A 65,147-nucleotide genomic window follows, 5' to 3' on the forward strand; every position below is an offset into this window, starting at 1 on the left:
GATAAAGGAGGATAGGAGGATAGGAGGATAAAGGGGGATAAAGGAGGAGAATAAAAGAGGATAGGAGGATAAAGGAGGATAAAGGAGGATAGGAGGATAAAGGAGGATAAAGGAGGAGAATAGGAGGATAAAGGAGAATAGGAGGATAAAGGAGGATAAAGGAGGAGAATAGGAGGATAAAGGAGAATAGGAGGATAAAGGAGGATAGGAGGATAGGAGGATAAAGGAGGATAGGAGGATAAAGGAGGATAAAGGAGGATAAAGGAGGATAGGAGGATAGGAGGATAAAGGAGGATAAAGGAGGATAAAGGAGGAGAATAGGAGGATAAAGGAGGATAGGAGGATAGGAGGATAAAGGAGGATAAAGGAGGAGAATAGGAGGATAAAGGAGGATAGGAGGATAAAGGAGGATAGGAGGATAGGAGGATAAAGGAGGATAGGAGGATAAAGGAGAATAGGAGGATAAAGGAGGATAAAGGAGGATAGGAGGATAAAGGAGGAGAATAGGAGGATAGGAGGATAAAGGAGGATAGGAGGATAAAGGAGAATAGGAGGATAGGAGGATAGGAGGATAAAGGAGAATAGGAGGATAGGAGGATAGGAGGATAGGAGGATAAAGGAGGATAGGAGGATAGGAGGATAAAGGAGGATAAAGGAGGATAGGAGGATAGGAGGATAGGAGGATAAAGGAGGATAGGAGAATAGGAGGATAGGAGGATAGGAGGATAAAGGAGGATAGGAGGATAAAGGAGGATAAAGGAGGATAGGAGGATAGGAGGATAAAGGGGGATAAAGGAGGAGAATAAAAGAGGATAGGAGGATAAAGGAGGATAAAGGAGGATAGGAGGATAAAGGAGGATAAAGGAGGAGAATAGGAGGATAAAGGAGAATAGGAGGATAAAGGAGGATAAAGGAGGAGAATAGGAGGATAAAGGAGAATAGGAGGATAAAGGAGGATAGGAGGATAGGAGGATAAAGGAGGATAGGAGGATAAAGGAGGATAAAGGAGGAGAATAGGAGGATAAAGGAGGATAGGAGGATAGGAGGATAAAGGAGGATAAAGGAGGAGAATAGGAGGATAAAGGAGGATAGGAGGATAGGAGGATAGGAGGATAAAGGAGGATAAAGGAGGAGAATAGGAGGATAAAGGAGGATAGGAGGATAAAGGAGGATAAAGGAGGATAAAGGAGGAGAATAGGAGGATAAAGGAGAATAAAGGAGGATAGGAGGATAAAGGAGGATAAAGGAGGAGAATAGGAGAATAAAGGAGGATAGGAGGATAAAGGAGGATAGGAGGATAAAATGATCTTAATCATCCGACGAACCCTTTAAGAAGTGATGATTTAATGAATCAGGATCTGACTGAAGTGTAAGAGGTTAGTGGAAGTCACCAAGGGAGAGTTAAAGACTGAACTAGAACACGACCTCTGACTTTGAAGTGACCTTGGAGCTGAAGAACATATGGAGCTCAAGATAAACGACATTAACATTTAGATTGTGCTGCTGATGTTCCTGATTACTGTGTGTTTATTACCGGCATTAATAATCCCGTCATATTACTGAGCTGACAGAGAGAGAGGGAAAGAGAGAGAGAGGGAGAGAAAGAGGGAGAGAAAGAGAGAGAGAGAGAGGGGGAGAGAGAGAGGGGGGGAGAGAGGGAGAGAGAGGGAGAGGGGGATAGAGAGGGAGAGGGGGATAGAAAGAGGGAGAAAGAGAGAGAGAGAGAGGGAGAGAGAGAGGGAGAGAGAGAGGGGAGAGAGAGGGAGAGGGGGAGAGAGAGGGAGAGGGGGATAGAAAGAGGGAGAAAGAGAGAGAGAGAGAGGAAGAGACCAGCAGGAGCAGAGTTAAAGAAATATGTTTAAAAAAAAAAAAACAGAAAGGAACGAAAAGCAGAGAGACAAAGTCAGACAGGCAGAAAAATGGATGGAGAGAAAGACATCAAACTGGAGATAGAGAGAGAAAAAAGAAACTGATGGTTAGAAAACAGGAAGAGGAAAAAGAAGAATGAGACAGAGAGGGGGGAGAAAAGAGAAAGAGACAGAACAGAGAGAAACAAGAAGAAAAGGGAGAATGACAGGATGCTGAGAGAATTTGAAAAAAAAATAAGAGACAAGAATAAAAGATTAAGAAAGAATAGACAGAAAGAAAGAAAGAAAAAGACAGAAAAAAGAGAGAAGCAAGGGAGAGTGAGACAGGCAGTAGAGAGGGACAGAAGTGAGACAAAAAGAAATGAGTGAGACATAAAGAAGAGAGAGAGAGAGACAGGGAGGAGAGAGAGAGAGAGACATGGGAGGAGAGAGAGACAGGGAGGAGAGAGACAGGGAGGAGAGAGAGACAGGGAGGAGAGAGAGAGACAGGGAGGAGAGAGAGAGACGGGAGGACGTTGGTGTGAGTTGTGGCCTTTGGAGGTCAGATGAAGATCAAACAGACAGATGGACGCTGATTGTGATGCGAGTGTTTGCCACGATGAGCATGCAGGTGTGTGTGTGTGTGTGTGTGTGTGTGTGTGTGTGTGTGTGATGTCCTCTCTCTCCGTCCGAATAAACAGCTGTAAACATGTAAATGAAGTCATTTGGAGCTCCTCAGTGTAATAAGAGGATTTAATGAGACGAACCTGAAACCTCATCGTCATGCTGCTGGTGGGAAACTATGCCAGTGCAATGCATTGTGGGAAGTCATCTGTGTGCGTGCGTGTGTGTGTCATTTTTACCCCAAGTGGTTCTATAAAGTCAGGTTTAACTACAGAGCCAGAGAAATAGTTTTATGGTGCCAAAAAGCAGATGACAGATGCTGAGATTATAAACGCTGAAACACACAGGAACGGCGAACACGACGCAGCCGAGCGTTTCCTCTAAGAACTCTGCAGAGACCCGACTCCCAGCCGTCTCACATGTTGCGTAACTCTCTCGGCTCACACCCAGGAAGTGAAGTGGTGAAGTGTGAGACAGCGGGGAAACAGAGACACGGTGCAGTGAGACAGGCTTTCTGTGGCTGTCTCTGTGACAGGAGCGAGTTACTAAGTGCAGAACGCCAGGCGTTAAACGGCAGTGTGATCGCTGACAGCCAGCTGCTGTCCAACACGCCGTGGCTAAAAACACAACGACTGAAATAGTCCTCAAATTATCGGCCTGCAGAGCGAGTCCGGCCCCCCGCCGGAGCCACAGCAGAGACAAGATTCGGGAAGAAATCTGCCTGGAGAGAAAGCAGGGACACGACAGGATGTTCAGAGAGGGAGACGGGACATATAATAATAATAATAATAATAATAATAATAATAATAATAATAATAATAATAATAATTATTATTATTATTATTATTAGGCCCGTCTCCCTCTCTGAACATCCTGTCATTTCTCTGCTTTTTGATGTCTCCTGTCACAGAGACATCATAGTGTGATGTCATACACATCACGAATGTTAACACACACACACACACACACCCACACCCACACACACACATCTCAAATGTTAACACTCACACACATATCTTTCTGTCAAAATAACTCAATACAGTTATTAATCATTTTTCAGCATAAGTTTAAGACATTATCACAGCTGACCCGTTTGAGATATCAAAAATATCAAAAAGATATCAAAAATTTTGTGTCCTTGAAGTCTTTAGATCACATCGGCCCGGTTTGGTGGCGATCGTATAAATTCCCTAGGAGGAGTAAATCAAAATCCATTGGGTCCGTTTTCGCGAAGGACCCAAAATACCCGGCCTCCTGTTGAGTTGAGACCGAAAGTTGTTCGGCTTAATGAGCTCTAAATGTGCAACTGTGTATGAGCTATGCAGCAAAATCTTGTGCGAGGGCCCCTGAGGGCCCCTGGCCACGTGAATCTCAGGCATCCTAATGGGAGCAGATTCCAACCTGCCTGCCAATTTTCATGAGTTTCTGACTATGTTAAGACCCCAAAAAGCCCAAAAGGTTGAAGAATAATAAAAATCTTTTAGAAATAAGGAAATAATCCTGCGCACCCTTGGGCCCTAATAATAGCTGGTTAGCACTGTGGCCTCACACCTCCAGGATGGTGGTGGAGTTTGCAGGTTGCATGACCCCCCCAAAGACATACAGATTAGTTTCAGTGCTGCTCGCAAATTGACCATTTGTGGCTCCAGACCTCATAATAATGCTGTATATCAAATATAAAACACATGACTAAACACGTCCCTCAAGAGTTCTTCAACCTCAAAAAACATTTTTATCTGAAATGTACATTATAGACAATGTTTAAATGTTTTAGCTCCCTCTCAAAATGAGCTTTTTCTCAACAACATGTTAAAAATATATATTTGTGTGGCTGCAGGTTTGGACTATATGCCGAAAAGGTTCCTTGTGTTTTATTTAATGATCTGTTGGTTTCTCCTCTAATTAGGACCTTTCACACAACTCTCCAAAGGGACAGCGGAACAATTTGCACATAAATGTTGCTTGAACTGAAACACTTTATAATCGGATGATGAAGTTTTGTCAGGTTTTCGCATTACAAATCAGCCTTAATGAATTTTTTAATACCTTATTGGTGTTACTCTGCTTTGACACTGGAGACTCCTTCCATATTTCCATTTTTTCAATTTATTTATATGGAATTTATTTCCTTGGCAGAAAAATTTCACCTTATCAAAAACTGCAGGTTTTCTTTCCTAAACACCAAAATCTTACATTTTACATTTATTTATTGATAGTCTTGTTTTATGTGGAGCGGTGGTAGTTCAGTGGTAAGATGTTGCAATATTGCTTGGAAAGTCATGAGTTCAAATCCCACCATAACCAAAGCTATCACTACTGGGCCCACAAGTCTTGTGCCTTACCTCTGATCTGCTCAGCTGTAAAAATGAGATAAAAGGTAGGTTGCTATGGATAAGGTCACCTGCAGGAAGCAGGAAATATGAACAGGGTTGGCGAAGACTGGCTAAAACTTATTAAGATTAAAACCACCTAGGGTTTGGGTTCCCATTGTGCCTCCAGGATAGCAATTGCCCTCTATTGCAGTAGAGTCTGGCACCAGGACGTTGGCAGTGGATCCTTTGGGTGATGTGGGTTGTGGGGTGGAGCCTCTATGGAGCAGACTTGTTTGTCCGGGGCATCTGATAGTGCTTAATTGGATTGGGATCTCTGGAGTTTTGGAGGCCGGGTCAAGGGCCTTGGGCTTTGGGCTCGTTGCCTGCTTGGTCTGTTGTACACTGAGTCTTCTGGTACCTTTCTATCGTGGTTAGCATTACTGTAACTTTTTTGTAGTGATATGTGCTGCATTCACTTTTCAGTGGTATCGGATGGAGGTTCTGGCCTTTGGGTGGGTGAGTCTTGGGTTCCCCAGATCCTGTTCCCATTTTATTGATGCACAGTTGACACTTAATGTTGTTTAATTCATCTGGCAGTAGTGTTGATGTTATGGCAGATCGTTATACTGTACATGGCATAAATAGACAGAGTTCTGAGAGTCCATGTATAGTGTGTGTGTGTACATCCATAGTCAGGTGAACTTGAACGTGAGAGAACTGTAGTCCTTGTCAGTCCAGCATGATGTCCTTGGTAACTGATTCAGGGCTCAAGACCATCCCTTTTCTTTGCCATCCCTTTTCTTTGACCATCCCTTTTCCCTATGTACTCCTTTTAAAGGGCTTCAGAATGTACTACTCCATAGCTTGGGACTATTTCTGGGAAACGGTGTAACCCTGTTGTGGGAGGAAGTGTGGTTCCCTCCATGTGGCAAGAAAGCACTGAAAATCTCTTGAGATGTTTTGTACTTGGGAAGAATGTTTATGTAAACCAGGGATTTAGGGATCTCAATTGCCACTTTGTTTTCTCTCTCTCTCTCTATCCATCTATATATATATGGGGTTAGGAGTCAGTGATGCTGTACAGTGTTGGAATAGATTTGGGGGTCATGTGTTTGCATCCACAAAGATCTGACCGGTGAGTAGTGAGCACCTGGAACATGACTGACTCCTTGAAGTGGGTGACTGGACCTGATGGGTTCACTCCAGGGCTTACACATTCACAAAATGCTGCAGTACCATCTGGAACTAATGCAGATGATCATTAACTCCTGAAGGGGAAGAATATTGAAGAGGAGGATCTCACTCAACTTGTCAAGAGAATCCTGGTTGTTGTTGTAAACCAGCTCAGTGAGTAATTCAGCTTTGAGCCCCTGATGGAAACCCACCTTGAGAATTTCATCCATCGCCACCTGCCAGATTGCAAAAAAACTCAGCTGCATTCTGGTAAATTGTTGGAGCACTAACAGACACTTACCCATGTAGTAGCCCCCAGGAGAGGGGTCAAAAATACATTATAATAGTTAGGGAAAGTGTTTGTATGAGGTCATGTCCCCCCATCCATGGCACCATACTTCTGTAGCCCAAACAAGATCCTTGTCAGTGAGAAGGTTCATACACTGTGCAGTTGTGGTACATGTCACATGTGGACACCCCATGACTCTAAAAGTACAGTGAGCAACGAAGCATGAAGCCTTTACGCTCTCCCGGCTCTCTAGAGTATTTATTGAGGCATGCAGTAAGGTTGGCTGCAGAATTGGTGCGGTGGCGTGGGCTGTGCTGACACGGTGGCATGGGGTGCCATCTGGGAGGTGAGCTTCTTGATTTACTGGGCCTGCTCACTGATGATCTGCCCCTGGGCTGATACTGCTTGGCGCTATTTAAAATCTCCTGCTGTGTCCATGAAGTGTTAAAGTGTTCCGTCACAAACAGAGGTGAGGATCCAAATGCAGGTTGACTAAACTCCACAGAAGAATTTATCTCAGCAAACAAATCAGAAACGGTAAGCAAGCAAAGGACAGGTGATCGCCAAACAACATGAGCCGAATGTCTAAGTGATGTGTAAATATTTCTCCTTAAGAACGGACGGATTAAACTACAGTAATTAAAAAATGAAGTAGATTGAAATCTCGGAAAATCCGATGCTTCTGTCTACAGTCAAATGATCTGGTAACTAAATCGAGTTTAAAAATGTAAAAAGTTTTATTTAAATTTAAGTTCCATAAAATTGGGGCAGAACAAAAAGCTTTTGGGAAACCTCACACCTGGAACAGATCATCATCATCATCATCATCATTTACATATATCACATCGCAATTTATTATATCTATAAATCCCACAACTATGCTCTTCAGTTGTATGTTGATGTTTTATCTAAAGTTGATTTAATCTGAATTACCTGAATGTTTGTGGCAGATCTTCACTTCAGCCAAGAACAGATAGAATCAGTTAAAACTGTCATATTATTATTATTATTATTATTATTATTATTATTATTGTCATAAATTAGAAAAACAACAACTAAATATTGTTATAATATTGTATAAAGTTTTTTAAAAAAATTAAACAATATTTCTATTGTTTTTTAAAAACTTAAACACAAACTATTTAATAATTAATAAATAATTGTAAGAAATACTTGAATTGTATTATTCTTATCATTAAAAATTATAATAATTAAAATACTACTACTTCTACTCCTACTACTACTTATAATAAAAATTCAACTATATATATATAATATTTTAAACTGTATTTTTAAACAATATTTTCTATTTTATTTTAAACACAATTATTGCAAAATTAAAATTATTCAACAAGCTATTTGATAATGAATGCATTATTGTAAGCAATATTTATTATTATTATTATTATTATTATTATTATTATTATTGTTGTTGTTGACACTGTAATTATTATTCTGATTATTATTGTACTATTTTAATGTTAATTAAGTAATAATACCTGTTCCGTGGCTCGGTGCTTGAATGGAACTCATCCTGGATTAAAGTGTTTCTGGATGAATGAATGTGAAAGTGAAATCCTCCACACAGCTGAAGTGTCATCATGCAGAAACACCTTCCAGACTGCCGAGGTGATGGAGTGTGGAGTGTGTTCTTCACTCGGCTGCAGATGCTCTTCCCAACATCATAAACAAAACTATAATTAACACAAGGTGCTGAGAATAGTGCAGACTGAGCCGCTGATGAGCAAAAATCCTGGCAGAACTTCAGGCTTTGTGCTTTATGTTCTTTCAGTGTGAGTTCGGTTGTTAATGTGACGTGAACACCAGCAGATCTCGGGTCTTTACACAAACAGCATCACTGCGCTATAACACTCCTCCTTCATTCTTTTGTACTTCATTTTTTAATTCTGTTCGACTTTGGCTCTAAGAGAGACGCTGGTTCATTAAAACGATCCTGTTCTCTCCATGATGATGGTATTTATTTATTTATTTATCTATTTATTTATGCGCTATAATAGACCACAGTTCTGAAATAAACTTTATTTATATGCATGACTCGTTTATATTAATGCATGCAGCTCAGTCCATGGGGCTGAAATCCGAAACTCATTCTTACCTCATTATGGTGCTGAGCAACACTTAAATAAAACCCTTAATGAATAAATAAACAAATAAATAAATAAAGGCTAACAAAAAAGCATGTTTATTGTGTTTATTGATTAGTGTTTAACAAAGCGCTGCGGTTTTAGTAAGTTCCTTCTCGAGTATCCGGGCACCAGCAGGCCTGAGACAGACAAACTGAGACGATGTTTCACCCGGCAAACTGAACACGTTCATTAACGAATCTCAAAAATCTCACTATTGATATTTTATTTTCTGTTCTATTGATTAAATAAATCCCCAGATCTGAGGGCTAGAACGATTCTAGAGAAACAGAAAGACTTACAGGTGATAATCTTCATTACTGTGACCAAAGCCTTTTTTAAAAATAGGTTTATTTGTTTCAAAAGTAGTGGAATATAAGAAAGTGAATTAAAAGCTCAGATGGAATTATCTCCGCTCAGAGCAGCACATGGCTTCAGTCTCAGATCTCTCGTCTTTGTGTCTCATCGGTTTTCCTTTAAACTTCATGCATGTGTGTGAGAGGTAAAAAACATATGGTAAAAAACAATTAGAAATACTTCTTGAGGGAAAAAAACATGACTTGAAATTTTATGAAATTCTAAAATTCACTGTTAAACAACAGCATGAAGTGAAGAAACACAGCTGAAGTCCAGAAAGTTTATTATTCACCATAATGAGCGAAAAACAATGAAAAGATTTGATCCGCCGTCCACAGAACTCAACAGTCCATCGTGCATTTCAGTCAATATTAGCATTTTAGTCTTGAATTAGCTTTTTATATTTCTGGTACCCAAATGCCATGACGTCTGTTATCGCTTACTTAACACACATCGTCCTGTAACGATCAAACTGTGACTGATGAACGGGCTGATACAGGAGACGGTGTGATTGGTCTCAGTAGACAGTTAGTGTAAATACTGAGAAAACAGCGTAACTTCTACAGTCTGAGTAAAAAGAAACTAGGCAGTAAAACTTGGTAATAAAGTCCATATTTCTGATAGAAATCTATTGAAACAGTTTGTACATGTATGTTATAATGGAGGAAAATTAAAGCAAATCTTTAGGCATCGGTGGAGTCAACAAGCTTCATCAAACATCTGGAGATAGAACGCGAAGTCTTCTGAAGGAAACAGTTTGAGATATTGCTGAGAACCTCCTGAATTCATGTCCTCCGTTGTGTCCCCCAGGGTGTCCTCCAGTGTGTCCTCCAGTTTGTCCTCCAGTGTGTCCTCCAGGGTGTCCTCCAGTGTGTCCTCCAGGGTGTCCTCCAGGGTGTCCTCCAGTGTGTCCCCCAGTGTGTCCCCCAGGGTGTCCTCCAGTGTGTCCTCCAGGGTGTCCTCCAGTGTGTCCCCCAGTGTGTCCCCCAGGGTGTCCTCCAGTGTGTCCTCCAGGGTGTCCTCCAGTGTGCGAGGCTTTATCCTGTACACCTCCTCCTTTTCTTTACCCCACTGGAAAAAATGACTTGGATTGAGATCTGGACTTATTGGGTGCCGTTCATGAGGTCTGCGTCTCCCAGCCAACGTCCTGGAAAATACTGGACTAACCACACACACACACACACACACACACACACACACACACAATGGGGGGTCGGGGGTGTTTTGTGAGGGGTCCTGCAGTAATACTACAAGTTTTAGCCATTAAAAAATATCGCCTCGTTAATTCCCCCCGCGCAGTAGTACTGTTATTATTATTATTACTCGCAGTGCTGCTGTTTTCTCAAAATCGTCAGTTTAATCTGATTGTAGTTTTGCATCGTGTTGAACGCTCGCACAAAATGAAGTAAAACACACTGAGTAGTGACTACCTAAAGCCACAGTAATACAGTACAAGTGTTTTTACTCTCTCAGTTAAAATGACAACAAAAAAAAAAACTGGTCTCCTGTTACAAGAGACTCCTTCTCACATAATGTCATATTAATAGATACATTGCGAAGGTAAATTATGGACTCTCCAGACGTGTAAATGAAATAAACAGACCTGTGGAAGGTGGAAGCTGAACGAGACAGATTTTCATCTCTGTGGCGCTAAAATGCCGGGTGATGTCTCAGCGTTCTCACAACAACACGATACTGTAGTTTACTCAGCACCCAGGCTAAAAAGAGCTCGCTAGGCGTTAGCGGATCGCCGTAGGTGTTAAATGTACACCGTGGGTTTTTAATTACGGCTGTGAATGAACACCTACGGAGGAGAATTAACTCTCGCGTTGTAGGTGTTAATTCTGCACCATCACGCGGCGAGGCTCGGCGCGTCCTCAGTCGGGGGACGCTGATGGGTGTGTGAGGGTGTTAACACTGTGAATGGAGACGCCAGAAGGAAAGAGACAGGACCGATACTTTAACATTAGCATTAGCATTAACACAGCGATTTCAAACAGTGCAAAATGAAAGAGTGCAGAATTTATACAGAACCTCAATTAATGTGGTCCTCTAAATGTAACAATGTGTGTGTGTGTGTGTGTGTGTGTGTGTTTGTGTCCACAGTTTATACAGTACATATGGGTGTAATGGGGCAGGACAGCAGGTGTGCAGAAACGCCACAAGATCTATACACAGCTGAGTGTGTGTGTGTGTGTGTGTGTGTGTGTGTGTGGTCTGAGACGTCGTTATTCTCTGTGTCTTTTCACCAAAACCTCAGAAATAACGGAGAGAATCTGAACCACTTCATTTAATCTCCATCAACACACTGGACTTTTTTAAGATTCTTCAAAAAAAAAAAAAAAAAAAAAAAACAGCTATACACACACACACACACACACACACACACACACAGAGTTACTGACTGCTATAATCTTTAACTGTAGTTATAACAGTATATTAATATAACCGCTATAAACCGTGGCTCCCGCGAGGACGCAGCGTTCTCTGTTTGGATTCTCGGATCTTTTTCTAATAAAACTTTTATTAAACCCTCTGCAGCGAAGTCTTTTTGTAGTCGTAATGAGATGACTGATATGTTTAGCGCATCCCTGTTTCCCCGTATTCAAATAAAACAAGACATTCCGATCCGCGGCTTTACACAAATCCGAGTCCTTATCCAATCACAGGGTCCGATCCAGAAGCCACAGAAGTGTGGTTGGCTTTTTTCTTTTCAAATGGAGCTGGAGCTGGAGCTGGGGCACAAAGCTGTAATTACTCTCTTAGGGGGATTTAATCGATAGACATGACTCGGTGTTGTGTTCTTCACTTGTAGCTTCCTCGCTAGTCCCGGTCTCGCGGTAATGTTCCGGTGTAATCCGGGGTACAGACCTTCTGCGGAAGGGAAAGCGCTCAAATCATGATGGTGTAACAGCCATCCGATGGAACAGAGAGGTAAATTCTAAATGTGGGAGGGGCTTACTCTTTTTCTCCCTGTCAATCACGTGCATTTTTTAAATCGTGCATGCAGAACAGGGTGGATAGCACTTTCCTCTGCGACACAGCATGAGCAGCAGTTCGAAAAGATTCAGTTAGCGTGACGTGTCCCAGAGGAAACGGTGCAGGTTAGTTTTTATTTTTATTGCAGGAGTTAAAAAACTGAAAGGGATCAAATCAGGGAGAAACAGGAAATGAATTAAATAAATAAATAAAAATAAAAATAAAAATGATGCACTGTGTACGGATGGTAATAATCTGTAAAGTGCGTGGGTGGTGCTTCCTGTTGTTCTTATGTGTGATACAACCTTTGACCTTTGATGATAAGGACGCGCTGACGACGCCCAATCAGAGGCCTGAGGTCTGAAACATCTTCATCCTGAAGCAGCAGAGCGCTGACATGTGGAGTAAACTGAGCGTGAAATGGAGGAAATATCATCTCACTTCATTATTTATTACTGTTTATTTGTTATACTTTATCTGTGAGTTCACACTCTGTCTCTGTCTCACTCTCTATACACAGACAGACAGACAGACAGACAGACAGACAGACAGACAGACGCAGCACTAAAATACAGTGTTGGTTGTGCAATGTAACACATTTTATTTAAGAGATTATTACACAGGGTGATAATAAAAAGACACGTCATGGCCATTTGTGCCGTGTGTATCCTTACCATCTGCACCATGAAACCGTGAGTGTGTGTGTGCGTGTGTGTGTGTGCGGGTGTGTTTCAGTCCTTTGCTATAACACACCTGAGTCAGCCTATTAAATGCAGCAGGAATAAACGAGTCAGGTGTGTTCAAGACAGGAAATCACTGAACAGCGCTAAAAGCGCCTACAGCAAGAGATACCGAGCCGAGAGCCGCATCTAACCATGGATTCTACAAATGACTCTCGTTCTCGTTACATTATCTGACGTGTTATCAGATTTACGCCTCATTCATAATCAACATCCATTTAGTCTGACGTCTAAGAGCACAACTGGTTTACGGGTTTACGGCTGTATTTTATTTTAAACTGTGCCTCTCGTTAACAGCTACGTGTGGATTTCGGCTAACCGTTACTTTTTAATGCTTTTCTAGGCCGCACTGTTGAAATGACAAAAGTTTCCTTCATGGTATTAAACTTCTAACTGATGCCTTGAGACTTACAGCTGAGACAAAAGAAATATGAGAAATATGCTGGGATTTGAACTCCAGCCCTTCTGATCGTATTTAACCAGTGACCCATGATTAAAACACACTCGTGTGGACGATGTGGCGGTTCAGGTGAAATCCATGAAACTGATTATGAAATCAGTCTCCATCAGCATCGACTCATTATAACTCAATGAGACACCGATTAGAAGAAAGAATGTGAGGGTGTGAGGTGTGTGAAGATGGGTGGAGGTGGGGCTTTGTGAGGAGGTGCGGATGTAATGATGTAAGGTGTGTGATTATGTGAGAAGGTGAGGACGTTAGGGTGAAAGGTGTGTGTGAAGAGGTAGGGGGTGAGGATTTGTGGATGTGAAGGTATTAGGATGTGAGAGTGAAAGGTGTGTGAGGGTGTGAGGAGGTGAAGGTGAAAGGTGTGTGAGGGTCCACATGATCCAAGAGGGGGTCCATTGTTCAGTTTCAGCCTCGGTTGCAATCGATGGGAGAGTTATAAAGTCTGGACTAATTGGACCAGCTGAGTGAGATCAGGACGTTATGTGCAAAATAAACAAATCTTTCTTTAAAATAAATGAAGCTCATGTGATGTACATGAAACATCTGGCAGTGCTGAAGCATTACCAGAAAGCAGGCCACATCTGGTCCTTCTCATCCGGACTCTTCTTTAAAAAAACACAGGAACAACAACAAACACACACACACACACACACACACACACACACACACACACACACACACATATAAAGCTCATACAGTGACTTCAGGGCAATTTCAGGATGAATGTTTATCTACTGATGCAGCTTTACCTGGTTTATTATTTAAATGGACACTTATACTGTAAAAATCTAAAAAAATATATTATTATTTTAAAATATTTTCATTTTAACTTTCTTTGTTTCCAAACACATAAAGTAAAGTGCCCTAGAGAATGTAAACGCCCCACCCCTGGGGGCGTGTCCTGGTCTATAGGTGCAACATGCTGTGATGTTTCTTTTATGTGACTTTTTTCCCGTATCAGAAAGCGGCTCCGTCAGACGGATGGAGAAATCAATCCACACCGACTGCATCAGTAAAACACAGTGATATCATTTAATCTCCCACTCACACGTGTCACGTCTCCCAGGGACGATCCGACAGCTCTTCATCACCATCAGTACTGCTGACACTCGACCTCGCCTCAACCACACACACACACACACACACACACACACACAGAGACATGTGCACTAGCTTGCTAAGCTACTGTTACCCTGCATACACAAAATATAATAATGTGAAATGATCTGAACTCAAAAACCCAGAAGTCAATGTTAATTCTGATTCAGTGAGACACGAGAGAGAGAGACATAGAGAGAGAGGAGCTATCTGAGACACACAGACCGCTCGAGCTGCATGGAGTCAATAATGCAGAAATAAACTGCAAAGAGCGAGAGTGAGAGCGAGGAGATGAGAAGAATTATCAGTATTCATGATGAATGCATGATTTTACACAAAGGAAATATAGAGAGTGAGACAGATACAGTGAGACAGAAGGATTATAGCTGTTGTGTGTGTGTGTGTGTGTGTGTGTGTGTGTGTGTGTGTGTGTGTGTGTCCTGTTTGTCCTTTCTGTTGTCATCTCCTGACATTCTCTCCATAGCAAGCGTGAAATACACTCACACTCTCTGCATATGCAGTGTGTTAATGTGTTCTAATATGTCCATATGGGACACACACACACACCTCTCTCTCTTTCTCTCTCTCTCTCATAATTCTCTAGGAAGCATTTTCCTAAAGTGTTTAATAATGTAACATCTACATTTCACCACCTAACCCCTGTCCCATGACCCCTAACCCCTGTCCCTTAACCCATGACCCCTAATCCCTGTCCCTTAACCCATAACCTCTAACCTTTTAACCCTTATCCCCTTAACTTCTATCCTTTAATCCCTAACACTAATCCCCATTCCCTAACCCCTATCCCCTAACTCATTCCTTAACTCATAACCCATAAACCTCTATTCCTTTAACCCTTATCCCCATTCCCCAATCCATTTACCATAACCTATAGTCCCTAACCCTAATCCCTAACCCCTAACCCCTATCCTATTTAAATACGAAATATTTTGACTTTGTGAAAACAGATAAGAAAAAACAGAACCCCAAATAACAGATGATCTAAATGCCCCCCCCCCCCCCTCTCTCTCTCTTCCTGATGGTTTTCCTGGTTATTGTGCTGAGTGTAATTCACTCTTCCTGAGAGACACCCAGGCCGCGTGAGGGGGAAATAAAAACAAAATTAAATAAAACAGTTTTACTCTCACGTGCGCGGGTCTGACCAGGCTTTGCGTAGTTTCCTGTTACGAACCTAAAATGATATAAATAAATATATAAAAACAAAACAAGCTCTAAAATGTACAAAAATAAATAAATAAATATAATAATAATAATAATAATAATAATAAATGAATAAAAAACAAACTAAAGTCCGGAATTAGAGCGCGCGCAGTCTGGAGCTCGGGAGCGCACATCAAAGCGTCCTGCGGCTTCCAGCGGTGGTGGTGGTGGGGGGGGGGGGGGGTGCGTGGGGTTGGGATACTGGCGGGGGGGTAGGGGGTCTGTAACGCATCAAGTGCGTCAACACACACACACACACACACACACACACCCCGAGCGCAGGGTTTATACTGTAGATTATGGAGAGGACGCGTTTAAAGCGCAGCGCGTTCACAAAATAGGGCACGAGCGGCCAAAGCGTTTATAAATAAACACACACACACACACACACACACACAGTGAGAGAGAGAGAGAGAGAGAGAGAGAGAGATATAGGTTACATCAGTCACCGAGCTGCAGTTGGAATAAAAAAAATATCTCCTTGGTATGAAGTCACAGCTTATTTCACATCCGGTTTTACCCAGACACACACACACACACACACACACACTCACGCACGCACGCACAAACGCACGCACGCGTACTCACGCGCACACACACACGCGCACAGACACGCGCGGCAGCAGCAGTATTCCGCGCTGTCCCGGTGGAGTGGAGGAGCATCTCACACACACACACACACACACACACCGCGGCGTTTCCCCCCCACAGCCACACCGTGATCTTGCGGGGCGAATAGAGAGAGAGAGAGAGAGAGAGAGAGAGAGAGAGAGTTTCATCCCCGCGCAGACCTTCATCACAGTCATCTCTATCCTCCTCATCCTCCTCCTCTCCAGCCTCAGCACCAGGAGCAACAGCACCAGCGGCTCCTTCCTCTCTCTTTTCTCCTCCTTCTCCTCCTCCTCCTGTCCTCCTCGAGGTGTCTGGATGTGAGAGCTGCAGCTGAGACAGGTTGGAGATTTATTCCGTCTCTGCAGGAGACACAGAGAGACACAGAGACAGACAGAGAGAGACAGAGAGACAGCTCGGCTCTGCGTTCAGCTGCGCGCTGGGTAAGGACACACGGGGTTTTTGGGGTGGGTGATGGGGTGGGTGATGGGGTGGTTGGGTCGGGGGTGATGGGGGTAAAGTCAGAAGGGGGCATTATAGGTTTAACCGAGAGGACAAAAACAACGCATTCCGTACAGAGCAGTGATTTGGTTTTTTTTTATGCATGCGTGTGTGTGTGTGTGTGCGTGTGTGTGTGTGTGTGTGTGTGGTTAAGCTCCGATGGCATGCACATGCATGTTCCACCAGCGCGCGCTCTCCGGTGTGAGACTCCACGCGCAGGTGCGTTTTAATTGCGCGGCGGCGCGTGCCAACTTAACGCGCGCGGAACACCGAGGCTTATTTATTTATTTATTTCATGATTTATTTCATGATTTATTTATTTCTTTTCCTCGCCGTTATCCCTTTTCTCCGGAGTGTGATCTGCTGCATGCTCACTCGTGTATGATGATCACGGAGCGGGAGGATCAGTGCTGCGTGCTGCTGGATCTCGGGGGGTTTCGTAGGATTCGGTGTCTGTGATCCCGCACTGACCGAAACCTCCACGCGCACAGAGACACTGCAGGGGGTCCCCTAAATACCGGCCTGTATATCTATATACTTATATCTGTAGTTATTTATTTACTGCACATGTTGTGTTCTTAAGTCTTATCGTGCGTGTGCGTTTGTTTGAGTGTGTGTGTGTGTTAGTGTGTGTGTGTGTGTGTGTGCGCGCGCGCACTGACTCAGTCATCATTTTGGCACTGCAGTCACTCCCCAGTGATGCTGTCTCTGATCAGAACCGAGAGGCTGCATGGAGCTTTCATAACGCTTCCATTCATTGGTCATCTTTTTAATCCTCAAACGAATAGAGGAAAAAACGTATGTGTGTGTGTGTGTTGAAGGCGGGCATGCAAATGGTGGTCTCATTGCAGCTTGTTTTGCCTATATATAGCATTTCTCCACTATTTTTTTTTTTTTTTACTAGACCTAAATAAAAATACAGGTAAAAATGTGTAATGGAAAGTTTTCTGCTGCTCAGCAATTATTATTATTATTATTATTATTATTATTATTATTATTATTGTTGTTGTTGCTGTTATTATTATTACATAAGGTGCTTATATGATATACACTTACACAATGTATGAGGCTTTGCATGGTTTAGATTTTAATAACAAAAATATATAAACCTTATAATATCAGAAACTGCACATAAAACATTTAATAAACTACTGTATTAAGCAGGTTTTTTCCTTATCACTGCACTGACACTTATTAGAGGATCTTTACCTGGACAGGTGGATGTTGCATAGATTTTAATTATTACTCTAAAAGCTCATTAAAGGCACCAGATTGGTCCTTAAGGTTCCATGTGTTTTAAATCATTTTTAAGGTTAAAACGCATTCACATTAACAGGTAAAGTCTAAAAGAACCGAACTAGCTGAGGTGCAGATTACTCAGTTTGGTACTTTTTACAATAGTAAAGAGTGAAATTCATGGTTTACCAGGACATCGGGGTGTGTCAGGTGGGAACACTGGACCTGCCTTTCTGTCGAAATTCTGGATACTCTCTCTCTCTCTCTCTCTCACTCGTTCTCTAAGCGCTTATCTTGTGCAGGGTCACGGGAGGCCTGGAGGCTATCTCAGGGGACAACCCTGGACACAGGGCACACACACACACACACACACACACACACACACACACACACTCATTCATTAGGCAATTTGGGACGCCAATTAGCCTAATCTGCGTGTCTTTGGACTATAGGAGGAAATCCGAGCCACCGAAGGAAACACCAGAGTGTGTGTGGAGGGCAAGCAACACACACACACACACACACACACACACACACACACACACACACACACACACACACAGACTCAAACCCTCTACCCTGGATGTGTGAGGCTGCAGTTCTAACCACTTCACCACTTCTTTTAGTGTAGACTTGACTATAATGCAGGTGCAGAGATGTGCTGATGTCGCCCCGAACTCTGAACTTTAGCATTGTACACAAAGTTTTTACACTGGTTCTGTGTCTGTATTTGGATTTAAATACTTGCACTGGGCGTGGCTTTAACAGGAAGTTAATTCTTTAAAAAAAAAAATTCCTCATCCGCAGCTACATCACTCCAGTTTCCTGTGGAATTCATTTGCTTAGATTCCTCAAAGCATAGAACACCGCTAGGCTAATTTAAACCAGCGCGAGTCTGACCAGGCAGTTACTAAGGATGAATAATTGAACACTTTCTGTAAAAGCATCGCATGTTAATGGCCTTCATGTCTGATCGCTCACACACAAACACTTCCTGCAGACTCTCAGCCCTTTTGTGTTCTTTATATTTATTTTTTTTCAACACAGGAGATTAGCAGATGCATTAGCATTAGCATCACTGTTTTGTTCTTAATCCTGAATATTCTAATGCGTTCACACATGTAATGCACAAAGAGACACACACCTCTTGACCTTCAGCAGCTTAGCATTGCTGGATAAACATGGAATGTTTCTGAGATGATGTTGGTGTGATGGATTCGGGTCTTATGGGAGATCCCCATTGGGTTTGGTAAAGACCTGACCAAAAGCCGAAAAAAAACATTTTAATTTAAAATCTTCTTTAGTTTTTAAGCTACTTGCAGTTACTTCGTCTTAATGCTTCTATTTCCTGGTTTATTTGACTGTTTCTTAAATGTGATGCTTAGAGAAGTTCCTTTATATTTCTCCTAATACTGTCCTCATTAGTATTTCCCATAAAAGCCTCAGATTTTTTTTCTAGGTCCCATAGTTCCTGATATGTCTTACAGTTCCTTAATGTTATGATAAATCATACAGTTCCTAAATTGTCTACTCGTAAATCCAGTTCTATAAGTTTTTCCTAAAAGTAATAATTCCTTTAGAAGTTTAAGGATTGTCCCCTATTATTTCCCCTGAAACCGTAGTTCCTAAGTATTCAGGAGTATTTTTATCCCACATTTTCTGGTAAATCCTGTATTTCTTTAAAATGTCTACTACAAACCTTAATTTTATCCTTAACAATAATATTTTTTTAGAGTTTTGTTTTTATTTTATTTATGATCTCTATGTCCTGCTTTATGCATCAGTTAGTTCTGAGCGAGTAATCTGATTGGACGAGACTATTGTTACGACCTCTTAGTCTAGGATTCAGGGCCGCAACAAAAGATAAAATAAAAATAACCTCTGCAACCAGGATAGTGTGCGTGGTCTTTTATTTTCTTATAATTATTAACACTATTAATGTAAGTACTGAAGGGCACCTGTGACAGACTCGTGCATGCACAGTGTCAAGCTGTAGCTCATGTTAAGGGCTGTGTGTGTGTGTGTGTGTGTGTATACTCTGTGTGCAAGTTTTCACACACTAGCGTCACTTTTCGTTGTTGTAATTGTGACATTTTAAGGATGGAAATAAATGTCTATTTATCTATTTATTAAAAAAATTATGTTTTCTGCCATTAATTTTATTTAAATTAATTAGTTAGCAAGAGAACTTTATTCATTGTGGTGCTGAACTGCAACTTTAATGGTAGACTGTGTTAGTTTCCTATAGTCCATGTGCTGATGCTGTGAATCAGTAAACACGACACATGTTAATGCAGCATCTTAAAGCGTTCTGTTTGTTTTTTTGGTCCTCTTGCATGACGTACACTTGGACCATTTCAAAATTGTACAAACTGTACATTTCAACCAGAAAGACTTGTGAATATCTTTCTCCTCGCTCACTTAGAGATAAAAACCAAGTGTTTTTCAGCAGAACCCCAGTGGTTCAGGACTTTTCCACTTCCTTAGAAGTTCTGGTACTTTTTGTTTCTCCCAGTTCCCGGTACAACCCTTTAGCTCCTTTGAAATTCCAGTAGGTTCCCTAGATTTGACTTTATCAGCTGATCCCCTATTATTTCTACATAAGCCCACATTTAAGTCTTACTAGAGCCCTGTTTATCTTTATCAAGTTCCCAACTGTGTTGTTGCAAGGCAGGGGTTAAGGCTTTACTTAGATACAAGCGGAGGGAGAAAAAGGTTGGGAACCACCGCATGAGTCCACAGTTCTGTCTGACATGAACTCCATCTCAGATATTTGGATGCAGAAATAAGATCATTCAGCTCTGTTTTAAAGACTAGTCCTCACACGTGTCTATAACGTGCGCTCTGTTTCCTCTCTGCAGTGAAGACTCGTTCTGCAGCCACGATGTGGACCCGACTGGGAGCGGCGTGCGTCTGGGCCTGGCTACTGGCAGTCAACGTTCTGGGCAAAAGGTACGTCATGATACTCACAGTATGACAATGATCAAACCCGACATCCAGGATGGAAAACGAGGTGGTGTGGGGTCACACTGCGGAGAGGTGACAGCGGCGACTTCCTGCTTCCTGTTGAGTCGGGATTAAAGAACAGATTGGACGGTTTTATTCGATGGTGTGACAGTAGAAGGACGAATGAGATAAAGAAGCAGGTGAAAGTTGAAAGTTAGATGTTGGCGGTCCGTGCTGCTGGAGCGATGCTGCAGTCCGGTCGATAATCATCTCCGTGTCGGGGGGTTGATGGGTAAACAGTGTGCGTGATTGAATTTGAGTTATAAAGGAGGTGGAAAGTTGTGGCATACAGTAATAATGTTAGAGCGTTGAGGGAAGCATTTCAGTCGCACCACTTCAGGCGATTAGGATCGTCTTAGCGCTGGATCCTAGCTAATGCTAATGCAGATGCTAGACATCGTTCATGAATGACCTTGTCATGTGTGCGCTAAATCATTATGGGTTAATGATTGATTTTGCTTCTTTGGCTTGTTAGGTATTTAATTATGACTCTAGTGTTATAGTCATGCAATAAATGACAAACAAGAAATTAAGGTATACTTAAGAAAATAAATGTTTTTGTTCTCCGTACATGAGGAAGTTTTGGTTGTCAAAACATTACAGCAATGCTAAGGTGACAACATTACAGATTTACAGAGCATGCATTAGATTAAATTCATGTTGAACTAACGTTGACTCCATGACTTTGAGATAATGTTGAACGAATGATCACAAGAAAGATCATAAATACATACATATAAATAATACTTTATTTATAGCATTTGAATAAATTTCTCAGCCTAAAACAGATCGCTGAAATGCTCACACTGCTGATGCGAGGTGTTTCGGAAGGAGGAGGACGTCACCACCGTCAGCACACCCACATGACAACGACATACTGTACAGTACCGCTGAAAAGTTTGGGATCACTTGCAGATGTCTTTGTTTTTGTTTAGTGATTTATTTCCTACATTCTACAACAATCCTGGAGATTTCAAAACTATGAAATGATGCATATGGAATTGGTTAATTAGGTATCCAATTTAAAAAGGTCAGCTGTTCTGGATCAGTTCCCACAAGAACAGTATTGTGTGGAGTGTGTTTGTAAAACCCATCAAGCTCCATGATGATGAAACTGTCTCTCATGAAGACCAAAACTGAGCTTTAGAGTCACCAGCCTCAAAAATCACCAATTAACAACCAGCACCTCAGATTAGAGCCGTTATGAAGCTTTACAGAGCAGAAGGAGCAGATAAACATCTCAATATCAACTGTTCAGAGGAGATTATTGTGTGTTTGGTATAATAAACGCCTTAAGTATTGTTTTACAGTGTAGAAGAAAATAAACATCAGGAACAATCACAGAATTTTGAGCGGTCGTGTACACCTTCATGATTCCCACTGGGTCTTCTACTATTTACAGCACCGTTGACCAAAAGGAGGCGCTATACTGTTCAGGGATTTCCATTGATTATGAACATTACACCAATGAATAAATAAATAAATAAAAATGTTGCTGTTTATGAAGCGTTTCTCTGTTTGAAGGAGATCAATGAGCTTTAATGAGATTTCTGTTGATTGATCTCCAGCTGTTGGTCAGCTCGTGGATGTTCTCCTGTTTGATGTCATCACTCACATTTTCTTTTACTGACGTTCCAAATCAAAAACAAATCACACCATCGTATTTCTATATTTTAGATTTGGGTTTCTTTGCAATGTGACTGGAACATTTGATCGCCAGCGTTACAGAGTACCTTCAGTCAGCGCGATGCTAATCAGTCTGCGCTGTCTGCTAGCTCGTGTGTAGACACTAGGGGTGTGACGTCATGGCACTGAGACCATCTGAACACCTGAATTCAGATTTAAACCCAGAGAACCAGAATATCCATATCTATTGGTTTGTATATTTCTTTTTGTATCTCAGACTCTGATGCGTAATGCTTTAGCCCGTCGCTCATCACGCTACCCTGAACTGTAGGTGTGTTTCAGATGGTTTGACAGTTTATCTGTTCTGAACTGATAGAGAGGATTAATAGACTGACATTCTTCTGGAGATTGAGCGGTGTCCAGGTCGATAAATGAAGTAAATACCATATGTAGAGACACAGAATCCATCATCCATCAAGTAACTGCTGTTTCTAGCAGATCATCAGTCAGGCGACGTCTCCGTGAAAAACACGTGTCGAGAGATTCTCCGCACTCTGCTTCACTCCACCATTAGATCTTTACAGCTACAGTGAAGACACCCTTCTGACATCTGCTTGTGTTGGATATTTATTGGCTTCCTTTAAACATCCATCTCATCTTTATATACAGTATGTCCAAAAATATGTGCACCCCTGACCATCACACCCATGCATTCCTGTTGAACGTCCCAGTCCAGATTTATTTCCCGATGTTGGCGGTTATACCGCGCCCCACTCTTTTGCGTGGCTAGATTACTACTACTGTACGCTGGATTCACACACTGTACAGGAGCATCAGTGAGCTCAGGTGCTGACTACGGGATGGCGAGGGGCTTTAGTTTCAGTTCATCCCAGAGCTGATGGTTCAGTTGGGTTGAGTTCGGTCAGGGCTCTGTGCAGGACACTCGAGTTCTTCCGCTCCAAAACACTCTTAACACACCGTGTCTTCATGGAGCTGGCCTTGTGGATCTCCCGAGGCGTCATTATGCTGGATAAAGGTTCTATTAGTTCCTCTTAGTTCCAGTGAAGGGGAACTGTAACGCTACAGGAAACACAGAGACAATCTGTGCAACTCTGTGAAGAAGAAACACATATGGGTGTGATGGTCATGGGTGCACATACTTTTGGTCATATATCAGCTGTGCTCATGGTATTTATATCTATATCCACACAAGATATCTACTATAAGATAAGCGTGTCTTGTGTGTGTGTGTCCTCTCAGATTAGCCGATTGTCCCGTTGTCCTGCTATAGATTTTCTAGCGAATGAAGTTAAACGTTGTGACTTGGCTTTGGTCCGAGCGTTTAGGACTGAAATCTTTTCTAATCAGACTTCTCTTCTGGTAAAGTCTTTATCCGTGCACCTGAATCATCGCTGAGACGTTTGTGTCCCACAGGCGCGTGATTAAATTAGCATTGTGGGTCATGAAGACGGCGGAGGAACGCCCCCCCGCTGTGATAATGCAGGTCCTCGAGCGAGACGGGCGAGACTTAGATCACATCTCTGCAGCTATGCACATCCTCCATGTTAAAGACCTGAAACACACGGTTTTACACGCGCTATAGTCAGGTCCATAAGTATTCAGACGGTGAGGTGGTTGTTGTAGTCGTGCCTCAGTACTGCCCCACGGCGGATTTGAAATGAAGCGATCAGGACGTGAATAACGTCTCGACTTATGTGGCTTTAATTCAAAGGGCTTATATTGCATTCTTGTCTTGGAATTACAGCCATATATTACAAACTCCCTCCATCAATAATTAGACAAAATGATTAGCATTAATCATAAATATTGGGACGATGTTTAACACGTGGATGTAAAGTGTGCAGTCAGCGACTCCTGAAGTCTGGAGCCCCGGCGGAGGTTCCTCTTTGTTTTTGCTTTACTGCGAACCCTTCAGTCGCTGTGTGTGTGTGTGTGTGTGTGTGTGTGTGTTTGCTGGTCTTTATGGCTTCAGTTTAGTCTCTACTAAGTGAAAGGCTGCTCAACTGGTTTGAAGTCAGGTGACCGACTCCGCCCTTTAAGAACATTCCGGTTCTTTACCTTGGTTAGGACCTCTTTGGGCTGTGTATCGACAGTTCCCATGAACAGTAACCAAATGCAGATTCAACCCATGGAATTATCTCCTTAATCTGTCATAAAATAACCGAGGCCTCGTCCAGACTGCAGGCAAACCTGATGTGTTTGACAGATCTGATCTCTGGTCCTGCCTGTCCATCCACACTGTTATGTAAAAGTGATCAGATGGGATTTGGCTCTGTTCAGACCGGCAGCCCAAACCTGACCCAGTGTCGACCTACCAGCTCTGGTTGCCGTGGTAACGACGCTGGAGGCTCACCCGCAGCCTGATATTTCCTCTTATATATGGCCGTGTGTCTGTACGCTCCCTCTGGCTTTGCCTGTACTGATGCAGCCTCCCAAAGTGCTATCAGACATCTCACTCCGTCCTCTGCGCAGGTCCTACTCTTCTCCATTTCCACACTGCGGTTACGCCAGACGCTCTTCCTGAAAACACGCTATGGAAAATACAAGTGCACGGCTTTTACATACTTAGCGGTAATAACTCCAAAAGCAGGAAATGACCCTCCATGACCTCATCAAGCACAACAACTTAACTTTCTACTAAATTATAATTTTTCAACCCATACAGTACCACATGATCATGTGGACTTGAACTGATCTAATTCTGATTTTAAACCATCTCTGGATGTGGTTCAGATCTATTTAGCAGATAATCCGATTCAGAGTGTTTTTTTTACTGTTCAGACCACATGTGAAGCAATCTGATTCCAAAATAAAACCTTTGGTATAATATCTGTTCAATATTAATCAATATCAATCAATAAGATCAGATTTAAGTAGAAGTCTGATCAAGGCCAAAGGAACACCTTCAGAGTGTAAAAATGGAGCAAAAGTGGCTAAAAAGTCTAAACTAATGCGATATTTTTTATTAAACATCCCGAATTAAAGCTGAAAGTCAGCACTTTAGTTGTCTCTGACCTCATGAGCGTTATACAGAGATATTTACATTTCAGAGTCGCTCCTGTAATGACATAACAAACTTAGAACATCATTCTGTTGAGGTTATGGCACCACAAGTGTGTGGGTTTACGCTCCTGTATGCAAGCGTGGAGGACTGAAAGCCTTGGCATGGAAGTGGAAACTTAATGTATGTGTGAATCTTTTTTGGGGGGTGGGGCAACATGATCTCAGGCTGTGATGTCACAACAAAAAATTAACACTTAACAATTTGAAGATTAGTGCTATGCCTGTTAGCAAGCTATTGTTAGCAGCGGGTAGATGGAAGTGTTGGTGTAAAAAAAATGTTTGATATCAGTCTGAGATGGAAATCCTTCTTTTGTGTTTGCTAATGTAAGCTAGCGTACTAACAGTTAGCTAACAGACTAGCTAACTTAGTTTATCACTGTTAGGTCATTGAGCAACAATGAGTTTAATTATGATCCTGAAACAGATTCTTACCTTAATACTGACTCCCATAGTGAATCTGACTCATAATCTGACTCCGATAGTGAATCTGACTCTTAATCTGACTCTGATAGTGAATCTGACTCTTAAACTGACTCTGATAGTGAATCTGACTCTAAATCTGACTCTGATAGTTAATCTGACTCTTAATCTGACTCCTAAAGTGAATCTGACTCTTAATCTGACTCAGATAGTAAATCTGACACTTAATACTGACTCTGATAGTGAATCTGACTCTTAATCTGACCCAGATAGTGAATCTGACACTTAATACTGACTCTGATAGTGAATCTGACTCATAATCTGACTCTGATAGTAAATCTGACTCTTAATCTGACTCCGATAGTGAATCTGACTCTTAATCTGACTCCGATTGTGAATCTGACTCTTAATTTGACTCAGATAGTGAATCTGACACTTAATACTGACTCTGATAGTGAATCTGACTCTTAATCTGACTCCGATAGTGAATCTGACTCTTAATCTGACTCAGATAGTAAATCTGACACTTAATACTGACTCTGATAGTGAATCTGACTCATAATCTGACTCTGATAGTAAATTTGACTCTTAATCTGACTCCGATAGTGAATCTGACTCTTAATCTGACTCCGATAGTGAATCTGACTCTTAATCTGACTCAGATAGTAAATCTGACACTTAATACTGACTCTGATAGTGAATCTGACTCTTAATCTGACTCTGATAGTGAATCTGACTTTGACCTTGAATCTGACTCCGATCCTGAACATGACTTCGAGGCTGACTCTGATCTTGACATTAGATTTGATTCTGATGCTAAATCTGACACTAACTGATGCTGATTAGTGAACTGACTCTGACTCAGATTCTGACTTTCTGACATCCGCAGCACATTTTCGTTGCAGAAGTGCCGCTCTAATAACATAAGTGATTACGATCTCATTATAATGAGGCTGTTTGTAGCAGCAGGCTGTTCTGCGCTGATGGAGACTGTGTCTGTGTGTGTGTGTGTGTGTGTGTACAGTATGTGCGTGCGCGCGCACGTGTTTTACTGTTGCGGTACTGATGACCTGTAGATGGGGTTGCTGCACAATCTTTTTATAGCAGGACATGGCTGCAGCTCTCCTACACGTGGACTGGCACGCTCCCTCACTCCCTCACTCCCTCACTCCTCTGAAGTGCACTGTGCAGCGGGTGTGGGTTTAATTCTTCCTTCCCAGGGGATTTGCTTGGAGGCGGTGCGACCTGTGCAGGGTGGAGGAGTCAGCTGAGGAATCCTCATAATATTAGCATAATGATGATGTTGGGCAGGATGAAGGTTCTGCTCCTCATCCTGCAGCTCCATATGACTTCTTCTCACATTGCTGCCGGGGAGTGTGTGTGTGTGTGTGTGTGTGTGTGTGTGTGTACATTCTGTTCATGTATTTTCCTCCTGGAGGTTTTTGTGTCACTCTCTTCACCGCTGCTGGTTTTATGTTTTGCTTTAGCGATGCATCATCGTTACATCATGACCCCAAAAAATACTCGTCTCTGATTGGCTGACAGGTGTTTATTGTGTTAAATGAATAAAAAATTCTAACAAACAAACTATAGTTTTGTGGCTGTGATTAAACAATAGTTTGTTCGTCAGAATTGTTTATTCTGCTGGTCTTGAGTCGGTGTCACTGACTCTAGAGTCAGAAACTGGTTCTGTAAAGTGATTCTTAATCCAGATATGATTCTGATTCAGGCACTGATTCTGTTTCTCTTGTGGATCTCGCGGGCCTCATACTGACTCACACTGAGATATTACATTAGATTTCATTCTGACTTTCTCATATCAGTTATAAGAGTCAGATTTGACTTAATTTGATTCTGTCTTTCAGTTTAGATTAGATCCTGACTCTGAATCTGACTCAGTTCTGTTCAGTTCAGTTTCTGATTCTGAAACCGACTTTGATTCTGCCAGTGATACTGTATGTGACTCTGATTCTGATACTGAATTTAACACTGAATCTAATTTTGATACAGACTCTAACTCTGATTCTGAGATTAAGTTCTGGTTCTGAGTCCAATGTCCAGACTGCAGGCAAACCTGATGTGTTTGACAGATCTGATCTCTGGTCCTGCCTGTCCATCCACACTGTTATGTAAAAGTGATCAGATGGGATTTGGCTCTGTTCAGACCGGCAGCCCAAACCTGACCCAGTGTCGACCTACCAGCTCTGGTTGCCGTGGTAACGACGCTGGAGGCTCACCCGCAGCCTGATATTTCCTCTTATATATGGCCGTGTGTCTGTACGCTCCCTCTGGCTTTGCCTGTACTGATGCAGCCTCCCAAAGTGCTATCAGACATCTCACTCCGTCCTCTGCGCAGGTCCTACTCTTCTCCATTTCCACACTGCGGTTACGCCAGACGCTCTTCCTGAAAACACGCTATGGAAAATACAAGTGCACGGCTTTTACATACTTAGCGGTAATAACTCCAAAAGCAGGAAATGACCCTCCATGACCTCATCAAGCACAACAACTTAACTTTCTACTAAATTATAATTTTTATTTCCATCTCCATTTCTTTTTTTATCTCCATTGTTCTTTTTTTTTTTTTTTAAAGCAATCTGATTCCATCCTTAATAATCCAATCTGGACTGACTAAAGATCAGATTTGCGCAGGCAGTCTGATCAAGGGTTAATTCTGAGACTGAATCTGATCCTGACACTCTGCTGTTACTCTTATTAATGTAATAATTATGATTATGTATACGTGTCTGATTTACAGACTGCAGTGCATTAAAAATAGCAACAAAAACAGAGATGTAACCATAGCAACAAGTATATATTAATCCCATAACTGTATTGTTTGTGTGTTGATTGGGTTCTGTTGATTTGCCGTCGCTGTTCGTGAAGATTCTGATTGATGATGTCATTGCAGCTGTGACTGATTAAGAAATGCCAATCAATGGAAAGAGAAAGTGGGCGGAGCTTAATGTGTCATCAGTAAAAATTAATGTTTTTACATTAAATTAATATGTTTAATGCATCAGAGTGTAAAGATTAAAGATAAATAATTATAATAATGAAAATATAAAAAACATAGTTTTAGATTGTTGTTCTGAAGGTTTTTCTGCTCAGAGACGGTGAGTGTGATGAAAGGCAGTGTGTTTATTTTCGTCCTGATGAAGGTTTACACACACACACACACACACACACACATTCACACACACACACACACACGTGCACGCACGCACACACATACTCACACGCACAGAAACATACACACACACACACACACACACAGTGACACTCAGGAAGCACCGCGCTGTAACACACCACCGTCTCTCTGTCACAGCTCATCAGCTTGCTTTGACTGTTTCTCAAACCTGATTATAATAATGACACAACTTCAGAAGTTTCACAATGTGTGTGTGTGTGTGTGTGTGTGTGTGTGTGTGTGTGTGTGTGTGAATGCGTGGTCACATTTTAAGCTGTTTGATTCTCTCTCTCTCTCTCTTTTAGTCCATCACTTCTCTATTTCTGTTTTGGTTTGCCCTTTCTCCATCTATTTGAGTCTGTCTATCTATCTATCTATCTATCTATCTATCTATCTATCTATCTATCTATCTATCTATCTATCTATCTATCTTACACTCATTCTCTCTTTCTCTCGCACTCTGTAATCTCTTTGACCTTGATGTGTACTTGAAGGTGATTGTGTTGTGTTGCAGTCACTCCGGTGTGTTTATTCAGTCTGTACACGTGCACGTGAGGGAAATCGATGCTGTAGGAGCGCTGAGGTTATAAAAACACAAAACCAGCTCTTTATTCCACGTGTTTATTCTGCACAGACGTCTGGGGAGAATATCCAGTCACGTAGACGAGGGTTTAAATGACAAACCTACATCCATCTATGAGCACCTTAATTATTTATAATTATAATTGAAGTGTTATTAGGTCTCTATATTGAAAGTTCCTACATTACCCACAATGCTGTTCTCAGAGGGGAGCAATGTGATTGATGTGATTTAGTGGTTGTTTCCTCTTTACATGAAGAGGCGCTGTAGTCTTCTCAAACACATCAGCTTAAAAACCTTTCACACCAACAAAACATTCCAGCACCATCACCACCATCACATCATTATCACATCATCACATCACTATCCCCAACTACACCATCACCATCACATCATCACATCATTATCACTTCATCACATCACTATCCCCAACTGCACCATCACCATCATCATCACCATCACACCATCACATCATTATCACATCATCACATCACTATCCCCAACTGCACCATCACCATCATCATCACCATCACATCATTATCACATCATCACATCACTATCCCCAACTACACCATCACCATCACCATCACATCATCACAGACTACACATCATCATTACATAACTAACACTGCCATCACATCACCATCAATGCCAACATCATCACCAACTGTCTCACACCACTGTCTCATCATCATCATTATCATCATCATCATCGACATGACCATCACATAACCATCACTGCCAGCACTGTCACATCACCGTCACCATCAGTGTTGCCAACATCATTACCAGCATTATCACTGTGGCGATCTCCATCTCCATCTCCATCTCCATCACCATCTCCATCACCATCACCTGAGAGATCCACAAACAGCCGAGCTGAGTAGCTGCACCACATTCTGTGTCCTAAGCAGTTGCTCCAACGTCTCCTTTAATTCCTAAAGTTTTAGGAGCTAATATAAAAATGAACTTTTTTCTCCAATTGACACAGTGAAATGTAAACAGTGTTTCCAATTATAACAATGTACAAGATTATTAAACCTTGTTTTTACTAATTTCAAGCTTGAGACAGTTTTATTAGCAGATTATTTTAATGAGTTCCTCAGCAGAAGAATGAAAGGATTTAAAGAGAAACGTTTTGGCGTGGACGCTCCCTCACGTGCACCACTGAATGGATGTGTTGGTATTGTAATCACTCTATTTATAATCGTAATCACTCGTTAGTCTGTTATTCTCGTTATCATCCATCCCTGTTCGGGCGCCGTTAGCTAATGTACTGCAGTAAAGCGAAAAAGTCTGGGATCATTTCAGTGACACGTGGAATAAATCACTGTCTGTGTGTTCGCGTTCTCACCTGTAGTGCTCGCTGTATGTAGCCTCCTAGCACTAGCGATGTGTAGCGTATACACCATGTCTTTAGTGCAGACTTGCGCTGTTTATTACTCACTCTTATTAAGTTTATTACTCACTCTTATTAAGTTTATTACTCACTCTTATTATGTTTATTACTCACTCTTATTATGTGTGTATCTTTATCAGCTCGAATCAGAACGGATCAGACGAGCAGAAGGACAACACCACCGTCTTCACGCGCATCCTGGACAGTCTGCTGGACGGCTACGATAACCGTCTCAGGCCGGGACTCGGAGGTACGTACCTACGGTATAAAGCGCGAGACGGCGTGTCAATAAACATGGCAGACATTTATAATATAAGTTTCTCAGCGTCAATGAAAAAAAACATGCAATACTACCTGTGATTAATATTTACATTTCAGAAATAATTCTACTGTAGTTTTAAAAATGATTATTCAGGTTTTCTTATAAACTTCTTTGATCCATTAAGATTTTGGTGTGTACACTGAAGAAGACATGGAACATGATTTTTAGGAGTGTAAATGTGCAAAATAAATATAAGAGTAAGCTTTTGATTAGAAATGCACCTCATCAGCTGACATCTCTCAGTCGCCATTGAAGTACTCAGTTATTTAGTTACTTTTTCAAAAATGTAATCCGTTATTCAGACAATCTGTGAGCCAGACAGCAGTCATTCCCAATTCATTAGTGTGTGTGTGAAAGTCGTCCTACAAGCCCCGCCCCCGAATACCCGCCCCCCCTCTGTTATTCCTGATGTTATACCCCTATCTCACCCATGCGGTTTGACTATACGAGGACCGACGCGCAGAAAGATGGAAACCTAATCACAGCACCAAAACACGCAGTGAATCATGATGAACCGTACTTATGGCAGAGGTATTAGTAGGTAAGATGGGGGTATTAGTAGGTGAGATGGGGTATTAGTAGGTGAGATAGGAGTATTAGTAGTTGAGATAGGGGTATTAGTAGGTGAGAGAGGGGTATTAGTAGGTGAGATGGGGTATTAGTAGGTGAGAGAGGGGTATTAGTAGGTGAGAGAGGGGTATTAGTAGGTTAGATAGGGGTATCAGTAGGTGAGATGGGGGTATCAGTAGGTGAGATAGGGGTATTAGTAGGTGAGATGGGGGTATCAGTAGGTGAGATGGGGGTATCAGTAGGTGAGATAGGGGTATTAGTAGGTGAGATGGGGTATTATTAGGTGGGATGGGGGTATTAGTAGGTGAGATGGGGGTATTAGTAGGTGAGATAGAGGTATTAGTAGGTGAGGTAGGGGTATTAGTAGGTGGGATGGGGGTATTAGTAGGTGAGATAGGGGTACTAGTAGGTGAGGTAGGGGTATTAGTAGGGGAGATAGGGGTATTAGTAGGTGAGGTAGGGGTATTAGTAGGGGAGATAGGGGTATTAGTAGGTGAGATAGGGGTATTAGTAGTTGAGATAGGGGTATTAGTAGGTGATGTAGGGGGTATCAGGAGGTGAGATGGGGTATCAGTAGGTGAGATGGGGGTATTAGTAGGTGAGGTAGGGGTATTAGTAGGGGAGATAGGGGTATTAGTAGGTGAGGTAGGGGTATTAGTAGGGGAGATAGGGGTATTAGTAGGTGAGATAGGGGTATTAGTAGTTGAGATAGGGGTATTAGTAGGTGATGTAGGGGGTATCAGGAGGTGAGATGGGGGTATCAGTAGGTGAGATGGGGGTATTAGTAGGTGAGATAGGGGTATTAGTAGTTGAGATAGGGGTATTAGTAGGTGAGGTAGGGGGTATCAGGAGGTGAGATGGGGTATCAGTAGGTGAGATGGGGGTATTAGTAGGTGAGATGGGGTATTAGTAGTTGAGATAGGGGTATTAGTAGGTGAGGTAGGGGTATTAGCAAGTGAGATAGAGGTATTAGTAGGTGAGGTAGGGGTATTAGTAGGTGAGGTAGGGGTATAAGCAGGTGAGATAGGGGTATTAGTAGGTGAGATGGGGGTATTAGTAGGTGAGGTAGGGGTATTAGTAGGTGAGGTAGGGGTATTAGCAGGTGAGGTAGGGGTATTAGTAGGTGAGGTAGGGGTATTAGCATGTGAGATAGAGGTATTAGTAGGTGAGGTAGGGGTATTAGTAGGTGAGGTAGGGGTATTAGCATGTGAGATAGAGGTATACGTAGGTGAGGTAGGGGTATTAGTAGGTGAGATGGCGGTATTAGTAGGTGAGATAGAGGTATTAGTAGGTGAGGTAGGGGTATTAGCAGGTGAGGTAGGGGTATTAGCAGGTGAGATGGGGTATTAGTAGGTGAGATAGAGGTATTAGTAGGTGAGGTAGGGGTATTAGCAGGTGAGATAGAGGTATTAGTAGGTGAAATAGGGGTATTAGTAGGTGAGATGGGGTATTAGTAGGTGAGATAGAGGTATTAGTATGTGAGGTAGGGGTATTAGTAAAGGTCTTGACTAAAACAACATGTATGAGGAATCACAAAGGAGTTTTCATTTTCTGCAGTGGAAAAGTACTGAACTAGTTACTTTTATTAGAAATTAACGCTGTAATGTAACTGATTACTTTTTAAGGACAGTAATTATGTAATGTAATTAGTTACTTTAAACAGTAACATCCACCAACACAATTAAAATGGTGTTAATGACACTACCCAACCCCCCCCCCCTCTCTCTCTGACAGAGCGTGTGACTGAGGTGAAGACGGACATCTTCGTGACGAGTATTGGCCCCGTCTCCGATCACGACATGGTAGGTCACTGTCACCTCAGCGTCCCCTCGGCTCTGCAGTGTGCACTACACTAACGCACTATAAAGGACACGTGTGTAATGTCTTATAAATACATTCGTTACATGTTATAATACAGCCATAACAGACTGGAGCTTTTAATTGTTATAATGCAGTAATTATACTTTATACAGTTCTTATCACATGTTAACTCTTCTCTTTATGCACTGTGGGTAGTGGGGCTGCTCTAGGTGACATCCTCACTCCTGATGCTAATCATGGTAACACCTCATAGTGTTTTTAGACAGTTTATAGTTTTTTATCAGTTTCTTGTATCCTACCTAACTAACTTAGAATCCTACCTTACCTACCCATCCATCCATCCATCCATCCATCCATCCATCCATCCATCCATCCATCCATTCAATTAACTAACTACCTACTTGTTCATTTATCCATCCAACAATCCCACTATTCACACCACCCAAACCCACTCACCCATCTATCTATCTATCTATCTATCTATCTATCTATCTATCTATCTATCTATCTATCTATCTATCTATCTATCTATCTATCTATCATTAGTGTACTGAACTCCGCTGAAAGCCCCTCCCCTTCCTCCATCGTACATTAAGACTCTTCCCTCACAGCCACTTCCTGTCATGCTAAATGGAAGACGGCTATGAGTTAATGATCGTTTCTTCAATGTTTTTTTTATCTTATCATCCATGATGTAACAGTAGCTGCTCATTACACGAAGGCGATTCTGCAGTAATTTATCTCTCAACCGTCACGAGCCATCACAGAGACGTCCTGCGTCCTCCCGCATGAGACTGAGCGCTTGTGAAACGTCCGCGTCGGCGCAGTCGCAGCTGCCTCCTCGAGTGACGGACGATAATTTGGAAATTGTCTAGCGCTGACAAACACACAGCTGTTTCCTCGTGTATGAGTCTCTGATTCGTGTAAAAACAGATTCGCTGGTCCGTGATGTACAACAGACAGGCCTGATCACGCATCTCAACCTCAGGGGAGAAAAAAAAAACGCAGTTCCTATTCCACATGCTTCCATCAGGAGGCGCCGCAGCGGATCACCGAGGCCCTTCCTGATGACCCGTCCCAAATCTCTCAGGGGCAGGGATCAGGTCCACCCTGACCAGCACTGCACCTCCCAGTGCCGGGGTTCGGTCCGCTAGGACACCTGGGACCTGATCTGCAACGGAAAATATAATCAAAAAGAGAGCGCTAGATAATAAAACTCACAGGTGTCCTGGACTTCAGAACTAAGATAAGATCAGACTTAGACTTTCTAACATATTACAAATAATTAGAATGAGGATGTTCATTTAAAAATGTCACAATGCACCTCAGAGAATTTGCTGGGGTAACCACGAGTTTTTATACAAGTACAGTATATACAGTGCTGTGAAAAAGTATTTGCCCCTTTTATGGTTATTTCTTTTTGCATTTGTTCTTTTGTTATAAGTTAATTATTACACAAAGATAACCCGAGTAAATACAAAATGCAGTTTTTAAATCATTTCATTTATTAAAGTAAAGAAAAGCTGTCCATGTATATCTGGCTCTGTTTGAAAAAGTTATTGCCCACCTTGCGAAATCATAAATAAACAACAACCAAACATGTTGATTCAAGAAATCACTTAAATAGATCCTGACTGACAAAGTGAGGTACGCTAAAAGATCTCAAAAAAGCAGCACGATCTAAAGAAATTTATGAAGAGATGAGAAACATAGGAATTGACATGTATTAGTGTGGAAAGGATTACCAAGACATTTCTATGGCTTTGAGACTCAGAGAACCACGGTGAGAGACTTTATCCACACAGAAAACTTGGAACAGTGGTGAACCTGTGGTCGGCTACCCAAATTACTCAAAGATCACGACCATGCCTCATCTATCAGATCATAAAAAAACCCAGAACAACATCTAAAGACCTGCAGGCCTAACTCGCCTGAGTTAAGGTCAGTGTTTATGATTCAACAATAAGAAAGAAACCGGGGGCAAAAATGGCATCCGTGGGAAAGTTCAAAGGTGAAAGACACTGCTGACCAAAAAGAACTACAAAGACTCGTCTCACATTCGCCAAAACATATCTGGGTTATCTCCAAGACTTCTGGATAAAAGTTCTGAGAACTGATGAGACAAAAGTTTCACTTCTCCAGAAAAAAAGACTTTTGGAAGGTGTGTGTCCTGTTATATCTGACACATAAACTAACAATTAATGGAACCATGAACGATGCGCTCTACCAGAAGGAGAACGTCTGGCCATCAGTATGTGCTCAAGCACACTTGGGTTCTGCAGCAGGACAACGATCCCAAACACACCGGCAGGTCCACCTCGCAACGGCTCCGAAAAAATCTCAAAGACTGAAGGTTTAGGAGCGGCCTAGTCAAAGTCCAGACTTAAAGCTGATTAAGATGATGTGGTGTGACCTTAAACAGGCTGAGGGGGCAATTACTTTTTCACATAATACAAGTTAGCTTTTCCCCTCAATAATTGAGATCATGATTAAAAAACTTTACTCTCGTTATCTTGTATAAATTAGTTTGATGATCTGAATCATTTAATTGTGACACATACAGCAGGCAACAGAAAAAAATCAGGAAGGGGGCAAATACTTTATTCATGGTACTGTAACTATATCCTTAAAGAGGAAAAAAGTGTGTGTGTGTGTGTGTGTGTGTGTGTGTGTAAACTTTTTTACTGTCTACGTCTACATATAAGGCAACTTTCCCCCCAAGGGCCTTGAGGTTACTGCAGAGCCCTGTACACACACACACACACACACACACACACACACACACACACACACACATTGACAGAATGATAATCTGCCAATAAAACCTGGTCTTTACGGCCCCCAGTGTCCTGACCTGCGGATGAAGAGCGGTTTTTATCCTCAGCTGTCGCTCTGATTTATGACTCGTTGACTTCAAGACACTTTTAACACTTTATTTTATTCCCATTTAATATAAAATACAGAACGAAATAATGATGGGGTATAAATCATAAAGCTGTAAGGAAATGACCCTCATGTCCTGTAGAGCATGTTTAACCACGCCGTGATATTAGAGTGTGTGTTCATGTTTGAGGATCAGAGCGTTAACACATCTTATATTTTACAGTAAATATTTTTTTACAGCCTTCACTTAATTAGGACGTGTTATTCTTTACAGCCGCTATAACCCTCTCATTAGGACTGAGTTAAGCTTTAATGAGCAGGTCTTTAACCAACACTCCATACTATGCACTTCTTTTTTATTTTTACATACCGTGTTTATGTGGAGCGTGAACGCGCTGTGACTCTAAAGAAACCAAAAGGTACAGGATTATAACAAGGACAAGAGACACAGAACAGAAAGCAGCCGTGTGGATTTAAATAAACAAACACATACGGTACTTAAATAAAGAGCACGTGATTGACGTGTTTCAGCTTGTGGAAGAGATATTACTGTGATTAATAAAAGTTCAATTATTGTCCTGCGTCAGGCAAAGACAACAACTAAAGAGATTTACTGAGACTCATCAGATTAAAGTCTTCAGTTTGTTAGAGATCATAAAGACTGGACTTTGGAGTGATGGAGAAAGGTCATGTGACCTGATGAGTCCAGACTGAGCCTATTCCAGAGTGATGGGCGTGTCAGGGTGAGAAGGGAAGGACATGAAGCGATGCTCCCATCATGCATAGTGTCCACTGTACAAGCCTCTGGAGACAGTGTTATGATCTGGGGTTGATCAGTTACTCAGGTCTAGACTCAGTAACGTTATGGGGCAATAAAATGAAGTCAGCTGACCACCTGAATGTACTGAATCACCAGAGGATCACATCTATGGAGGGTTTCTTCTTCTCTCTGATGGGACGCGACTTATTCCAGGAATATCCACGAGGAATCATCTACACACATGAACTGGACACACAGTGTTTTTGGGACGAGCCCGGCTCTGTATACAGGTGTGATCTGCAGCTGCATTATTTTTATAGCTGCAGTTATAAACTAATCAACATCTCGTGTTTCAGGAATACACCATAGACGTGTTCTTCAGACAGAGCTGGAAGGACGAGCGTCTGAAGTTTAAAGGTCCGATGGCCGTTCTGCGCCTCAACAACCTGATGGCCAGTAAGATCTGGACCCCCGACACGTTCTTCCACAACGGCAAGAAATCCGTCGCTCACAACATGACCATGCCGAATAAACTGCTGCGTATCACGGAGGAGGGAACGCTGCTCTACACCATGAGGTACCACACAGCAGTTAGTCCGAGCATCAGCTTCCCTCCGCACACATTCTCTCTCTCTCTCTCTCTCTCTCTCTCTCTCTCTCTGACTTCCTCCGCCCAGTGTCGGTTATCACATTTCCTTATATGGGCATTGCTTCCTGTTTCGCTTTGCATGGTGCTGTAGGGTTTGAGACGTGCAGAGCTGAAGGATGTTATGAGTATGAGTTATGAGTGTTTCTCTCTCTCTCTCACACACACACACACACACACACACACACACACACACACACACACACACACACACACACTGTGCAGGAAACTTGCAGGTCTGAGCATGTACAGTCTTTATTAGCAGATTAAAGGAAAAGTTCGTATTGATGTCAAAGGGAAGATAAACGGCAGACACACACACTGTGAGGGGCGACGTCCACCGCTTCATCATCCTGTCACTGTGTGTGTGTGTGTGTGTGTGTGTGTGTGTGTGTGTGTGTGTGTGTGTGTGTGTGCGGGAGAGAGAGAAAAGACCTTGAGTGCTTTGCTCCTTTATAGACATTAAATCCTGTATTTTTCTCTCCGTCCCTGTCTCTCTCCCTGTCTCTCTCTCTCCCTGTCTCTCTCCCTGTCTCCCTCTCTGTCTCTCTCTATCTCGCTGTCTCTTTCTGTCTCTCTCTCTCTCTCTCTACGTCCCTGTCTCTTTCTGTCTCTCTCTCTGTGTCTCTCTCTCTTGCTGTCTCTTTCGGTCTCTCTCTCTCTCTCTCTCTCAGGTTGACGGTGCGAGCGGAGTGCCCGATGCACTTGGAGGACTTCCCCATGGATGCTCACGCCTGTCCTCTCAAATTTGGCAGCTGTGAGTCACACCCTTCCCTCCTCCTCCTCCTCCTCCTCTTCCTGTTATATGTAATTGATTTAAATTTAATCAGGTCTAATTCTAGAACCATCAACACAAATGTAAACTGCTTTCACTGGGCCGTGTGTGTGTGTGTGTGTGTGTGTGTGTGTGTGTGTGTGTGTGTGTGTGTCTATTAAAGCAGCCCAGTCAATTTACAATAATAAAGTTTTAATCCGGTGGCACGGTGGTGTAGATATTAGCACTGTGGCCTCGCACCTCCAGGTCCCGGGTTCTGTGCTTGGTGGGTTTCCTCTGGGTTCTCTGGTTTCCTCCCACAGTCCAAAGACCTGCAGATTAGGCTAACTGGTGTTCCCAAATTTGCCGAAGTGTGTGAATGAGTGTGTGTGTGTGTGTGTGTGTGTGTGTGTGCGCCCTGTGATGGATTGGGACCCTGCCCAGGGGGTGTACCCCACCTCATGCCCAAAGTCTCCTGGGATAGGCTCCGCCCCCCGCGAATACACTATAAAGCAGTACAGACGATGAGTGAGTGAGAGTGAGTTTGAGTCTGATGGGACACGTCCCCTCTGATCCAGGGTTAAAAGACTGGACGCTCGGGGGCGGAGGGGCAGTTAGTGGAGCTGCAAAGTTCAAAAGTGTAGAACTACTGACGTCATAACAGATCGATCGGAGCTCGGGAAAGTGGAAAAGTGATTTAAACAGCAGTTTGTGTTCTTGAGGAAACTTTGAAGAAACTTTGTTTAACCTTGTATAACTGTTGACTGAACAAAACAATGAATCTTAGCATCTTCAGTGAAATGTTCTTAAGGTCTGGCCAAACTCGCCCTCAATTCTTAAACCTGGTTTACAACAACCAAATATTATATATACAGAAAGAATAAGATTATTAAACCTGTTTCTATTTAAATGTTTCTAAAATTGTAATTACAAATCTCTTGTTCTGTTGGCAGAGAACTTTATTATATCTTTTAGGAAATAGATTCCTAAACCTGGCAAAATCTCAGAAAATCTACAGTAATTAGAAACAACCCTAATAATCGTACATTTGGTTTGTTGTTGTCTTATTTGAAGGAGGTGGTGTAGATACAGTAAACTCAACTGTATTGAAGATCTTCTCACTTGTAAAGAGATCCTTCTGCCTTCTGCTGTTGGACTGATCGTTCTGGGGTTTTAACTTTTGTCCTATTAGCTCATAGCCAGACGCCAGAATGGCCACATGCATAAAAATAAAGAATAAAATAAATACATAGTAATAATAATAATAATAATAATAATGTTATAATTAATGTTGTGATTATCACTTTTAAAGTAAAATTAAAATGACACATTACATTTCTGTGTGTGTGTGTGTGTGTGTGTGTGTGTGTGTGTGTGTCAGATGCGTACACGCGTGCCGAGGTGGTGTACGTGTGGACGAGAGGAGCCGCCCAGTCAGTGGTGGTGGCTGAAGACGGGTCTCGACTGAACCAGTACGACCTGATGGGACAGACGGTGGACTCGGGCGTGGTCCAGTCCAGCACCGGTACGTAGAACAGAAACAGACACTCACATGAGTTTTTCTCAGGGTTTCTCATGTCCTCATGTCCTCACTGTTGCTCATTAGGGATAGACTAATAAAGCTCTTTAAATGTATTCACTTCATTTATTATACATACTGTGAAAAAGGTTTATATTTTCCCTCCAAAGCTTTCTTGTACTATCTAAAGTAGTCTTGGGGAACAGTTCTCCAGGCTTCCTGAAGGACTTTTCTGTCTCATGCTGACTCCAGTCGCTGTACCTGTTCAGTTTCAGAGGAATGTTTTTTGTTTGTTAAGCCACACAGTGACCTATAAATCATTAAAGCGTAGAAAACATCCAGCTTAAGTCCTGAGCCAGTGAGAAATAGGTGCAGATGGTGACAGATGATCAGGTGGTGATCAGTAACTGATGCTACTGAATGCTGAGGGGTTGGAACAGACGAGAGGGGAAATGAGGTCGCTGCTGTGGTTGTTACATAAATAATCATTTTTAATCGTTATTGTATCTTTAGGCACTTTGCAGCCTGTTGCAGTAAAACATTTGTTCCCATTTTACTTTAATCAATTAAAATTAAATTAAATTAAATACAAAGAAATAAAGGGGCCAAGACTTTTGCACAGTACTGTGATTTGTGACATTATTCGCTGTAAACACTCCAAACAAATAGATCGAATCTCATCAGTTCCTAGTCACACTTGAGTTCTTTGTAAGTTTCATCTCTTTTATTTCCGCTGAAATCTCCACCCATCCCCCCCCCCCCCCCCGTTGTGACGTCACTCTCCGCAGTGGCTCGGCTGATGCTAGCAGATGGTCGCTCGCTGTAATCTTTCCTTTTAGCCGCTGGTTATCAGAGAGTTTCCCAGAGCTTAACCGTGAGATTATACAGCTCTGTGTTTATTTTACCCTCGCCGCGCCGTGTACGTTCATTCAGTCTGTGCGTTAAATGCTACAGCGTTATGTATCTTGGTGCGGTACCGGGTGCGGGGTTAGCACTCCGCCTCCTAATCAGGTGACCCGGGTTCGGCTCCTGTCCAATTCAATTTGATTTCATTTGTTTAGTGCTTTTTACAACTATGGTCACAAAGCAGCTTTACGGAATATACTGTAAATATAATGAGTCAGTGGTTTGTAATCTTATAATAAAAAAAAGGAATAAATTTTAATATGTGCAGAGGGAGCTTAGCTGTGCCGTTAATTAATTAACTTAATTAAATAATCAATTAATCAATTAATTAGGAAATACATTGAATAGCAGAATGACTATTTAAGATTAATGCAGAAACCTGATAGCACACACACTCACACACACACACACACACACACACACACACACACACACACACACACACACACAGACATTACCTCACTTCGATTCTCTGCAATATTTATCAATCTGAGAGTGAAGGATCGATATCTCATGGACGTTAAATAAGTGTGTATTGATTGTGTTGTCAAAAGCTTTTTATTACAAGCCAATGAGGAACGTGTGTGTGTGTGTGTGTGTGTGTCGCTGCGCTCCATTAATTTTCCGTTGTTACACTTAAGAAGTATTAGCGTCCTGAGGGTCGTCTGTTCTAATAAAACAGGGCCGTGTGTGTCAGACCGTCACGCCGAGCTCATACACCAGCCAGCGCGACGCCTCTCAAACACATCCTTCACTAATTCATCCGTGCTACCACGCTAACGCGGCTAACAGACAACTGGTGCTAATAGCTAACGTTTAGCAATCTGTCTGATTGGCCCACAGTGAGGGTCTATTAGTGAGTTTTCCTTCTCGTCTTTCTCTTTAGTGATGAGGAGGAGTTCTGAGTTTTTGTGTTCAGGTCTATTAAACACTGGGAGGTTTAAAAGTCTTTAATAAATAAAGTTACTGCGGTGATGTGGAGTTGAGATTTCAGGAGGTTAATCATCCGTCATGTTGTTGTCGAGTAAACTGTGTGTACGGGAGCGGTGTGTGAGCAGGAACGGACAAAACACAGAATAAAGCAAAAAGAAGAAAAACGATAATATTCATAATATTATATTTAAATTCTTTAAATAAATTCTTTAATTTAATATTTGATTTCTTTCTTCATTAAATTTAAATGTATTAATTCAATGACAGTGACCGTGTGTGTGTGTGTGTGTGTGTGTGTGTATTTTAAATGAGCAATTAGATTATTTTCAGTTTAATTTGGTTAGCGGTTATAATTAGCAATGGTGGCGATACTGATTAAGTCGTGTATGGACATCTCTGGTTATTTCTATTAATCTATTAAAATTTATTATTTTTTTTATTTATATATGTTTATATTAAAGGAGGTTGCTGTTCTCGAAACTATTGAAGCACGACATACTGTGTGGAAGGACTGAATTATCTGCTAAGTTTGAATTTAGAGTTGTAACTAAATCTAAATATTTATTTATTTATTTGCTGGATATTTATAAAATCAGATTTTTATCTCAATACAGTTGCAGCACAGATCGAATCACAGCTGAGTATTATGAGAATGACGAATCGCTCGATCTCTGCCGATTCCCCGTTTTAACGTTTTAAAGGATGTTCTCATAAAATACGGCGTTACTGTATATTAGTGTTACTGTCCGGAGGGAAATACTCTACTTTGTAAGAGCTCATGTTTTATTTCTGCACTCAAACTCTCACTCCTGCTCACACTCGATGTCTCATCACTGCGCTCGCTCGGCAGATGGTGGCAGCGTTATTATTGTGGCACGGTTCCAGCCAATCAGAGAGAGAGATTTGAGCAAATTTAAGCTTTTTTCAGGATCGTGTCATGATAATAACGCCGTACGAAATCAGCTTTACAGACAAATTCATAAAAAAACATAAATTATTATTTTTATTATATAAACGTGTAGCTCTGTCACTTACTTTAATAATATTGAGTTCAGGATTCCTGAAGCGTCGAGCTATCCATATGCTCAGGGTGGGAGGGGCTTAATCTCTCTCTCTCTTTCTCCTGTCAATCACAATGACTCTGGATAAATCTGCGCTCCAAAAGCAACAAAACAAAGAAACCAAAAAACGTCTAATGATTCAAACAAGATCTAAAACCAGAACCCGAGTCATAAACATCCATCAAAAACATGATCAATGAACAAAAGTCGTTAGCAGACCCCCGAGCGAGAGGAGCAGGAGCGAGACGCAGGAGCGAGACGCAGAAGGGAGAGGCAAGAGCAAGAGGCAGGAGGGAGAGGCAGGAGCGAGAGGCAGGAGGAAGAGGCAGGACCGAGACACAGGAGGGAGAGGCAGGAGGTAGAGGCAGGACCGAGACGCAGGAGGGAGAGGCAGGAGGTAGAGGCAGGACCGAGACGCAGGAGGGAGAGGCAGGAGGGAGAGGCAGGAGGGAGAGGCAGGGCCGAGACGCAGGAGGGAGAGGCAGGGCCGAGACGCAGGAGGGAGAGGCAGGGCCGAGACGCAGGAGGGAGAGGCAGGAGGGAGAGGCAGGAGGTAGAGGCAGGACCGAGACGCAGGAGGGAGAGGCAGGAGGGAGAGGCAGGGCCGAGACGCAGGAGGGAGAGGCAGGGCCGAGACGCAGGAGCGAGATGCAGGAGCGAGACGCACGTTCACATTCACGATTTAAACTCTAGTAAAAAAAAAAGACCTTCATAAAATTTCAATTCTATAAATATGCAAATGACAAAAGCCTCCCAGTTCTCTATGCCCCGCCCCTTTTTCTCATAAACTGTATTTGCAATTTAAATTGTAAGGGATGTTGACACTTATGAATAAAGTGTTCATAAAGAGTTCATAGCAGCTCGTTACTGTGTGTGTGTGTGTGTGTGTGTGTGTGTGTGTGTGTGTGTGTTATTACATGTTGTGGGTTTGATTAAAGGGATGTCAGCTCCATTACTTCCTGTTACTGAGCCGTTATGACTCCTCCTCTTTATAAACATAATAAGGAGTTAATTAGACATTATTAATAAACATTATTATCCCATTAATAATCATTTGAATAAATGCAGTGTTTCTCAGTCCGACTGTCTTTTTTCTTTAAATAATATTTCCACTCTCTCTCTCTCTCTCTCTCTCTCTCTCTTTCTCTCGCTCATCCCTCTATCCTCCACCCCTCCATCCCCAGGCGAGTACGTTGTCATGACGACGCACTTCCACCTGAAAAGGAAGATCGGCTACTTTGTCATTCAGACGTATCTGCCGTGCATCATGACCGTCATCCTGTCACAGGTCTCCTTCTGGCTCAACAGAGAATCCGTTCCTGCCAGGACTGTGTTCGGTGAGTGTGTAAACATGTACACCCACACACACACACACACACACACACACACACACACACACACACACACATTCCGCAGCATTATAATGAAGACCACGTCTACTGATGTGGGCGTGGCCAAGACATTATACTTAAATATAAGAATTATAATATTAGGATGTTTATACAGTATGTGTTTGTATTATAGTATTATAGTATTATAGTATTGTAGTATACAGTATTAGGAGAGTATTAGGAGATTTAATTGAAATCATACTGAGTTAAATGGAGCCACGTCAGAGACACAGATTTCTACTTTTAAACGTACACACGTATTAAACATTAAACATTTCTAACTAAAGAATTTACAAAGATCAAAGGAGATGAATTGACATGATATATATTTCTACACTAACGTAAGGAAAATTAATACAGCACAAAGTCATTTTAAAGAACCAAGAAAAGAACATCTAGACCTGTAATGAGCGCTTTGAAAGTCTAAAAAAAATTATTATTTTTTTCCCTTGGAAATGTAATTAAGAGTATAAACACCTCAATACTAAAGCACAACAACACTAAATTAAAACTAAATTATATAAAAAAAAAATCATAAAGTATTTAACTTTTTCCTAGCCCCGCCCCCTTACACATCCAGAGACGGGTGTCGAAGGATTGTTGCTATGGTTACGTCTCCTATTGTCCTATCTCACATGAACTCACTCTGTTATCTTTCAATGGATCAATTGTTTTTTAAAGATTAATTTTAGTGTTTGAGTCACGGAGTATAAATACCAGGCTGTTTTTTAATTCCTGTCGTCGTGGTAACAATTCAACACAGTTATGGTTCTACCTATAAAATAATAGAGTGTTGGATCTACATCACGTTCTTCTTCTTCTTCTGATACACAGACAGACAGACAGACAGATAGATTTATTTATTTATTTATTTATTTAAGGACTCCTCACACACCTGCCTTTTGAACCAATCACAAGTGACTGTAGTGTTTTGAAACACCTTTTTATCTTAAGAAGGGCATTAAACACCAGTGTATTCTAACAGCGAGATCCCTTTTATGCAGAAGTGAGATGTAATGAGTAAATCACAAAGACTCGTCGTATTGATCTGTAAACTAAATAGGACTTACAGTTTAAACTATCTTTTTAATATTATCATAAATCAGTGCACCGTGAGGATCAGGGGGCGGAGCTCCGGTGCAGGACTTCCTGTACCTGTTACTGATGACTGAGATCAAGTGATAACGCAGGGTTTAAAATCAATGTTACAGCTGAAGAGCTCGGAGCAGTGTGTGTGTGTGTGTGTGTGTGTGTGTGTGTGTGTGTGTGTGGGTAGGGGGGGGGGGGGCTGCTGTTTTGTGACCTCATTTTCCCTCCACAACCTCCTTATAGTTTTTTCCCCATAAATCATAAATAAATTAGGAAGTGTTTACTGCAGGCACTAATATCACTAATATCATTTTAGAGAATTTTTTTTTTCTTAGCTGCAGAGTTTTAATATTCAGAAAAGCAATAAAACTAAAGGCAAAGCAGTTAAAATGCCACAGAGGTTAATTTCATTACTTTACTGGTTCTATTTAGTGATTTTCTTGTTATTTTTGAAAATATTTTTTTTAAAATAAAAAGATTTATTATTGCTGTGCCAGTGACATTTAGAACCCGAATTCTGCCTGAAACTGTTTTGTTTCTTTGCTCTAAACTTTTTCGAGGCGAATTAAAAAACCCTGAAGGCTGAGACTAATATTAATATATATATAAATAAATAAATAAATATCTCTTTTCCCTGGTGATGTGGCCCAAAAGATTTGCACATGATTTAACTCTAAATATATAATTATCATATTATCATTTTTACATAATATATATATAATGTATAAAAACTACCAATATTTATATAAAATATATATATATATAAAGTCAGTGTTATTTCTCCTCGTCCATCCTCAGGCGTTCTTCACTGACGCAGCTGATAAAAGACTTTCTTCTCCAACACACCACACATCCTGTTTCTATGGAAACCTCTTCGTGTTATATTCTTAATCCTGTATTATTACTGCAGAAATGCACTTTTATTACTCATGCGCTCCTCCTTGGGTAGAAATGGTGGCCAAAAATATGCGCCCCCCGCCTCCCCCCCCAACGCACACACACACACCCATTGTGCCACACCCATTGCTAACAGGTGAAGAAAATCTAGCACACTGCTGTGTGCTCTCAGACACACACACACACACACACACACACACATAAGCTTAAACATTAGATGACTTTAAACACGGCACTGTCATGTGACTCCTGTTGTTCCACACGCCAGCGTCCGTAAGCGCTAAGCTAATGTTGTAAAGAAAACTTACCGAGCGTAAACGCTAACACCATGGAGCTCCAGCAGTACATTGTGTTAGTGTGACAGCTTTGCACACACACACACACACACACACGCACACACACTTTACACAATCGAACAACATTTCGTGTACCAGCACAAAGCCCAGCTCCATGAAGACACAGATTGATGAGTTTGGAGTGGAAGAACTGGAGCGTTCCGCGCGGCGCCCTGACCTTCACACCTCTGGAATTAACTGTCTGTCCTCAGAGTCGCTCTGCTGTCTGAACGAGGACGGCGTCCCACTGACACACTCCGAGACGATGTGGAAGGTTTCTTCAGACGAGTGAAGGATGTTCCAGCTGTAAAAGCTCCATCTTCTCCTTTAGTACTGCTCGCGGCTTCAGAATGAGAGATGAGATTTATATATTTATATATATTGGGGTGGCGGTCAGGGGTCTACATACTTTTGGGCATATGAACAGTCTCTTCAGTACCCTTTACACTTAGTCTTATAATATTAATATGATTTGTGTTTAATTATGTAACCACCCCCCCCCCCACACACACACACACACACTCACAAAAGGCCCTGAGGATTCTGTAAATAATATAGTTGTGTGTATAATAGTGTTTAGTTTTACTAACTAAATAAATGAATAAATACTTACCTATAAACTATAATTTATATCCGTTGTCATGGTTACATTGGATCGGCCAGTCAGCTCTGAGAAAGTTTCTTCTCCATCAGCTACTTTAAGGTTCACATTACAGGCCTAAAATCACCCCCCCCCCACCCTCCTGCCCCCCTCCCCCCCCACCCACCCATCACCGTCACAGGTGCATTAGCAGCGCGGAGCGAGACCGCGGCGATCCCAGCACCGTCAGAATCCTGCTGTTTCCTCGGGTGTGACAGGCGTGAATTACAGACTCACAGACGTGACTCGAGCGTTTCACACGTCCCGGGTTGTTATTCTGAGAAAACTGTAATTCCTCTTTCAGCGGACGTCGCTCGGGATTTCCCACAATGCTGTGCGCCGGTTTATACATTTGAAAGACTTTTTTATTTTTTTATTTTTTTATAAATGACTAATACTCAAGGCACTAGAAGTTGTCGTCATGGTTTCAGTTAACAGGCGAGTGTCAGGACGAGTGTCAGATCTCACTAATTAGCACGAGGCTATATCAAAATGAATCATTAACCTCTGTTTATTTCCCCGAAAAACATCCAAATAATCCCCTATCCTGTCCAGATGCACTGATCTGTGAACATCTGCCAGACCACAAACACTCTGTTTAAAGTTTAATATGTACACACTCTATTAGTCATTCAACTGGAAAATTGTTTAATAATAATTTAATAATAATTATTATTTCAATATTTTTTTTTAAATTCAGTTTCAAGTTGACCTGCATTCATGAAACGTTCATTTCCTTTCCTGTTCAAAATGGCATTAAAGGGACTTTTCCTAAAAATAATCAGTGTTGTTTTTAGAATTTTTTTGAATCATTTCTCAGTGAAGCAACAACCATCAGATTTGTCCAAAAGCAAAAGTTATTTCTGCATCATTATAAAGTTATATCTGAGTAATTTGTTCTGTTATTTTTTACTTTTATTTCTGTATTTTATTTATATATATTTATTTGCATGCATCTCATCTCACAGAGAGAAAGAAAGCGAGAGCAGAGCCTTGAAAACATCCGCACTCGTCCGTCACATTTCCTAAACCTTTTTTCTTTTTGACTGGTATCACCTTAAAAATATAATGGATGGAAACCTACTGGGCTTTGGTGTGTCAGTGGTACTGTAGGTGTCTCACCTGTCATGTGGAAGGCCCGGGTTCGATTCCCAGCCAAAGCCCAACCCCCACTGGAGTGGCAGGCCCGGGATAAAACGGCAGGGTCGCATCAGGAAGGGGGTTCGGTGTAAAACCTGTGTGTAGATCAGATGGTCCTCCATAGGAGCAGCCAAAAGACCAACACCATTGATTCACAGCTAAAAGTTTATAAAATGTGTTGTCAACATTTATGAGAGATAAAGCGGAGCCGGGCCACATCTGATCTCCGTAAGTGGAAATCTGGTGAGCCTCCAGCGCTCCAGTGACACATCGTTTAATTAAACTTTAATGCACAGAGACAGCAAACACAAAGCTCCACTCGTTTAATGGATTTTACTCAGTGACCAGTCACGATTGTTTATAGTTACATACAGTTTGGCTCACATACACCTCCATCATCCTTTCCAAAACCTGAAATGTTCTACTGGACTAATGGATCTTTATAAATAAGGACATGAGACTGAACGCTGTCCAGCTGCTTCAGACCAAATTACACTAAAACTTCTCGTGTCCTTGGTGTTTGTGGCTCCTCCTGGGAATAAGAAATAGAGATAACTGGGAGAATTTTGGCAGAATGCTGGAGCGTCCAACCCACTGTTCAGGCAAAGTCAAGAAACATGCAATGACGACCTGATGGTGGCGCTGGAGAGCACCATTTACACTTAGTCCACGTTTCCTAAACTGTAAAATCTACAACCTTTTCCAGATTCCTAAAAGAGAGCTTCAAGGATTAGTGTTGTTAATCTTTCCCAGAACCTGCAAGTCACATGACCAGCACAGAGCTGGATTCAACAATACATTGTGACACTGCAATAAACCCGAGTTCTACAGACTACACGCAGTAGATTAAATTTTTCGCCCTGAAATAAGCAGATTAATGAAATAAATTAGTTTTCTTTCTGTTTGCAGGAGTGACCACCGTCCTGACCATGACCACTCTGAGTATCAGCGCTAGGAACTCTCTGCCCAAAGTGGCCTACGCCACCGCTATGGACTGGTTCATCGCCGTCTGCTACGCCTTCGTCTTCTCCGCCCTCATCGAATTTGCCACCGTCAACTACTTCACTAAGAGGGGCTACGCCTGGGACGGCAAGAGCGTCGTACCGGAGAAGGTGTGCAACTCTTCACTTATTTAGTTTTAATCTAAAATTACTTTTTGTCTATTAAAAATAGAGACAGTAGCCATATTGTCCTGGGGACCAAACCAGCTGCTTAAAGTTGTGCTGAGTGTTTAGGCTCCACCTCCGCGGGGTTTGGCCCAACCAGGGTGTAAGGTACAACAACAACAACAGGACAGAAAATTACTTTAGAATGTAACATGATGTAGGGCGTTTTCACATATGTAACTAGGGATCGTTTCTGAGAACACTCCACCCCAAAGTCTGGTTCATTTTGATCAGTGAGAACACAATCGTTCAAGGCTCGGAAACCGTGTCCGTGTCTTCCTAAGGAGGTCTCGAGAACAGTTTACGTGGGCACGGATCATCAGCATAGTGTGAAGATCAACTTCCTTAGAGAGACTGACAATATGCAAGTGTACCTGAGTACAGGGAATAATAATAATAATAATAATAATAATAATAATAATAATAATAATAATGGGAATGTTGGTCAGCAGGGGAGGGGGGAGAGGGGAGCAATCATTCCAGAGCATGGTACAAATAAACATGGTATAAACAAAGTGTGAAATTACCCTCAGTGCTCACAGTTAGCATTTAAGAGATTCTAAGATGATTGGGAAAGAAGGGAAAGATCTCAGTGGAACTCTCCCAGGTGTAGTTTTTAGCATTTAACATCCTTGGTGTAAATTAGTGAGTTTAGTTTTCTGATCTCAAGGTTCCTGCTATTTAGTTTCAAGGTACAAATACTGGATGTGAAAATTCCTAAAGGTAAACTGCTGTGCCTAAGTTTCTCAGCTCACGGTTCCTGGTTAGAGTCCTTGATCGTACGGTCCAAGGATAATTTCCTGGACATAAATTCTAGACAGATGCACCGAGTTTGTCTCCTTCTTGCAGTTCAACCCTTAGATCATCCTGTTTGTTTTATTCACCTCCTGCTTCCTTAACATTACAGCAAAAGAAGAAAAAGGAGTCTCTGCTGAAGAAGAACAACACCTACACGGCTGCCACGGCAACCGCTTTCGCCCCCAACATCGCCAGAGACCCAGGACTAGCAACCATTGCCAAAAGCGCGCCTCCTCCACCGACCGAACCGAAAGAAGAGCCAAAACCCAAACCGGCTGAAGCCAAGAAAACATTCAACAGCGTGAGCAAAATCGACCGGATCGCCAGAATAGCGTTTCCTCTGCTCTTTGGTACCTTCAACCTGGTCTACTGGGCGACATATCTAAATAAAAAACCCAAAATTCAAGATGCGCTAACACCCCACTAATCCTAAACCTTTGTTTGTCCCTCTTTCTTTCTCCTCTCTTTCCTTTAAACGTCTCTTTCAAACTAGAACAAAATAGTGGTCAAGTTGCTAGTCTCTACTCCGCCTCGTCTGTAATATAAGCGCTTCATTGATAAAAAAAAAAAGAAAAGAAAAAGAAAATAGAAATCTTTAAAATGTGCTCAATGCGTTGCCATGACAATTCCACCCCGATGCTAACGTAGCGCATCGCTACCTGTGTATATACTGTACATAAGCAGTATATAACTTCACCCTCCCACAGACAGGACAGGACTTTTTAGTTTCTCATCACACCATCGTGCATGGGTGCACTTTTTCCGTTTCCATGACGACGGTCGACGCTACCTTCGAGTGTTCTTCCATTCTCCGTAGTCGATGTTTTCTATTTTAAATAGATTTTTCGACATTGCAAGAGCAATAAAATAAAACATGTCTCAGTGAACGCACGTTCGCTTTCTTCGGTCATAAACACTGAAGCAGTTTATCATAAAGTTCCACATTTATTTCACTTTACTGTAAATATTCTATAAAACGTTAGAGATGTCAAGCATCTGTACGAGCTTTGCTTAACATACGAGATACAATCATTTCGAGAGAGCTGTTGGGGTTTTTTTGAAACGACACTTTGAGGGTAATTATATAAACTATATAAACTATATAAATTATTTTACGCCGAGAAAATTCATATGTCCACACTAGCAAGCTAAAAAACATCAGAAAGGTTTTTTTTAATCATGTGACAGTACATGACTTATGTATATCAGCTTTATTAATATTATTATTTTTATTTATTTATTTGATTCTTTTTAAGAAAGTGAAGAGGCGTGTCCTAAATTAAATTATTCCCAGCCTTTATGTTAGCTTGTATGGAGGGCGTCAAGATTTATGCATAGCATAGATTATATTCATTTAGCAGAAACAAATTATTCACTGAAGGATGTGTTTTTCCTTTCGTTTCAACATTAGCTCTGTGAACTCACGAGTCTTGGTTTTGTGAGCCAATAGGAAAGAAGTGGGCGGGACTAGAATTGCGTAGCTCAGGCTGTGATTGCTTTCTCAGCTTATCATTAATGAAATGTGTTTAACACACATAAGTTTACAGCTGCAACGCAGATGTGGCGAGACTCACGGCTTTGGCTTTACTCTTTGATGTCACGAATGTACGCGAAGCCCCGCCCTCAGATCAAACAAATACTGGAAAAAAAATGAGTAATTAAAAAGACCATAAGTCATAAAAACCCAACTGTAAACCCAATTGTGACACTCAGAGAAACCAAACAAACCTATTTTAAATTAAAAAGCTGAATAGGCCACGCCCACAAGAAACAAACCTTGTCTCTTGCTAGTGTGAACACAATGGCAGGTTTTTTAGCAAAACTTTTTTTCCTTTTATGTAATTGCTGTGAAGTAAAATCGATCTACTTGAAGGGATTTTGCAGAAATGTATTTTATATTTAATATAAAACAAATTCTTTGCTCATTTCCACGTTTCGCTGTAGAGCTGCATGCTGAAAGCCCTCGTACCGTGGGTCGGCCTGGAATTCTGTCACTTTGCTGCTCGTCGACTAAACACGAATGAATGCAAAGCAAAGCGGCGCCTTTTCTTTGCTGCTGGATTGGAAAGGCACTCCCTAGGTGGCGCTCTAATCTCAGTGCGGTTATTTTTGTCTTTGGTTGAAAACTTTTGAAAACTCAGAAAGCACCAGCTACACTGCCTTCTGCTTTGCACACGCTGTTCCAGACCCGGCGGACTTCTGTTCTAGCTCCAGAACGCAAACCACGTCGTGACGCATCGTAGTCGTAGTCCATCCATTCTTTTTTTCTTGTAGCATGATGTCAGATAATAAACGGTTAGCACGGTTCGGTGTTGTTGCGATTTCGAAAAATTACGTTGATGTAGCAATATGAGAATAGTTAAAGGGCTTCTTCACGATCGAACACTCGTCATTCTGGACATTTGCACGTTTCTCAAGTGGACGGGAGGTTCACACTACACGGCGATATCGCAGCGAATAAATACGCCACTTCTGTTCGGTTTCTGTTCGCGACGCTACGACACTTCGGATGCACTCCTTCCTGTATCCTGAAATTCTTTTTGTTTTTCCAATCTGGGCGGGTCATGTGACTGGAGTTGAAATGCACTCTGGGATTTGTAGGATATGCAAGCAGACAGGAACTCACTCCATGGATCAAACGCTGTATAAATATAAATATCTACATTATACAGAATATAAACAATACCATTATGGATGTTTATCATCAGCCTAAACGACATACATGTCTGGCCTGTGCGGAAAAAAAAAATTATATATATATATATATATATATATATATATATATATATATATATATATATAATATATATATAATATATACACTATATAATTATATATATTATACACTATATATATATATATATATATATATATATATATATATATATATTATTCTACACACTGCATATATAAATACTCCATGACTTGTTCTACAGAGAATAAATATTGTTTGTACCGACTTATTGTTATGCATTTTGCACATTAGAGGCATCATTTACATATTTACATATTCACGTAGTCAGCTTTGTGCTATGCAAGGATAGCTTTGAAACATGCTAATTAGCTTTTTCCCTCTTAATAGAGCAAAAATATTGTACAGGAAATAAAGATCTCTATTATACTCCTTCTTCAGCTGTGGATACTTTAATTTTCTGGTCAATTAAAAAATACAGTATATATAAATAAATATATATATATATATATAAAGAACTACACTTAGATTTATTTTTCATTTTTGTTGTGTACAGTTTCAGGGTTAGCTTAAATGTGGACTGCACTTTTCATGTTTTATGTTTAAAAAACAATTAAATTTATTAATTTTTGGCACATGGCAATAAAATAAATAAAAACAAATTAAGGCTCAAAATAATTAGAATAAGAAATGTCAGTTGAAATAAAAAAAAATGAATATTAATTGATAATAAACACTTTTGTCTGTTGCTTGAGAATCTTTATACCTTGTTCTTGTTGACTTCCCCTGACTACTTAAAGGTCATTTTTAAATCTTTCCATTATAAAGCAAACAAAACAAAAAATCCTTCATTAAACTTACAAGTTGGGATTTTTTTTATTTTTCCATACTTTTTTTTCTTCTATTTTTGCATTTAGTATTTAAGCAGATGAATCACTATATACCATAAAATATTAACAAAAATATTTTTAAATGATTTGCAAATTCACTTTGCTTGAAAGTAAAATATTAGAACAATTTGCCAAACATTTTTTTACTTTGTCCAAAGTGTGTAGCTACAATAAAGCACTATAACAACTAGCTAACAAGCTAAAGTGTTAAATAAACACCATGCTAATTAGGCAGCATGCTCGAGGTTAAATCAGGTGTCATGCTATAAAAAAATAATAATGGCAACAACTTTATTTACATAACATATAAACATTAATTAATTAATTAATTTATTAATTAATTTATTTATTTATTTGTTTATTTATTTATTATTTAGACCAGAGAAGTAAATATAAAAAAACAGACATTTTAGAAGAAAATAAAGTAATTAAAATAAATATTTAAATAGAATTGTAAAATATTTTTAAAAGAATCTGTTGCAATAAATGTGTAATTAAATTAAAATAATAATAGTAATGAAATTGGTTGAACAGATCTGTAATTATATGGTTAATGTGTAAAGATTAATGCAAATTAAATTCAATAATTAATAAATTCTCATTAAAAAATCTATTTCTAGTTTTCTGCACGGACAAATTGCTGTAAATGCAACTTTGATGAAACGATCTAACTGCAGCGATGCTTTATGTAATGTGAGACAATCAATAGGAAATAGACAGAGGAAGTCAACAAGTGTCCAGTGAACATCGGGATTAGGCTACTTAATCTTTAATTCCATGAAAAAATGTTTTATATGAAATAGAAACAATCCAAAACATAAATGATAAAAAAAACAGTGTGACGAACTGAACAGCACTTACAGCTCTGCTATAAACGCAACTGAATTTACTGAAATAAAATGATAAGGTTTTTTATAGCTGAGTCTGTTTTTCCTCTTTGTTTCTTTGTTTGTTTGTTGGATTCAAGTTTTGTCCATTTATAAGCACAAATGGTAAATTCTCTGTTAGAAGTGTGTGTTTAACTCGTGCGTAGCTGAGCAGTGATCTGATACAGGGTAGAAACATTTCAACATGCTAATGAACACACACACACACACACACACACACACACCCATGAACATAGCTTTAACTTGGCCTGCATCCCTGGTATGGTGTGTGTGTGTGTGTGTGTGTGTGTGCGTGTGCGTGAGAGAGAAAGAGAGGGAGGGAAATGAGGAGATGCTGGAGTGTAAATGTGAGGTTTTATGTTTCAGCTCTGTACAACTGCATTCGTCTTCGAATAAAACACTTAAACTACAACAGCTTTGCTTTTTACTCTCTTCTTTAACGTGTGTAAAAATCCACCAAGCACAGGGAGAACATGCAAACTCCACACACACACACACACACACACACACACACACACACACACACACACACACACACACACACACACACACCCCAAGGGACTTAAAGCAGAACATTAGAGTGCATATATTATTGCACTGAGAGTGAGAAACACTGATTATTTAACAACTGTTCAACAATGCCTTAATCCTAAAAGCTAGCAATAAATGGACCAAAATGAAATCAGCTCTGGTTGCCGTGGTAACGACGCTGGAGGCTCACCCGCAGCCTGATATTTCCTCTTATATATGGCCGTGTGTCTGTACGCTCCCTCTGGCTTTGCCTGTACTGATGCAGCCTCCCAAAGTGCAATCAGACATCTCACTCCGTCCTCTGCGCAGGTCCTACTCTTCTCCATTTCCACACTGCGGTTACGCCAGACGCTCTTCCTGAAAACACGCTATGGAAAATACAAGTGCACGGCTTTTACATACTTAGCGGTAATAACTCCAAAAGGAGGAAATGACCCTCCATGACCTCATCAAGCACAACAACTTAACTTTCTACTAAACTACTGGTTCAGATTGGATTTTCCAAATAAAAAGGATTCCATGTTTTTTACTGTTCAGACCACATGAAAGCAATCGGATTCCAATCTGGATGCGCTAGAGATCAGACTTGTGCTCTCTGTCTGTTCAAGGACTAAAGGATTCCATGTGTAGATGTTTAACAGAAAGTTGCATCACCTGGATTTCTTGTAGATCATTAAAAGAAGAAGAATTTTTTTTTTGTAAATTGTACATTTAACATATTTACTTTATTAGTTTTACTCATCTTTTTATCCAGCTTTTTTCCTTTTCTGTCCATTTTTATACTGTTTACTTTTTTCCTTCTTTTCTTTATTAAACAGTGTTTTTTTTAATCTCTCTATAATTCCTCTGTATATAAAACTGTATTTAATAATAAATGTGAGGTATGTAAGACTAAATGAATGGGAGATAAAATATACAAATTTAGAATGAATTAAAGGATCATTCTTTCTTTAGCTTTTTTCATCTATATAATCTTTCTTTATATTTCTATATTCTGTTTAAATTTTGTGAACATTTTCTTTAAAGAAAGATAATTCTATAATGTGTTTTTTCTTCCTTTCATTCAATTTTCCCTCATTACTCCATTGTTCTCTCTATTTCTTTTTTCCTTATTTTTCTTCAAAGATGAGAACAGAAAGAGACGGACGCGTGGCTGCAGCGTGTGTGTCGGTCAAAACAAGGGAAAGTTTTCTGAGTAAGGAGACTGAAAGCACTGATTGCGCTAATGCTAACACTAACGCTTGTCAACGGCAGTAAAGCCAGGAGGAATCATGTGTTTGTACAGCGTCTGAGATAACCGCCCGACGATAACAAGTCAAACTTCTGTAAATTCGTATGCTTATTACCTTCTTCATCCATTTTCTTCACATGCTGCATATAAAAAAAAAAAAATCAGCAAAACACAAGCTGTCGGTTGCTAGGATACTCCTTTATCCATGTGACAAAGCATCAGGTAATCCTGCAGATCATCAGGTGGTGTTTCACCTCAAATGTAGTTATTAATGAAAACGCACATAACCCTAATACAGTACGTAGCATAATGTCGTTGCTTCAGCCATCCACTGGTAATGATGTCATGCTGGTCATGTGACTACAAAAGGTACATCAAAAAAAACTAAATCAAAACTCATAATATAATATTGATATTAAATTGCATACACAAATAAACATAAACACAAATGCAGGTCCGTCATGACAGAACTCTTGGATTTATTGTGTTTTGCAAAATCATGCAAAATTTAGACTTGTATAACAAACAGTAGTGTTTACAATTTTCATATTTTTAACAACCTGAAGAAAACATGCACAAAATAATCTCCATCAGTTTACAATAATTCTTAAAAAATAAACAACCTTGTTTTCCCTAAATCTGCAAAATTTGTATTTGTGGCGGCCGATTCGTTGCCCGTGTTCTATAGCAGGTCACATCATCTCAGTCCTGTAACAGGAACAGCACTGTGAAAACACGGGGGGTTTACACTACAGTAGTGTGGCATGTAATAGAGACGCGTCTCTTCTCATCAGAACTGCAGATACAAAATATTAAGCTCTTCGATTTATCTGTTTTTGCGTCTAACCGAGTTGAGATCTCGTCTGAGACGCTGCCGTAGAACTGTTCACATTCGTCTGGGCGTGTTTTCTGGACGCCGTTTCCCGGGATCAGCACACCAGCTCTGTTTGCACAGACGATGTTTCTTCGCTCTGAATGACATCATTCTCATGCTCCATGTTTTGATTGCTCGTGTTTGCTGCGAGGTGTAATTATCAGGACACTCGTTAGTGGAGGTTAGATGGATGTGTTTCATCATTTGGCCCCTGAAATAACGGTGTTTATGTTCCTGATCGACTGAGAGCTGAAGTGAGGTGATTATGGATTCTGTCATTTGACCCAAATTTAGTGTTTTAGAAAATAAAAACATCTGTAACATCAGCACACACAAAGCACCTACACAGCTATCAATCATTCCAGGTTCATTTGCTAATCGGCTCGTTTTGAAGTTTTTCTGAGAGATAATTAAAATGAATGCACTCTTACTGTATGTTAAAACCTTTTTTTTTACTAATTATGATCGGTTTTCGGGTCTCAGAATAAAGATGATGGAAGTTTATGCTCTAACGGTTTTGCATTGTTCTTGTAGCGTAACATTATATACAGAAACACACATGGAATCTTTAGTTTATGTCTTCAGTATGTTCATTATTTTGTCAAATACATTCCTGATGACTGTCTGAAACATACATTCATAATATACAGTGTGTGTGTGAATGTATGTGTGTGTGTTAGTGAGAGAGATTTATCACAGAGTGAGAAAAAGCTGAGCGTAATCAGATGGAGGAGAGCTGGAGCTGGAGTGGAGTCGGTGTGGTTGAGTGTCGAATGCGAGCGAAACTCTTTACAGCTTTCCAAAATAGATCCATACAAACGTCTTTAAGTGTGTTCTTCAGGGCTTTTCTTCAACCAAAGTCATCACACTGGGTTCATTCTGTTACTCTTAACGCGTAATAAGAATGGATCTGGACGCTGCTTCGCCTCAGGCTGGAAAAACCTAATGATATATCGGAATGAACTTCTCTGGAGGTCTGAAATGTTCCTCGCAAATGGAACAATGCAGCACGAGCAAAGAGCCGCATGACGTTGACCTCCTGCGGCGGCGTCTAAGCTGGAACTGGCACCGAGACCAGACACTTACAGTCAAATGTGGACTTTATATTAAAGCACTCGGTCTGATACCTTATGGTTTCTATAGTAACGGCCTGTTTACAGCTCTTTGTTTGTGTTCCAGACTGTATAGTTTTATGTAACATTAGGGGAAGGAGTCTCCAGTGTCAGTGCTTCGTAACATTAACTATAAAAATTTTTTTTAATAAAAAGCACTTTAAAGGGACACACCTCTCAAGAAGTTCACCCTGAGCTCTGCAGGGTACGCAGGCCATTAATGATGAAGATGATGATAATGATGAGTCCAAATAATACAGTATTTATTCATTTTTATTTCTGAATCCTTGTAATTTTCTTGAGGAGTAGTTGTTTATTATTAGCGCTACAATAATACTAACTAAAACTATAAATACTAGGGTTTTTAATATTTTTCTCCCCCAATTCATTCATTCGTATTGTAGCTAGTTCCCACCTGTCACTCTCTCATCGAGGCTACAACCACCAACCAGGGAGGGCGAAGACTATCATGTGTTTCCTCCGAGACACGTGACTCCACCTAACCACATCTTTTTAAACTGCTTGCAAATGAGCTCCTAACCCGTAATTTCATACTAATTCCTGAATCTTAACAAGACAAACCCACTCACATCATCTAGACCCCTTTATCCTGGAGTCTATCCCAGGAGTCTTAGGGTACGAGTCAGGGTACACTGTGGACACTCTGGACACTCTGCAGCAATTTGGGAACACCAACTACCAACCCACTAAGCTGGGAATTGAGCCCAGACCCTGGAGGTGCGAGGCGACAGTGCTAACCACTACACCACTGTGCTGCCGCAGACCCGTAAATATAAATCTAATATAAACATGATGTTCTCTCAGACGGTCTCAGTCCAGTGGTGGAGGTTTTATCCTGATTAATGCTTTATTTTAAAGCAAATATAGTTGTTTTTAAGGTTTAACAATTAAACAGTGCATTTGGTTAAATGTGATTTATATTAGACAATCCTGGTTGATTTTCAGCAGCGTGTTAAACTCAGTGTATCTCACGGCTAAGTGTAAGGCTCAGGTTTATCTTTTATTTCTGTTTTTGTTTTTGTTTTTTTTATAATGCTCAGCTCGGTTGTTCAAAACTGTTTCAGAAATGTTATAAATAGAATATATATTGTAAAATGTCTAGAGAGTCAGCATGGTGCCGCGAAACACAACTTTTCAGTAAGCAGTCGACTCTACAGGACGGTCAGGAGCTCATTCTCCGGCTTTAACGCTCCTGCAGGGAAAGTTAGCGCGTCTCGGAGCACCAGCCAGACTCCAGCGTTAGCCAGACTCCAGCAGGTTCTAGTAATTTGCAGAGAAAAGGTTCTCTAAGTGGACTCTAGGGAGCCGTAACGAGCGCCTAATGAGGAACCGAAGACAAAAGTAATGAACTTGTCAGACGTGGTGTGTGAGTCCGGTCGGAAATTTAACGACCGCGGCGCCCGGTCTCCTCTGTTTGATTTTCCAGCTGTGTTTTTTAGCGCCTAACCGGTTCGGGTTGGTGTGAAAACAACTCTATTGATCCTTCTTTCTCTCATTTCTCTGTATCACTTTAATCGATGTTCTGTCGTGAATGCTTTCTCGTTAGTGTTGGTAGTGTAAGTTCCCTGGATTCTGCTCCAGTTCCGTCTCTTAAGACGTGATTAGTCTCGTTATCTCATTAGCATGTGCACTTAGTTCTTCAATTGTAGTGCGTGACTGAGAAATCTAACCATGCTGTTGTTGCTCTTGTTGTTTTTGTCCACATTTAAGCTTTTTAAGGTAATTAAACTCATCAAAACTAACTGGTCTGTTTTTTCTCTCCCTGAGTTACGGTTTGATCGTCTCTTAGACTAAATGAAACTGAATCTTCTTACAGCACAGACAGCAGAGTAACTTGAGCTCAGAGACGCTCGCTCCCGTTGGCAGTCTGGCACTTTGCTGAATTTACAATTATTTAAACTGATTTTCTTTTTTAATAAAATACAGATCTCATAGAACGATTGTAGACAAAAACAGTTTCACTCGTTTAGGATCCAAATGAATCGACTCTTCCTGACTCCCTCTGACTCTCAGCTGAAATTCCCAACATGTTTGTGTTTTTCCTGAAACTTTCCTGTTCCCAGTGGGACATGAAAAGGGGGCACCGGATATCTGATTGGCCTTCACGTCACTTCTTTTATTTTAGGTTGTTTTATATGATGAAGTTGTATAAAGTGTGACGAGATCACATGATGATGTTCTTTTTTCAAACCACTAAATGCAAAGACTTTTTTCAGGTTTATTAAGATTCAGCTCATTTACCTTACAGTGCAGTAAAACAAATTCATCACATATCCCAGTTAGAAAGCTGGGGTGAGAGCACAGGGTCAGCCAGGGTAAAGAGCCCCTTGGAGCAGATTAAAAGTCACAGCTTGGTGGTGCTGGGGCTTGAACCCCTGACCTTCCATTTAATAACCCAGAGCCTTAACCGTTCGAGCCACCACTGCCCCTGCCGACTCATATACGGGAAAGAAGATTGTAAAGTTATAGTTGGGAATACATAGACTTCTGAACAAACTATACACCTGTGAAGTAAATCTCTGGCCTGGTCAGAATATCAGTCAAAAAAAGTCACGCGGTGTTCCTCAGGGCTCTATCTTCAGCACATTTGTGTTTTTAGTGTAAAGAAAAATAAATAAATAAATGAAAGTCATGTTTAATATAACAAATTGTTTGAGATCTGTTTATTATGTCTATTTTTAATTTTTTTAAACTTTCAGACACTGAACTGTTTTATCCTGTCTCTCTCTCTCTCTCTCTTTCTCTCAGTAGGATTATCTCTCGCCCCTGCAGGTTCGTTCCCGGAGCTCCAGATGGCCCGTCTGTCATCGCCACTCTCCTAAACAGCAGGAAAAAGAATAAAATATTCACCTGTTCACGTTTCCTTCGCTGAGACTCTGACAGAAGCGGAAGCGCGCGCTCCTGTCGCTCTCTCTGCTTCTATAATTCATATTATTCTCTAAGCTCTTTCTCAGACTCAGCGGTTCAGGCGTAGGCGCTCTGGGTATTGTGTTGGAGAAGAACGCTGACGTCACCGACATAATTCACATCTTCAGTAATCAACTTCACCGAGTCAGAGTTTATTTAATTACAAGAGTTTACTGACGAGAAAGTGTTTCATAGAAAAAGAGTTCATGTCAGATTAAAATACATTTACTTTAAATTATTAAAAAACTAAATAAGTAAACAAACAAACAAATAAATAAATAAAATCTTGCTGATTTTCATTTGATTACTATAACACTAAAAAAAACAAAAAATGGCGAAAAACACTAAAGCACCTGTAAATCACTTAATAGGAATAAAATAATTGATTAACATTTTTGAAGAACAGGGTGATTTGTCTTTATTAAAGATTAAAAAATATCAATAAATCTACAGATCAGTGTGAGAATTAGTGTTAAATTATTATAACAGTAAAGGAAGATAAAAATAACACAATGTGTGTGTGTGTGTGTGTGTGTGTGTAGATAAGCATACAGCACATTCTTATATTTAAAAAAAAACTCAATACAATAATAATAATAATAATAAAAACAGTAATAATTAAACCGGTGGATCTCTCTCTCTCTCTCTCTCTCTTTCTCTCTCTCTCTCTCTCTCTCTCTCTCTCTAACCTCCACTCTGTGTCATATTTTCTCCTTTAATAACACCTACGTATTTTTGCGAGGCGGACTTATGCAACTGAACTTACGTAACATCATTAAACCCTTTTCTCGGTGTGTTTGTGCCGTCGGAGGCCGAGCAGTGTTTCCCCGACTGCACACAGAGCTGAGACGGGTTTTCATCTTTTCACACAAACAAACATGTACACGGACAAACCAACAAACACAGCATTACAGACAGCAAGGAAACAATCACACAGATTTGAGTAATTAATCTCAGAGGAGGCGGCTGCGGTTTCTGCTCCTTCAGCGTCTCCTCCCGTCCCGGAGAACTTCACTGCTCTCGTGATCGCGTGTCCGACTTCACCACTCTTCACACACTGTTGTTTTTAAAATACTTTTTAAATTTCCTTAATTGTCACCACATTGTGAACACACGCAGCTACTATTGTACAACAGGAACAATTTTAATGAGTCACTAATGGGAACGAATCAGAATCAGTTGCTGAGTCGTCCTGAGATCCAAAACACACAACATGACTCTCACACACTCATTTTACACCAGCCTGTGTTACATCATCATCATCTGGCAATGCTTTCTTTAAAAAGTCATTTTTACACCAGACCTGAATCTGTCACCGAATCATTTCAATCAAAACACTCACAACTGACTCAACATGCGCTAATAGAGTCAGTGCTGGAGTCAGTGAATCATTTAGGTGACGGCTGAGAGTGACTCCTCTCTCATCATCAACTGATTCAGAGTTAGACTTTGTGAATGATTTTGCGCTGGTCTTATACAGGTAACTGGTAAACTTGGAAAACTTATTAGTTTTCTTACTTAAAACTAAGATTTTGCTTATTTGTTTTACATAATATATTATAAATATTTACCATTTTTATATAAACACAAAGACGATAAAACAAGAAAAAGGGAAACAGAAAATTTATTGTGAAATGCAGGACAAAGCAAAAACTCTTCAGAGACAGAGAGAGAGACAGAGAGAGAGACAGACAGAGAGAGACAGACAGAGAGAGACAGAGAGAGACAGACAGAGAGAGAGACAGAGAGAGAGACAGAGAGAGAGAGACAGAGTGAGAGACAGCGATGTCCCACAGCATGGTGTATTCTGTTCTTTAGAGTTTTACATTCTGATTTCATCACTTTTCTTCCTGATCAGAAGCTGCGACACAACAGAGCTGACTGATTGCTGAAATCACACAGCACAATAGCATCCGCATTTCTGCTTCAGAATACGACACACACACACACACACACACACACACACACACACACACACACACACACCGCTGTCAGAAGTCACTGCAGAGGCCACTGAAAAGTGTCAGAAGAGAGAAAAGAGAGACCTTTAGAAATGTGACTTGTTATAGCACAAATCAGCACAAACGTCTCATTTGACCCGTTCAGTGAATCATTACAAATTAATTACTGTTCCACTAAAATACTTCATCACGTCGTGGTTAAGGAGTCATGGTGATGGAGATTAAAAAACTGTAAGTAAAATGTAATCACTTCACTCACAGGACTGTTTAGAAGATCGATTTATTCTGAATCATGAGCTGCTTTAATTATTTATTTATTCAATTAATTACTTCCTTCCTTAATGAAGGCAGACGAAATTAAAACTGTAAATGGCACTAATATGTAATTATTACCAGTATGTGTCATGGCCATTACTGCTATATGACTGGGTCATCACTATGGCCATGGCATCTTTCCTTATATGGTCACAGCTTCCTGTGATTAAACTCGTGCCAGTTTATTGGTCCATATATAGAAATTTTCAAACAGGAAGAAGGAGGTCACTGGGATTAATTCAATTCATTAATTTATAATTAATATTTGTGTAAATATTTTTTTTCATTTTGTTAACGTGAGCTAAATGATGAAATGAGTGACGAGTACGTGAGTCCAAACAAGACATGGACAAATAAAAGAAAAAGCGAAAAATGCAGTAGGACAGACTGGGACAGAGACTCGGTCGTCTCGCGGTCAGTGAATCAGCGTTATTGTGAACGGCGTGTTCGTGTCTTGGTTAATGTTAATGATGATATTTGTCCTGAAGCTCAACATTAAAGCTTCCCTGAAACTTTCAGGACATTTCGAGATCCATGTGACTGCTGTTGATGAATCTTGAATTGATTCCTGCCACGTCAAACATAACCTCATTCAGCTAGCATGAGAGTATGATTACAAATTATTGGCACCCCTCTGTACCATAATAACATCAAGAGGAGATCCCGATCCCAGGGTAAACCTCCAGTCTCACCCTTACTGGCAGTGAAGCAGATGAAGTTTGAACACAGCCAGAGGAGGGAGTTCCTCTTTCTCCGTAATGTTATTTCATATTTATCTGAGCACTCCGCGATCTCCTGCAACCTGCAGTAATGCCATTAACACTTTACTCAGCGCTCAACACCAGTCTCTACTTCAGTCTGAGTGAAGTCAAATCAAGTCAAGGCCACTTTAATATCATTCCCTCCACCTGCTCGCGTACGCCGCAATGACATATCAGGTGTCCTGAATGATTCAGTGTTCCAGAACCTCTTCTGAAAACTCATTGGCACGAAACTCCTAAAGAGATGCAGTACAATCTGATCCACCGTTCTACAGCGTTTTCTTATTAAATCATTTCAATGAAACACATCTTAAGAGTGTTAGAACGTCACAGGCCAGGATGATTTCCGCGGTTTTATCAGCTGTGAAGCTTCAGAGATGTTCTGTAAAGGAGAAGCAGACGATCGGAGCGTGTTCGACTTTATCGTGAA

The 65,147-nt window shown here is 40.9% G+C and overlaps 1 protein-coding gene across 2 annotated transcripts; it reads left to right on the forward strand.

Annotated features, from left to right (window-relative positions):
* Positions 1 to 16,138: 16,138 nt before the first annotated feature.
* Positions 16,139 to 53,270, forward strand: gabra1 (gamma-aminobutyric acid type A receptor subunit alpha1). Of its 2 annotated transcripts, none has more exons than XM_053477831.1 (10): positions 16,139 to 16,305; positions 20,461 to 20,551; positions 31,045 to 31,154; positions 33,531 to 33,598; positions 37,617 to 37,837; positions 38,581 to 38,663; positions 40,042 to 40,185; positions 44,264 to 44,416; positions 49,481 to 49,683; positions 50,645 to 53,270. In XM_053477831.1, the coding sequence occupies exons 2-10, from the start codon at positions 20,484 to 20,486 to the stop codon at positions 50,960 to 50,962; spliced, it is 1,368 nt and encodes a 455-aa protein (XP_053333806.1). In that variant the 5' UTR covers positions 16,139 to 16,305; positions 20,461 to 20,483; the 3' UTR covers positions 50,963 to 53,270. The 2 variants fall into 2 exon arrangements, with proteins under 2 accessions (XP_053333806.1, XP_053333808.1); XM_053477833.1 differs by lacking the exon at positions 16,139 to 16,305 and adding an exon at positions 16,760 to 16,887.
* Positions 53,271 to 65,147: the final 11,877 nt, after the last annotated feature.

This window comes from Clarias gariepinus, chromosome 19 (assembly GCF_024256425.1).
Source record: "Clarias gariepinus isolate MV-2021 ecotype Netherlands chromosome 19, CGAR_prim_01v2, whole genome shotgun sequence".
In the NCBI taxonomy this organism is placed as follows: Eukaryota; Metazoa; Chordata; class Actinopteri; order Siluriformes; family Clariidae; genus Clarias; species Clarias gariepinus.

Bases quoted from the DNA above. Each gene is read 5' to 3' on its own strand.
- gabra1 (XM_053477831.1), top strand. From the start codon at position 20,484: ATGTGGACCCGACTGGGAGCGGCGTGCGTCTGGGCCTGGCTACTGGCA. The intron at 31,155-33,530 runs GTACGTACCTAC...TCTCTCTGACAG, and splicing joins TCTCAGGCCGGGACTCGGAG to AGCGTGTGACTGAGGTGAAG. The intron at 38,664-40,041 runs GTGAGTCACACC...TGTGTGTGTCAG, and splicing joins TCCTCTCAAATTTGGCAGCT to ATGCGTACACGCGTGCCGAG.